The following is a 57846-nucleotide window of genomic DNA, read 5'->3' as shown; positions in this document are numbered from 1 at the left end:
TTCGCTACGTTATACATAAACAACCTTCGGCAAAGTCATAGAAACAATATTCAATAAAAGTACTTTCACAGAGGACAATGACGCATTTCAACGGTGGATTTCGAAGAGGACGGTGCTTTGAACATATATACTCCGAGGATTTAGACAACAATAGACATTTCTATCGATTAATTAACAATCAACTAAAGGTATGTCGAACATTTTAATATACTCTGTTAATATTTTAAATTGTTTTAACGTTCATGTCTAGTGACCACTTTGAATTTTTTATTTACATGTAATAAAATATCTGATCGTTTAATATTCGAAGTATATTAATATTTTTTGTAATTTTTAAACTAATTTAGTTTGTATTATTCTTACTTTAATGGGTATACTGATCCTGATATTAAAAAACGTTTTAATAATAGTAAAAACATAGGATGACTAGTATACATATATGTTTTATTTTATGTATTTTAAAAAAATATTCGATCATTATTACTCATTATTTATAGGAATAATTTATTTTTGAAATTCTTTAATGATCTTTGCAGATAATTAAGAATACGATATTAGAAATTTGATAAATAATTTAACGTTTAATTGACTTCGTTTTTGAAATATTATTTTCGATGAATTTGCTCGTTTACTTCAAAGTTAATTAAATTCTAGGCCACCGTTGTACTAATCATTTCTTATTATATTACTTCTAATCATTTCTTATTATATAACTATTATAATCACTTCTTATTATATAACTATTATATATATAACTCATTAGTTGAGTTAATTTTCTGTAAAAAGATAATTCTCGACAGTTATCATTCATAAAGCGAAAGAAAACTTATGTTCTTACCGATACATTTATTTTATTTTTTTACGGAGAAGATATTTGATATATAATATTATTATGAATAAACAATTAACATAATATTTATTTCGCAAAGAGATAATTTATAAATGTTGTTAACGAAGTGTGCTGTTTCAGTTTCTGAATAATTATTTTAATTGAAAAGACAACATAAAAAATTGTAATCATCTTTGTCAATTGCTGTAGCTTTCTATTCGCATTTTTTTTCTTTCTTTATTTCTTTTTATTTCAAACTCAACGTGATTTTCCCTCAACTTCAGATTGATAAGATCGATAAGAATTAATTGTGTAACATTTTTTGGTTCTCATATCTGCTATCTAAAAAATATTAAACCGATAAGAAAGACAATAAAGTTGGAAGGTAATAAAAATAAGAAAGAAGTTGTATAAAATTGTATAAAATTGTTTACACTTCCTTAGTTAGAAAAAGAAAATCAACGAAAAACAGACAGGCCAAATTATTTTTGCACGAACATTTATTTCTTTAATTAATATTATTTGCAGATATATTTCATAAAGAACGTTATTATCAAAATACATAAATTATCAAAATTTATTGTTATTGTAAAAGATAATTTAATGCTATTCATTGTCATAGAAAAAAAATGTTAATGATAATTCAAACGTGTTTTTGTCATGTACTAATTAACCAATACTTCTTTGAGTTATAGAATCTGAAATTTGAAATATTTTTCAAAATAAACAAAACAACACGATTACAGACACAGTCATATCCACATTAACTGATGAAATTCTATTAATTTTTTAGATTTAAAGCAAAATTAAATATCGGTAAACGCGACTAACAAAATATTAATATCTGTGCCAAAAAAAAAGAAATTTCTTTCCGTACAACCTAATGTTCGTGTATCGCTGAATCTTCTCGAACGAAACTTTTACTTCGATTTATCTAAATAATCAACAAATTGGTGAAAAAAGATAGCAAAACTTGAATAAATAAACAGTGACCAAATGACGTTGGTCCGATAAAATGTTATGCAATGATTCATTGATCTCTGATGTAACAAATACGTATATAAATAAAAATCTAAAAGCAAGTATAAGAAAACGAGAGGTGGTAATAGAAAGAAACGATTGGAAAAGGGGTATTGGAGGGATAAGGGGAATTGGAGAAGAAACAAGTAGAGGGAAAAAAAGATATAGCCACGAGACCGCATGCGAGGAGTATGCATCTTCTCCTCTTTGTCTTCTTCGTGCATGTTCGGATATAATACTTCTTTCTCTACCTACTCTCTTTTTCCCTCTTTTTAAGATCAGTTTCATGCGGAGGAAGCGTGACCACGAAAACGAGAAATCAAAAGGCCTTTGCACCGAACAAATGTTTTTTTTTCTTCTCTCTCTCTCTCTCTTATCTTCCACTCGTGCTAGTTATTTATATTTATCTTTATTTGTATTTTTATTTGTAAATTTTCTACGTTGTATCTTTAATACTCTTGTCTCGTTCGTTTCGATATATATATCTTTTGTTTTATTTCTTCTTAATCACCCTCCCCCCCCCACCACTTCTTCACTTATTCTCTTATGTTAAATATCAAATTTTTCGATGGCTCCTCCACGCGTTTGAATCGAAGCAAATAAAAATTACGCGATAGATCAGGTTTTTTTTTATGATATTTCGTTGCATAATTGGAGACATTTTTCGTCGAATTTGTACATTTGAATAATTCGGTAAATTTATAAAATTTTGAAGAAAATGTAATGTAATCCCTTAAATCAATAGGGAAAGTCATATCTCGAGATTAGATAACCTTCGCTTGGAAAATCATAAAACGAAAAATCATATTTTCATGTCTCCAGAGTGCATGGTGCGGAGTGCATAGCGCGGAGTGCAACGATGCATGCAGTATAGGCAGGTGTTGAAACAAAATCCCCATGAATATTTTTCTTATATTTGAAATCAAAATTCCTATTTCATGATTAAATTATTCGCCTTTAAAAATTCGCCTTCGTGAAATTTAGAAAACTGGTTTCTAAAAAAGAGGTCGATTTGTGAAAAAGACGCACTCAAACATAATTGCTTAAGGGTATTTATAATACGTCGAAATCTTTTCTATTTTATCTTCCCACGATGCATACATATGTGCCTATTAATTCACATAAACCTACATTCACTCGTCCACGTATATTTGTACTTTCGCGTAGGAGAAATAGAAAAAATAATTCGCCTAACCCAATAAGATTTCAAATAAAATTGTATGTTTTAACTTTTGTTTTTTTCACACAAATACATACATACATCTAATTTTGCACGAAAACGTCACGAATAATATTTAGGTTCAAAGGTTACAACTGATCGAAAAATGTGTTTTACGTTTGCAATATATCTGCAATTAGAATGCACCTGCATGACGTCATTTAGATCATAAAAAACACGCTTATTAATCCACAGACTGTTATAACAGTTTTAATAACTTAATTAAAAGAATCTTATCAAGTTAATAAATAAAAGGTGATTTACTATTTGTTTTATACTTTACAAGTATAATTGTTTAATCGTATGAACGTCGTTCTAAATTTCTCTAATTAAACAATACCGTAATTCTAATCTTTAGTTTAAAAAAAATTAACTTTAAACTTCTACGCACTTGTTCGTACACCTGTTCTTTTATTATCAATTAATTCGATCGATCAAATATTTTGAACAAGTATTTGAACATATTTAATCTTTCCGACCATTTCTCGCGAAACAATAAAATAATCTAAATACGATGATCTATTTTAAAATCGGTCAAGATACGAAGTAAAAATAAATATTGTAGGAATAAAATAGATTACAAAATTAGGGCAATTTACTAGATTAGTTGACATCATTCTAAATTTCTCCGATAAAATAATATCAGGAATTCGAGATCTCTAATTTAAAAATGATTTATTTTTATTTAATGTAAGTCTCATTAATTCGAATATTTATGAAATTAATAGTAATTAAATGGAAAAATCAATATTAAAGAATAAAATACGTCTTTTCGATCGATATTAAATGTTTTTATCAAATACCTGAACGGCTAATCGATATAATCTCTTGAATTCCGTTGAATTATTGGAATGAACAAAAGTCGACGATCTCAAAATCTATTTTAAGAATATTCAAGATAAAAACTGAAAGAAAAGGATAGAACGTAAAACAATGTATGATATTTATCAAGACTGCAACGTGTGCATACGTGACCGAAGACTCGTAGTTGCAGCCTCTTTGATAGCCCTTCGAGTTAAATTGAGTTTAATCCTTGAAAAATCAGGGACGCAGTTTCGGTCGATTCCTACGGGTTCGTCGACGTTCGAGATACGATCTCGACCAATCAGCGTTCGTTTTGTACCATCTCTCTTCCACGATCAGTAAAAAGTTCGTATTTCTGACACGTAGTGGCGCTTTCGACGTGCCCCTTTGCTTTAACAATTCCTCTCTTCACCCTTTTCCGTAGTTGCGTGCGTCGTTTAGTTCGGAGCAGTCATTGTTTGTATTTAGTCGCGGTTACAACCGGTAGTGCCTTCCATTCGAGTTTACCGGTTGATCGAAGAAACAACAAGTTTTTCCATAAAGCAAAGGAAGAAAGAGACGACTAGAATTATTTTATTCTTATTTTTCTTTTTTTGATTGAATATGGCAATAATATTTCGACCATTATCAATAATATTCAATCTTTATAAGGAATACATCTAAACCAGGAAGAAGACTTTGCTAAGGTATTTAATACAAATATTTCTATACAACCATATAGAAAAGATAATGAATTAGGAAATATAAAATATTCTATGAGAAACTGCAGCAGTAGAAATGATGTAATACAAAAGTATAGTCATTAGAGAGAAAGAGGATAGAAGAAGAGGAATAGAAAGAAGATTTCCGTATAGAAGTTTCCAGCGTTCATTTAACGAATGTAGTATATACATACATATACTACAGTCATTGCCTACTTTTACTTTCCCTGCTTCATGATTTGGTATTATATCAATTGACCACCCTAACTAGAAGTTTCGACATCGTATTTGTCTCGTGCGAAATGACGTTAAATAATGTTCGTTCGAACGGGGTCGATCGAAACGTTATTTACCGTGTCTCCAGTGCCGTATCATCGAAATTCGAGTACCTTGTATTTTCAAATACTTTTCTTTTTGTTTTTTTTTCTTGAGAAAACAAACAACAAAGTTTGAAGTACTAGAACGTTTGTTTTTAGGTTTAAAAATTTAAATAGTGATGACAAATATTTTACGGTGCTTTTGTTATGTTTTACAATATAATATAAACGTTCATATTTAATTTAGTTTTTGTTTTTTTGAATTTTTCGTGGATATAAAAAATAAAATTTGCAGTATTATAATTATTTATGGACTTTGGATATCTCCTCTGAGTAATATTCGTAATTATTTTATTTGTAAACAAATAACAAAGTTGATAATATATATAGTTGATAGTAGAGGAACGTTTGTATAGAAATTAAATATATTTTAAATTTTAGTATTATGTTTTTGTTTCATTTTTTTACTTTTTATACGTTGTATAAAATAAAAAAAAATATACGTTGTATATATGTATAAAATTATTTATGAATTTTGGATTTGAACTTCTCACCCGCGTTACCTTGATCGCGAAAAACACGATAAATAAAAAAGTTTAACATAACACACCATATAACGGATGATTCCGTCTCGTTTATATAAATTGTATGTTACTGGTATGCTGTTATGGAGTCAGTCAATTCCGAAGGGGAATTCGCATGTAGGTAACATACTACGTATAATATACACATACACACACACTATTTGTGAGATAGTTAAAAAGCGCATTACTATTACGACGTAGGTAGAAGTCTCAGTAATTGCTGAGAAAGATTGTAGCAGTGTATATAGAAAGATCCGTACTTGATTTTCTGGTTTTTCTCCAATTTGATCTTTACATTCTCAGTAATAAAAATACTGTTACTTTTTCCTTCTACGTATTCTACGAAACTTCGAATTTATAACATCGTTGTTCTTATTTTTCTCATTTAATTTTATTGTCTTCTATTCTCTTTATCTCTCTTTCCGATAAAATTTGTATTTTAATTTTATTTTATATTATTCTTGCTTTCAAAATTATTTTCCGTTTTCACATTATATATTTCAAAACGTATGGAACGCTACGAATGTCTCTACATTTTCTTTCTTTTATTTAAAATTGAAAAAGTTCAACAAGGATAGCGAATTAAATGCAAATTATATATGTATTTGCGAATTAAAAGCGTTTTATCGCTTGAGGTTAACGGATTCAACGGATAGGCTATCGAAGCTTGACGGTTCTTTTATTTTATTTTATTTTATTTTATCTTATTTTATATCGGTAAAGATCGTTCGCAATCCGCGAGGTTAAAAGCAAATCTTTTCAAGATTTATTTCTAAGTTTTTAATCATACGATTGTTATATCTTTGATCTTTGCTCCTGACATTTACCCTTATCTCCAACCTGTTGTTTTAATAATTGCAAATGCTAAAACCAATGTTATTTTTAATTTTGTTTAGAAAAAGAATAAAGAATTGCGGATATATCATCGTAATTTTGGAGTAAAGTTGGAGTTCAGATCAGATCGAATTCAAAGAAGTAAGAAGAAATAGAAGAAGAAGAAGAAGGGGTGGTGGTGAAGAGAAGAGAAGAGAAGAGAAGAGAAGAGAAGAGGAAAAAGAAAATAGAAAAACAGATTTCCTTGATCTTTGCCTATATACGTGAAACAAGAATGGCAAACGTTTCGGGAATTACTAAGGAGGAAACAACTATCATAAAAGGGAAACCAGCAACCCTCGTACGACGAGTTTCCAACATGCTTAAAGGTAAATAGAACAAAACATGGAATACAAAGAAAAACAAAAAATAAAAAAAATAAAAAACTAAAAATAAAGTTTTAGCCTTCAGATCGTTCAGAAAATTCACTTGTTTTGTAAAAACAAATTAATATTTTATCATCGAACCGAGTTATCGCAAAAATTGACGTATCGCTGCGAACATGATGTAACCGCGAGTATTTTCATCAACTCATTTATCTTTTTCGCATATACCCACCCCTCTCCTATCTCGGTTTGTTCATTTTTCCTTTCAATATTTCTTTCTTTCTTTATTTCTTTATTAATTTTATTTGTCTTCTTTTTTTGTCTTTTTCACAGATGGAAATTATAGCGGACCACCGTTACTCTTTAGAAACGCATCAATGCAAAAACTCCGCCATTGCTGCCAGAATCTGAATCTTTTTCCGTATCTGCTTTACTCGTACGATAACTCGAAGTCCCATCCGGTTGCAAAAAGGGTGAACGTATGTATCGGCGAATTGGTACGAAGCCTCGTTAAACGATTCTTCTATTTTTACAAGTTTATACGATATACAACTTTGTACAACGACAATAACAACAATAAGGATAGCAACGTTATTGCTAAAAAGATTTCAATCGAATCGAAAAAAGACAAAACTAAGGAACTTGGCCTAGAAGACGATGAACGAAAATCAATAACCAAATTCCAATGTTTCCAACGTCAGAGACGAAATCAAATCTCGATCTTCCTTACAATTGCTGTTTATCTGATACCATTGATATTAGCCTTGCAAATGGCTGTACTTTATTCGTTATTGATATTAGAAAAGTACACGCCTGGTTTCATTTTCCTCGTTAGCGCCCTCATGTTCTCGGCCGGGATCGCATTTAGAATTTTTCTTCACGAGAGTGATAAAAGCAAAAAATATTCAAGAAACAATTCAATAGATATTAAAAATAATAGGTTCATTATCAAGGCAAAGAAAATTCAGTGATATAATTTTAGAAGTTATTAAATGATTCATCTAAACAAATAGATATTACTATGCTGTACGGCCAAAACCTTCGTCAGACGGTGGAACGATTGAAGAATATCAACGACTAGACTCTCGAAGGTCTTGGCCATTTTTGACTCGAAACGAAGCTTCGACGGTTCGAATACAATAAGGAGAAAGAAAGAGAAAAACACGCATAAAGTAGATAGATAGGTATTAAATATAGATAAATAAATATGCAGAATAAGTTGTTCCTCTTAATGAGAAAATTAACGCTGAGTTTCTTACACTCGTATTTTAAACTCATTTATCTAGCTTTCACCAAAACGTACTATCGCGCTTATTTCGTTAATTTCTTTTTTATACAAAATATATATATATATATATATATATATATACAGGGTTTTTTTTCGCTTGACTCGATTACCTAAAATATTTCGTTTATTTCGTACGATAGAAATAAATGACAGCGAAAAAAAATATTCTATTCGAAGGCGTTGATATAACGAAAGGTAGAATTTTATTCTATCGTACGAAATAAATGAGATATTTTAAGTAGTTGAGTTAGACGAAATACCCTGTATAATAGATATATTATAGATAATATATATACGTATACATAATTTATATATATATGTATATGTGTATATAATAGATATATTATGTATAATATATATACCTATACATAATTTATATAATATGTATATATTTGTATATAATATATGTTTCTCTATATACATATATATACATATATTATTATAGAAATTCTTTTTTCGAATGTTTGCACTTTAAGGTGATAGTCAAAATCAGTGACTGAGCCGTACAATTGGCGGAATCCAAAAATTTAATAATTAAGTCTTTCTTTAATATCATTTATGTCGTCGTTTTTGCTTTAGTCTTTTTTTTCTTCCTTCTTTGTACTTTAGATCAAACGGACTTGCTACGAGTGCAAGCCGTTATGCATCGTTAGAGAATAGGTCATCGTTATATATTTATTAAATATATTATATACATATATTATATAAATGTATAGATTTAAATCGTGCAACTGCGACTTCGTTAGATTAAGTTTCGCCAAAGCAATTTTTTGTTTGACAAATTTCAATCGATTGTCGTGTCAAATATTGTCGGATTCATTTTGGATTAGTCTCACCACTTATATACGTATTTACGTAGCTATTTATTATATACTATACCTTAGCGTTTAAAAATCCGTTCATCGATATTATTATATTAATTAAGAGAACTATATATCTAATCCTCTATGCTGCATAAGACTGACAACAATTGTTTTAACGTATAATGTTTATGTAAATATAATATTTAAAAACAAGAAAAAATATTTAAGGGAAATGAGATGAAAATATAATCGAAGTGGATAATAATAAAAAAGAAAAAAAAAAGTATAGGAAAGATAGAATTTATATTGCATATAAAGAATTTTTGATAGTGTTCCTTAAATAGAATTTATGCGAAAGCTTCGAAAATTCGTAGAGAAGGGAGAGAGAGTTTTGAAGATTCACTACCCGAAGAAGGGTTCGTTAATGGAACTGTGATGGAGTAGATACGATTGTATCTGTTAGGAGCTTCTAGTAATACTTAAATTGAATACTATAAAAATAGATATTAATAATATTAATAAGTATGAGTATGTGGATCTATGCATATATTTATAAATAAGATTTATGTACATATATATACATATATGTGTATATCCACATATGTACACTCGTATACAATAAAATTCTTTTTAAATATACCGTTTTCTATGGTTGAACAATTTTTAATGCTAAAAATTTTAAGTAAGAATTTATAAATAAAATACTGTAGGGATTTACTTCATTTATCCTTTGCACAAAGTTAACATATATATAGTTGTAATACCTAACATCGATATTACGAGTACAGTGTAATGGAGATTAATTTGTTCGCTACCGTTCGCATAATTTTTTAGATCAGCAGCATACCTTATTACATGGGCAACGTAATTTTGCTCATGAACGCTATGGAATAGATGCGCCGATGGACCTAAAACAATATAATTGTTTATAATCATTTGTATTAAGTAGATGTTACGAATATGAGAATTGAATTATTTGAGTTTAATACCAATAGCATAAACTGCAACGTCTCCTCCTCCATGATAAGCTTCGTCGGACACGATAGCAGCTTGTTGACTATAATTGAACGCTGTGGTGTCATAAGTAGACGGATCGATTCTTGTTAAACCTTCAGTACTATTTGTATAAGCTGCATTATTTGGACCTCCAGTACTGTATGTTAAAGTCGTGTAGGGTATTTTGTCGTATCTAGATTTTTGAGCAATACCTGAGATATAAAAGAGAATAATTTTTTATATTTATTAAATCAAATCAAATTGTTAATAAGAAAGAAATGTTCATGTCCAACCTAGAATCGATGTACCACGATCGCTGTAACCATTGAAGCTCATAGAATGACCATGATCGCTAGTTACAATAATTAAAGTGTCTTTCGTGTCGATCATGTTAATAGTAGCATTAATTGCGTCAGAAAATCTTACGGTTTCTAGCAAAGCTTGGGCAGCATGGCCACGATGATGAGCGAAATCAATCAATCCTCCTTCGACCTGAAAGTATATATGATTACTAAAAATTACTGTTTATTTTAACAAGATAATTAATACTTTTCAAACGTACCACCAATACGTAACCATTTTTTGATTTATTGAGAACCTTCAATGCAGTCACGGTCATTTCTTCCAAACTTGGTTGCCCTTGTGGACCTTTTTCTCTTTCCCAATCCATTTTAATATGACCATTGGCAAATATACCAAGCAAGTATTCAACCTTCTCGGTATCAACACTTGACAATTGTTCATTATTCTCGACCACTTTGAAAGCAATCTTTCTTTCTTGTTTATCCTTCGCCCAATCACTTATTAAATCCCGACCATCTTTACTATAACAAGCCCACGTATCAATCGGATCGTATTTACCAGACTTAACGTTAGATCTCAAGGTTTGCCTACCGCCACCCATTATCACCTATACGAACGAGCAAATTGGTGTTCATTACTTAGCATTTATTCGAAGAGAACAGGATGGTTAGTCTACCTTGATGTCTCTACCAGGTTTGTTCTCAACGAGTTGTCTTGCAATATCCTTGCAAGCGGTCATATTTTTAGGCATCTTTGCCTCGCATTCCCATCTTCGATCTGGACAATGTGCATACAAAGGTGCTGGTGTTGCATGGGTTACTCTTGTCGTTGTTACAAATCCTTTATAATGTTAAAGAAAGATGACAATTTTAAATACGAGCAAACAAAATCCTGATAAACGTCTTATCGGTTTTGCTTAGTTTTCTTAACCACCAACCTGTAGCTTTGCCCGAAGCTTGTGCCAACTCAATAATGGATTCAACATGATAATTTGTATTCAAGCTAGCCTCGCAATCTCCCAATTTGACATTAACGTCGACGCCTACAACTTCGTAATTGGTTTTAACTCCGCCAAATAATGCGGTAGCTGTGGACGCCGAATCTGGTACTTGTTTATTCGTATTGTACGTCTAAGTTTTTTCGAAGAATTGATAAAAACAAAAAGAACCAATCTTATTGTTTCAATCATATTATTGTTTTAAATCAAAATTGAAATCTAAACGATCGAACATTCTTACGCTACCTTGAGCAAACCAATGTGTGGAAACTTTTCCCAAGCGAGATTACTCGTTTCACCAGCTCGATAAATTCTACTGGCTGTTATGGTATCGGGACTCATGCCATCTCCGACAAAAATTATTACGTTTTTTGCTTTACCTGTATTCCATCGATATAAAAGAGATTTTTCTAATTCTTTTTGTGCTATTCTATGCCAATATTGACTGTCTGCAAACCGAAAACAAGATAACGAAAAAAATATATAAAGAGTACGGTGTGTGATACGAGTATCACAACCGGATAGGGGATGATTGTTATAAGGGAAAAAATATAATAAAAATTTGATATATCATTTCGTTATGCGTAGCTACGTTTCCGAGAAAATTAAATTTGCAAGTGTGAATAATTGAATATGATTTGATTTATCGTTATTCCACACGGCTAATTTTGTACGAGCTAGTTTTGATAAGCATTGTCAGTGATAAGAAAAGATATTGTCTTTTATTATTTATCATTGCTTTACATTATTACTTTACGAGTGTTGCTAAAAATATCTTCTTCTAAATTGTCTTTCTTCCAAATCAAGAAACAAATTATTAATATTACTTCTGTGACAATTTTTTCAATAAGTTTGTCATCGATGTTTTTTAATCCTAACTCGCATAAAAATAGTCAGTAAATAAATTACGTCCTACTGGTTGTACTATGATTACCGTCTTACCTCGCATGTAATTTAAAAAAAAAATGCTATTTTCTTTTTCTTTTTTTTTTTTTATTATTAATCTACCATCGGTGGTCATCAATGACTAGAAAGAACAAGCTATATTGACAAAAGGATAGTTAAGACTATAACCGCAGGATGGCTGGACATATAATCTGTCTTATCGTGCGAGTTTTTCCTAGTTACTGCTATGTAATTCAAGCGTGCATACGTTAGAACACGAATAGAAAGCAAAAAAAATTTTACAAAATGTATTTCAGATCGTAAAACCAGTTGAGAAATTGTATTAGTTCGAGAGATACCTTCTATAGTCGTAGCGGTTATAGTACTGGGAAGTAGAAGTACAATGAACTGTAGATACACCTGCATTATTAATTCTCTTCTTATCTTGTATCTTTTTATTATCTTATATATTCAAACAGATCTTTCTCAAGCGAATGAACAAACTTGACTGCCACAAGTATCTATGTGCGATTAATGCACATTCTATCGTAACGAAATTTGACTAGAAAAAAGAAAAACAAATTTATGTAATTTACGTCGATAATGAAGATCTTAATTATATCGATGATCGGTATAATAGTTTGGATTCTACAAAATGAAAGAAAAAAAAATGAAAGAAAAAGAGCGCAAAAAAGTTGGCATAGAACCTCAAGAACTGAAAAAAATGAATATATGCATTTAATTATTAGCTATTTGCTAATTCGAAATCCATAATTAGACAATTATATTACCTCATTAATATTAATCATAATATTAATTATATTACCATATTAAGATAAAGGTAGAGCACTACTATTACCGATATCAGCACTACAGTGGCTTTTGCGAACATTTTTTTCAGGTTGATGCGCCACAATAGTGACTCATTCGAATAGTTTATTTGTTCAAATTTTGAATTAAATAATCGTCTTCATAGTCATTCATATTTCAGTGAAATGTTAAAGTTTAAGTATTTACAATATATTTTTAAGAAAAATTGTAATTTAATCATTAAGGAATCTTTACGTAAAACATATGAACTTTCTTTATATTCAGCAGATAATTTTCAAACAGTTAGATAGTAATGTACTGCTTTTATATACGGTAATTGTTTAATAACAGACTTCGCATTAACTTCTATTATATTATATTATTATTATATCGCGACAGTTGCATAATTCTTTTGAAAAAGATATACATAAAAAATAAGGCGAATAAAAAATAATTTCGATGTGATATTCTCTTCAATAAAAATTTCCCCCTCCGAAGTCACCACTGCACAGGAACACTAAAAAAAATGTACATTAGTTTAAACAATTACATAAAAATTAAAAGAATATTAAAATGAGAACGTTACAATCTTAAAGATTATGTATTAGATGTATGACACCCTTTATACACATGCGCAACGTTTGAAAGGTCTTATAAACAACATTTAATAAAAGTACTTTCATAGAGGACAACGTCTCATTTCAACGGTGGATTTCGAGGAGGAGGGATCACAGAACATATACTCCGATCTTTTAAACAATAATAGACGCTTGCATCGATTAATTAACAATTATTTTAATGCACTAATGCACTCTCTTTATGTTACAGCAGAATTTTAGCCTCGAAGTCATCACTGCGCAGAATCATTAAAATAATTACATAAAATAGATAAAAATACGAAAATCATAACGTTTTATAATCTTAAATTTAATTAAATAGATGTATTATTCTTTTTATACACATGCTCAACGTTCGGAAGGTCCCGTAAACAACTTTCACCAAAAAAACTATAACAGAGAACAATGATTCAGATCAACGGTGAATTTCGAGGAGGAGGGATCACAGAACATATACTCCGATCTTTTAAACAACAATAGACGCTTGCATCGATTAATTAACAATTATTTTAATGCACTAATGCACTCTCTTTATGTTACAGCAGAATTTTAGCCTCGAAGTCATCACTGCGCAGAATCATTAAAATAATTACATAAAATAGATAAAAATACGAAAATCATAACGTTTTATTCTTAAATTTTCTTAAATAGGTTTATTATTCTTTTTATACACATGCTTAACGTTCGGAAGGTCTTGTAAACAACTTTCACCAAAAGAACTATAACAGAGAACAATGATTCAGATCAACGGTGAATTTCGAGGAGGAGGGATCACAGAACATATACTCCGATCTTTTAAACAACAATAGACGCTTGCATCGATTAATTAACAATTATTTTAATGCACTAATGCACTCTCTTTATGTTACAGCAGAATTTTAGCCTCGAAGTCATCACTGCGCAGAATCATTAAAATAATTACATAAAATAGATAAAAATACGAAAATCATAACGTTTTATTCTTAAATTTTCTTAAATAGGTTTATTATTCTTTTTATACACATGCTTAACGTTCGGAAGGTCTTGTAAACAACTTTCACCAAAAAAACTATAACAGAGAACAATGATTCAGATCAACGGTGAATTTCGAGGAGGAGGGATCACAGAACATATACTCCGATCTTTTAAACAACAATAGACGCTTACATCGATTAATTAACAATTATTTTAATGCACTAATGCACTCTCTTTATGTTTCAGATTATTTAAACACATATTAGTTTAAACATTACATATTTATTAACATATTTTAAATATTAAATAATTTCGACTTGATATTCTTTTCGATAAAAATTTCCCCCACCAAAGTCACCACTGCACAGGAACGTTTAAAAAAATGTACATTAGTTTAAACAATTACATAAAAATTAAAATAATATTAAAATGAGAGCATTATATTAAATTTTATTGATTAATTTTATTGATTTTCTTTTATACACATGCGCAACGTTCGAAAAGTCATATAAACAACTTTCAATAAAAGTAATTTACCTAGAGGACAAAGGCCTAGTCTGAAGGGGATTTTCGAAGAGGACGGAGCTCTGAACATATATTACGAACTTTTTAACAACAATAGAGACTTCTATCGATTAATTAACAATTATTTTAATATTTTAATGCACTCTCTTTATGTTTCAGATTTTTTAACTACATATCTACTGGTTTAAACATTACATACATATTAACGTATTTTCAATAGAAATAATTTTAATATATTTTTATTTTATGTTTCTTTAGATGACTTTTTTAAATTTAATTTCGTTACTGAGCCAATACATAAACATAAAATTTACCGATTACTTATATTGTTTTTTAATCAATTTTTGGGTCTTCGGAAGCGGTTACCTCCTCGTGGTTAGACCCGGGCAATGGTATTTTACTTTCAATATAATGTTTAACATATTTTATATGTTATACATTCCATTGCAAGTAAAATCTAGCCAAAGACCGCTTACCATAAATATTATAATTGTAATTAGTTTCTTTCAAATCCCTAATTAAAACCATATTTCTTTAGTCCCCTTTTCTTGGTTCCTTTTATCCATTTCATATACAGAAACTAATTACTTTATAATATTTTTAATAACTTTTATGTATTTGCAGATACCAAGGAGTAGTTCAAAATTTTTTAAATTCACGTTGCGATCTATAAAAGAGATTGCATTCGATTCATTCATTGTATCATTTTATGTATTCATTGTATTCTTTTCTTTTTTTTTAATTTAGTAAGTCTTTTTTTCTATACCTGTTTAAAGACAATCGTTCTTAAAGAGTAAACTCCAGTCGTTCGTCGAAGCTTACACACACACTTTTTAAATTATCAGCTGTAAATAAATAAAGTTAGACCGTTTTCCGTAAAGATTCCTTAATGATTAAATTATAATTTTTCTTAAAAATATTTTCTACATACTAAAACTTTAACATTTCACTTAAATATGAATGACTATGAAGACGATTATTTAATTCAAACAGTGAGTAAGTAAGCTATTCGAGTGAGCCACTATAGTGGCCATGGACCTGGAAAAAATAATCGATAAGGCCAATATAGTGGCAGGCCGGCTAAGGCCTATATCGGTAATTGCAGTGCTCTACCTTTATCTTTTCGACCGTCGGTAACTGCCACTGTCGGTAATTGCCACTGTCGGTAACTGCCACCGTCGGTAATAAAATTTTTTTTACTCTACGTCGGTAATATTTTGTATTTAGGTTCCTGACGGTCAATATTATTAAAGTACAAACTCTCATTAAAAACGGTCAATGTTTTATAAATAGGAATTTACTATTACCGACGGTCATATATTTGCAAAGTCGGAAAGTTACCGACAGTGGCAGTTACCGACAGTGGCAGTTACCATAACATAGATAAGATAAAGATAGAGCACTACTATTACCGATATCGCCTTAGCCGGCCTGCCACTTCGCACACACACAATAATTTCTATTATATTTTATTATTATTATATCGCGATAGTTGCATAATCTTTCTGAAGAGGATATACATAAAAAATAAAGGAAATGAGAAGATGTTAATCATTCATGGCTAACAGCTTATTTTAAATAGCACAACTATCAACTTTTTGTGCCTGGGTGTTTTCACACATTTTCGTATTATAAATTATTAACTATCTTTAAGAATAAATGTATATTGTCATATTATTAAAGATAAGAAAGATATCTACTATTCCACAGTATCCAGCCCACAAAAGTATGCATTTGAAATGTAAGATGCCACTAAACGTTATATGACTTCGATCTTTAAAGGAAGAACATCTCGGTATTATTATATATATAGAAAAAGCATTCTCAACAAACTTGCATCGTATAACGTTTTATTTGATTTTTCTCTTCGATACTCCATCATTCGTACATACAAGATCGTAACACGTCGTTTTAAGCAAGATGGGATAGTCATTATTTTATAATTTCTATCGCCTGGCTTATTTTGTTTTTTTCTTATCCTCGTTCACCTGTACCGTCCGTTGTTAAACAAAACTACTAAAAATAAACTCGATAAAATTCAACAGGCCAAACCCTTTCGGCCTTTTTTTTTATCGAGCACGGGCCCACAAAGACCAAAACTTACGGTTGCTTATCCTACTTTTTGAAAAAGAACGAGTCTCGCCTCTAAGATATTCCTATAAAGCGCGCAGTAGAAAAACCAAAAATGCTACTCGTTTTCTAGCCCCTTTTTTTAGCGCTTATATGACTACGATATAAATGTTCTTCCTTTCTTTTTTCCTTTCTCTCTGTCTCTCCCACTGTCTCACCCTCTTTATTCTTCATCTTTCTGGTTTATAGTTTATTTATATTGGTATCATCCATTATCAGTATTATCATCATCATCGTCATCGTTATGACTAATCTTTATTTTTATTAATAACTTTATGAATAATTATTATTATTACTATTATTATTACTATTATTATTATTATTATTATTATTATTATTATTATTATTTTTATTATTATATTATTATTATTATTATTATTATTATTATTAATATTATAATTATAATTATGTCGCGTTTCGAACGTAGCGACGTTTCTTTTTAATATCATTATTTTTTTTCAAATCAACCCCGCCAATCGAGAAGCACCGAAACCTTGCTCTTCGTATGAGATTTAAGTATTATACACGTATAATATATATAAGTAATATCTTTTTCGTTTTTCTCTAACTAATTTCAAAGGCTAAGAACTGGGAATTCGTTAAAAGTTTCTTATTTTTTCTTTCTTTTGCGAGTATTTCTTTTTGCTTTAAATTACTTTTTGATTTGCTTACGATTTGCTCATTTTAATTTTGGTTTTCTTTATTATTTATTTTTTTCCTGTCTAAGAGTTTCCTGGTCTATTTCTTGTCTTTTTTTTTTATTTTTTCTTTAAGTTTTTCTTTCTTTTTCTGTAAAAAAAAAAACAAAAAAAAACGAGGAATTAAATTTTTCAACGAGACTCTCGCGTTTCTAATAGTATATCGAATGGTCGGTAAAAAATAGCATGTAAATATTTAAATACTGCTCCTGTTTCTTTTCTTATTTCTTTCATTCTTTATCTATCTCTCTTTTTCTTTCTCTCTCTCTGTTTCTCTCTTTTTCTCTATTTTCTCTATTTTCTACAATAGAAGGCAACTACCCCGTCGCCGTTACTTCGAACGCATACATTTACATATATATATATACTTGTACATATACAACACACATGTACATACCTATTTATATGTACTCTATAAAAAAATAAACTTGTTGGAGCTTCGTAAGTCGATCCGTTTCGAAATTCGAGTTTAACCATTTTGAAATTCGCTGAACCAACGTATTTATATCCTTTTTTTTCGTAATACTTTTAGAATCGAAAAAGATTCGCGTAAAAAGTTTGAAATTTTTGTTCTTCCTTTCTACACGAGAGAGTGAACGAGGATAATATATAATAAATATTTAATATTTAAATATATTGTATCTACAATATAAATAGATCGACCCAACGAAGCTTCCTATAATTTTGTTCAAAAATCGTTACGCGTATATATTACGTGTACGTTACGTTTTATTTGTCAATTAATTAATTAATTCATTCATTCATTCATCTTTTTTTTCTCTTTATTCTTAAAGAGAATAAAAAAAAAAAATAAAACTCGCTATTCGGATCCTCTCTCTTCCTTCGTTTTACAATTCGTCCGATCCTAGTAATATTCATACAAACTATTATTCTTCGAATCTTTCTTATTTATTTTTATTTTTACAACTAACTCGATTTTTTCTTTTCTTTTTTTTCAAGAGATGTCAGTTAAAAAGATGCGATATTACACGCGAGATCTATTACTTAAGAAGTGATCATCTCACTCACATCTCTATCTTTCTTATCATTTTTCATCTTTATTTTTTTCTTTTCTTTTCTTTTCTTCTTTCCTCTAGATCATCGGGGCTTCTCAAAGTAAACAAATTATTAAACGAGCAATAATCGAAAATTCATGTTAAAACAGTTTGGCAACGGTACACGTATAATAGTAATGTTTGCGAGTTTATGATAGCGATAAAGAAAAGATAAAGTTAGGGTCGCGAAAATGTTTGCTCGAATAAAAGGGGGTAGTTTAGTGGAAAACTTTGAGAAGCCCTGTTCTAGATCGTGTGTTTTACATACATGCATACAAAATAATATTGCCAACAGTCCTTCTCTCTCTCTCTCTCTCTCTTTCATTATCTTAATCTTTTCTCTTTTTAATCGTTAGCATAATTACATTAATTCTCCCTCCTGTTTAATTTTTTTCATCAATTTTCTACATAAGCATATTACATTTTCTCTTTCTCCTTCTTCTCTCTCTCTTTCTTTCTTTCTTTCTTTTTCTTTTTTTTAAACTACGTTCAGTTAAATTTCTTACGTTAGAGTGTGCTCGTCATACTAATTCCGAATACGATCGCTATTTTCTTAATAGTACGTAAATATATATCCATACACATTCGTATTAGATAAAATTGACTTTACGATAGCAGAGAATGCACCTGTTCTTAATCATTTTTCTTTTCTTTTTTCCTCCCCTTATTTTTATACTTCTTCTCGTTGGATCAAGAAAGTCTCGTTTCCTGTCTCCTCGCAAGTGAAACGTTCTTTTTCTTTTTTTTTTCGGATTAATTTTGTGCGTTTTGGCAATGCCTTCGTTCTTCGTTTACGAAAAGAAATTCATTTTCTTTCTTTTTCCTATTTCTCTCTCTCTCTTTTTTTTTTCTTTTTTTCTTTTTTTCATTAAGAATAACTTCGTTCGATCGATCGTAAAACAATTTTTGATGAGAATGCTACTCAATCCGGCTCTTTTACATCACACTTTGAAAACCCATTGATTGATAATTAATTAATTATCATTACGGTGATAATAATTGACGGTCTACGTTACGGTTAATCGATGACGTAAAAACGCTAATTAAAAAATACGTATACGTACCTACACACACAGGCGCGCGCGCACACACACATAATACATAAGTAAATATGTTGTATGTAGGTATTCGTTTATTTTTTATACTTATTATGTCTTTTTATTCTTTTTCTTTCTTTTTTTTTTATTCTTTTTTATTTTTTTTTTATTACTACTGATATGTGCCTCTCACATTTCTTTCCGCTTACGCCAATGTTTGCCCTTTTTGTTCTTTTTTTTTCTTCTTTTTTTTTCACTCTCCGCCATCCATTTCCCCTTCTTTTCTTTTCTTTTCTTTTTTTTTTAAATATTTTTCTTTTTATTTGTCAACAACAGCTAGATCTCTTCGTTTTAAAAAGACTATCTCTATATCACTAATAATCAATGAGCACGTGATAATAATTCGTAAATGTTGAAAATGAAAATTTCGTCTTAGTCGAGCTCGTTCAACGAGCTCGATATTTTCTTTTTTTTCTTTTTTTTTCTTTTTTTTTCTTTTTTTTTTTTTCTATGGTACCATATACCATTTTATAAATTGATAACAATGATCATCGTTCATAACGACAACTTTAATTACATTATTATTACGATACGATCGAAGAAAATAATCATTATGATTTTTTTCTAAGCAATCTTGAGACTTTCTTATCCACGAGAACGAAGTTTCTCGTCATCTTTTTTATCTATTTTTTTCCGTTCTTCTTTTCTCCCTATCTAACTCGCCCCCCCCCCATCGCTCTATTGTTTTATCAACAAAGACAAATTATTATCGGCAGTGCGTAAATTAGGTCGGGGCTTATATTCTTTTTTTTCTTTTCTTTTCTTTTCTTTTGGTTTTCGTTTATGGAGGACAAGGGGAACGATGACACGAAGTATAAAAAATTAAATCGACAATAATTAAAATATCTATCAAGAAATTTATCAAAATTACGTAATATACGAAAATCATTCGCAGGATTAACGAAATTACTTTCCGAACGACTCAAACATAAATCACATCGGCTGCAAATCGAGACACATTTTTCATTCTCTCTCTCTCTCTCTCTCTCTCTACTATCGTTTATTTATTTAATTTCTTAATTTGTTTGTTTGCTTTTTTCTTTTTTCTTTTTTTTTTCCTTTTCTTTTTGATATTGCGATTTCATTTGAGTATCATTGTCCTGTGCAAATATCTCGTAAAAAAATTGCTTTTGATTTTCGCTTGGTGAGAAGATTTTTACACTTGCTCAGGACGTATGTGTGTAAATGAGAGATTAGGGTTGAGGAAGGGGTGAGATTGGTAAAGGGAGGAGCCTGATTAACCAATTAGCTTTGATATTGCCATTTTTTCTATGACGAGTATTATACTCGTCGATCACAGCTAACTGGTTAAAAATCCTAATTCGTTAATATAGTCGCTAATAATAATAATAATAATAATAATAATGATAATAATAATAATGATAATAATAATAATAATCTCACAATATAATCATAGAACATCTTAGATTCATTTTAACGAGATCACAAATCGTATACCGTTTAATGGTTCATGGGTTTAATCATTTTTAAGATTGTATTCTACTTTTTCCTTTCCTTTCTCTCTCAACAATATATTTCTTTTATTTAAATTATATTGAAAAAGAGAGAGAAAGGAAGATGGAAAAATAAAAAATACGAGAAAGATCAAATCGATTTGGAGAAAGAGATTCTTTTAACTACAAAATCACGAACTTTTTACGAAGATCTATTTTTTGTTGTTTTTATGTGTATACTATGTTTATATATATATATATATTATAAGGTGTATACCCTTTTCTCGTATCGTTTTTTATAATAATTATAATTGATAATAATAATAATAATAATAATAATAATAATAATAAAATTTCTTAGGCTATCCGTCGCACGCGTCATTTTATCTGTTTTTCATTTTCTCGGTTTTTTCTCTTCGAACGTATTTACATGTAACGGGGAGACGTTAAAACAATGATGAAAGAAAAAAAATTAACAATAATCGATTTTTTAATCGATATTTTTTGTTTTTTTTTTCTTTTTTAACGCATAAGAATGAAATGTTAATGATCAATACGATGATCTATAGGATCGATCAAAACTTAATCGTAAAAATTATAATTAATTACGAATAGAATTCGAAAAGGGAAAAAGAATAAAAAAAATGTAATGACGATGATGTTCTATGTATATATATATATATGTTTATGTATACGGCGTACTAAGTGTTCGAACTTTTTATAACGATATTAATTAGTCCGCGATTAACTCGATATGACAGTTTACTAAGTTTTTGGCCGCTTCTAGATTCTTGTTATTTTTTTCTTATTTTTTTTTTTTCTTCATTCTTTCTTTCTTTCCTTCTTATAAGTTTTGCTAATATTTGTCTCTCTTACATTTTTAACTTCTCCAGTGTATCAACATATATGCATCAACTTTTTGACGGCACACACCCCCCCTTTCCGACACATTTAACATCCCTTAATCATCTGTTCGAGCTGAGTCACAGAATCCTCGACGAATCCTTTTAACAATCCTTTCCTTTTTTACTTTAATTATTCATTTACATTTTTCTTCAATTTTTCGACAATAATAATAATAATAATGATAATAATAATAATAATAATAATAATAATAATAATAATAATAATTTTTCGTTTATCAACGATTCACATCCGATTTGTATTAGATATTTCTATCTCTTATTATCAATCCCGTTTTTATAAACGTGAATATATAAAAAAGAAGGATCAATCTGTGACTCATCAGGTACAATGCTCCAATTCCTTGAAAAGTCCTTTTCACACGTGACCCAATGTCACGTGTCAACTATCTTAATGATCGATGATCTAATCCAAAGATCAATTCTACTTGTCGTCCCTCAAAAGGGCTTCCTCAGCTTCCTTCCGTCTCGCTTTCGCTTCCTTTTTCGCACGTTTCTTTTCCTCCTTGGCCAATTTTTTGGCTTCCTTTTGCCTATTCTTCTCAGCCTTTTCTTCCTCCTTCTGTCTAGCCTTTTCCGCTTTTTCCCTTTCCTTCTCCCGTTCCTTTTCTTTCTTCAATTTTTGTATCTCCTGTACAACCGAAATTTTCGGCTGGACGGGTGGCCTTTTCGACGTCGAACGTCCGTTCGTACCGTTCGTACCGTTCGTACCGTTCGTTGTTACGTTCGATCCGTTCGTCGACGATGACGACGATGACGACGACGATGACGACGACGACGACGAGGATGACGACGTGGTCGATGTTGTCACCGTTGTCGGGACGTTGTTCGACGTCACTCTTGTACTCGGTGTTGTTTCCAATTGCGTCACAATCTTTTGAGCACATCTGCAATATCGTTTCTTATTCATTTTTTCTTGCACATTTTTATCGCAATTTTTGACCAATTATTTTGCCCGACAAAATGATAAAATAAAATTTCGTTTCTGTATAGAATATTTTTGTTCGCTACTTTTCTTTTTTTTGTATCTTCTTTCTATCAATTTATAACAATTATTAATTAACATTTACCGTATTCTAGTTGAGGCCTTTCCAGCACGATAATCTCTCTGGAATTCTTTGATAGGCGGTAATCTACGATTTTCTCTCATGACGTCTTCTTCATCAGCCACTTGCTGAATTGGATCCTGGTATTCCTGTCGAACAGAATAAAATGATTAATAATAATAAATAATAAAATTGTAATGAATTGAAACGTTCGTCGAATAACTAACTTGAATACGCAGTTTCATCGATTGAGTTTGAGAACGTCTGAGTGTCGCACCGCTTGGTTGTCTCACTCTCGTTGGTTTACCTAAGGTGGAACCGGTACTTCCGGTACTACTAGCAGACGACGACGTTGCCGAAGACACGGAAGACACTCCTATAATGGAAAAAGAAAACATAAAATCGATATTATTTTTGATATGATATATCAGGTTGTCCCATAAGTTCCTTCTTTTTTTTTTATGCGAAATTAATAGACGATATTTGTTGTTTAAAGTTGATTTACTGTGTTACATATGAACATGTACTTTGAAAGAACTGTGAGATTGAAATCGATGAAAATGATTTATGGGACAACCTAATATATTCACGTTTACAAGGATTAATAATTTAATTAAGAATATTTAAACGAACCGGAAATAGATGACGAACCACTGGCCATGGAATAAAGAGAAGCAGAAGCTGGTACACTTCCTGTACCCCATCTCCCTCCTGGTCCAGAAACTCCAACGCTTACACCGATTCCCATGTTGTACTCCGATGCACTTTGCGGTAAGACCCATGATTTTCCGGACATCGAGTACTATAATAATACGTAATTATAAAGTTTGATTAAAGATAAGAAGAACTCTTGGATAGATTAAAGGGGAATAATATATATATATTATTTTTTTAATCTAAATCAACATTTTCTTAGAACTGTTTTAGATTTCTTTCAGTATACCATAATTTGATCATAGAATTAACACACGGAATTACGGATTTGTTCGTTAAGTTTTAAAACAAACTTCGCGTTTTCTATCTCTTTTAAACGCATGCCTGAGTTTAACGTATCCTTTAATTATTATACAGATTTACGAGAACACAAGTACTCTTCTCGTAGCTCGACGATGCTCGGAATTTCATTTAAGAGGGAAAATATGTTTTCCGACGGGTGGGATGTACGCCCACGTGAACAAACTGTGCGTGACCTGGAACCATCCAAAATCCCTTGGAATCTCTCCCATTCTCTCTCTCTCTCTCTCTCTCTTTCTTTTTCCTTTTTTTCCTCGTTAATATAAATCGGAAAAAATAATAATCCGATTACTGTGATCAATTTCAATGAAAAAAGAACGTGCGCGCCAGAATTTGTCAAACAATTTCTCTTTGAATGAAATTATTTTTTAATATTTCACCGAACTATTAAAAAAAATAAATGTTTCTTTTAATTAAATCTTTTTTAAAATTTGTTTATTTACGAATAAACATTTCTTTTGGCCTATTTTACGTATTAATGTACAGTAAAGAGATATGCTTTAACGCGACAAATTGAAAGCAGCTTTCGATGAAACGAATCGAAACGATATTTTTTTTCTTTCTTTTACATCAACATACATCTCGGTCCTACACACACGGCCCTTTGGAAATTGGTCAAGAGGTGACGAAAAGCTCACTGAATCGGTTCCAATTACACGTGATTTTACGCTCCCGTGAACGGTTTGACGAGCTTGAATATTGCGTTTCGTATACTATAATATCTCTTCTTCCTTTGTACGTCATAGGTTTGAAACTCATAGCTATTGAGGTAAATTCGATGAAAGATAATACAAAAGAGGAAATCGATCGAACGTGGACATTAGAAGAACGTAATTGTTCTCTTTTTGTTTTCTAATAATGAATGATATTACGAAGAGAAAGTATGATCATAAATTAATCCTGATTTTTAAATTACTTACTTAAAAAACAATTTATTCTACAATTTTCTACATCCCGTTGACGTCATCGTTCGGTACGGACGAGAGAGAGGGAGGAAGTAACTTTGTTTCTTTTTTAAATAAATAAATTGTACTTACATCTCGTGGAATAAGAGTTTGCTTCAATCGAAGAATTTTTGCTCTGCATATGACACATCTCAACGGTAAGAGACGTTGCGACACAGCCATCTGAATCGTTTTGACGAAGCAACGTCTGCAACGGGGAAGATGTTTTTTTTTCTTTTACGTAATCAATTTTATAAATAACCAATATTTCTTTATTCAATTTTTATTTTTTTATTACATTTTTTTCTTTTGTAATTGCATAAGTTTTACCTGCAAACTACACGGTGTCCGCACGGTGCCGTTTGCATCGTAGCTCTCGCGTTCACGCATATTACGCACTGCAATTGAAAAATAAATCCGTGTTTATTTTTTTCCTTTTTTTCTTTTTTTGCTTTTTCTGTCTTTATTAGTAATTTAGATTGTATCATTTGGAAAGAGGAGTGAATTAAAATAATGGACGAGTTTTCATTGCAGTAAAATATTCTTTATTCGTGTGATCTCTACTTCCTTGCTTTATGATTAACAAAATAACTTTATGAATATTTTCTACAGTACTAAAAACTATTTTATATTTGATATCATAAATTTGATGTCAATGAATCCCCTTCATTCCATTACTGCAGACATATGCGTTCCTAAAAGGTAAAATATACACAAATATTATTATAGAACCCTATCTGAAAAAAAAATACGTATTTGAAATATGTGAGTTGAAAGGGTTGTATTTAAAATTTGTTTCGATCAAAAATCCATGATATTACATGAAACCTTACCCGTTAATGCTGTTTGTGTAGTACTCCTTTTTCTAGAACTGTGTCCACTACGATAAATTCGAGCTTCTCTTACATGCCGTTTTTTGTTTCTGTTTGGTTGATCCCCACTTTGTCCATCAGCTCCCATACTAGCTTCCATACCAGCTCCCATACCAGCTTCTATGCCAGCTTCCATACCACCTCCCATACCACCTCCCATACCACCTCCTACACTACCTCCTATACCAGCATGCATACCACCTCCCATACCCCCTCGACCACCAATACTCCGCTGTGCATCTCTACGATTAACCGATCTTTTCATTGTTCCAGCTTGACTTCCAACTCGATAAAATTCAGCTTCTTTTACATTTCGTTTACTGTTTCTGTTTGGTGGACCCCCACCTTGTCCACCACCTTGTCCACCACCACTCATACCACCGTCCATTCCACCTTTCATACCACCTCCCATACCACCCCCCATACCACCTCCCATACCACCTCCAAAACCAGCATGCATATCACCTCCCATACCCCCCTGTGCACCCATATCACCTCCCTGTGCATCTCTGCGATTAACCGATCTCTTCATTGATCCAACTTGACTTCCAACTCGATAAAATTCATCTTCTCTTACATTTCGTTTACTGTTTTTGTTTGGTGGACCCCCACCTTGTCCACCACCTCCCATATCACCACCCATACCACCCCCCATACCACCTCCCATACCACCGCCCATACCACCCCCCATACCACCTCCCATGCCACCTCCAAAACCACCATGCATTTCACCTTCCATACCCCCCTGTCCACCCATATCACCTCCCTGTGCATCTCTACGATTAACCGATCTCTTCATTGTTCCAACTTGACTGCTATTGCTGTTAGTATTGCCATCTTCAGGTGGGTTTCCAGGTGGTGGACCAGGCGGTCTACCTCCTGGAGGTGGAGGAGGATGATGAGGACCACAATGTCTATGTTTTCTTCCTCGACCCGAAAATTCATTCACCGAATCATCGTCAAAATCACTGTCATCGTTATCTTGGCTCGTCTAAGAGAATAAAAAATCAAATGAAATCATCTCAATCGTTTAGAGAAATTTAATTTATATTATATTCATTATTATATTCATTATTATATACTCTTAAAAAACACACACAATATACTTACCGCCAATTGAAGTATAACGAAAAGTATAGGAATTATTAACGTGAGTTTCATGTTTCTTTCAGAGTACACTAAAAGAGACTGTCCAGTCGGTTTTACTTGTTGGCTTTATAAATACCTTTGACAACGTTAACGTATTAATTATTATTGTATAATTTGTCTCTTTTTTTCTACTTTTTTATTATTATTATTATTATTATTATTAACTCTTCGTCGCTTATTTTCTATATAATAGAATAGGTGATGGAACAGAAAGAAAACATCAAATGACTATAATAAAACGGACATGAAATCATAACACATACGACCAACACGCAGCTTTAATCGTTGAATAATTTGACTCCTATATAATTATTCATATGCTCGATTGCTCTCAGCTTTTATTGTCTTCTTAGAAATGTTTATGCGTTCTCTCTCTCTCACTCACTCTCTCTCTCTCTCTTTATGTTTTATTCGCAATCATTCATCACCGTCAAAATGGTCGCACGAAAAGTTCGCGCTTGTTACTTCTCTTAACGATCAACGTTTTGATATCTCTGTATGTGTATGTGTTTATTTAGGTTTATTTTCGAATAAAATTATTACACAAAGTTATGTAACATTACACGTAGAAGATTGGTTTCCTTGATGTTAACAGATAGATTTGAACGATAGCTACGCGAATTTCAAGATTACTTCCGGTTTCTTTTATTTTTTTTTTTTGTTGTTACGTCGTCATTATTACATACACAATAGGTATACACACACACACATACATACGTATACTACTTTCAATGCGAATTTAATTTCTTTAATAATTTTTTTTAACTACTTCCATCTTTTTCTATTTTCTAAATTGGATTCTAAAAACGAAACGTTAGTTATTTAAATATATTTGAATGAATTTTGTTATAAAAAGAAGAAGAAAAATGTGGAAGAGTTCGATATAGCGGAACATGGATAAAAAAAACACAAAAAAGTGTGGGTAGAATTTCGAAAGAAAATGAAAATAGAACACAGGTTTGACAAACGCTAGCGGAAATGCAGTAGGTGATACTAGCTATTGACAAGGGAAACAACGTCGATCAGTTTTAACTCGATCTATCGTTTGATCGACGTTTGATAATTCGTAATCGACGTAAGCAAATTAGGCTTCGCTTTAATCGGAATATTAATAGGCAAGGGTAGGTTCGAAGGGACCATCTGACGTGTCAGAAATCGAAGGGTCTACGTGTCGTCTTCTTCTCTGTTTCTCCATCAGTCTTGTTCATCGGCAAGTTAATCGAGTTTCGCAAACCACTGAACTATCAATTCAATCGGAAACGACATCTTTTCCGGGCTGGCGCACGTCTTTCAAAAAATATCCAACCAATTTTTCTGTGCTTCCCTTCGTTTATTTGATTAACACGAATAATTCTATTTTTACATACGAAAGAAATAAAAAATATATATTATATTTCAGTAATAAGATAATTGATATTCCAAAAAAGAGAGAAAGATCCTTAAAATAGAATAAAAATGTGAGAGAGATATTTTTCGCGTAAAAATATTTGCCCCGTATAAATTCAAATTTTCTCGATGCTAATAATACGCGACGTTTTAATGTAATATAAAAATATCGTCATACCTGTCCGCCGCTTTTGACATTTTTTCTGTTCTTTTCTTTTTTTTTCTTTTTTTTAAATATCAACGGAAAAAGACAGGGAAATGTCGGAGAGGACAAAAAAATATTTCTCTCTCTTTATCGAGCTAAAAGGGAGGAAATAAAAAAGAATAAAAAAAAAGGACAAGAAAATCCGAGGAAATCTCATTTTCTCGGCAATCGTCGATTCCCTTTCTCGGCAAAATTACAAATTAGGCTTGATTACGTCTTGTCTTCCGTCGTGCTAGGGACGACCTAACAAAATTATCTTAAGGAAGCTTCGAAAGGGAAGCTTTCAATAGAAAATGGCTATGGGAGGGCAATGAAAGAAGCCCTTCGTCAAATCTTTCGTTGTGGACAACCCTTAGCTGTGTTAATTGGATTTACATTTTCTCTTTGTCCCACTCTTTCTTTCTCTCTTTTTTTCTCGATCGTACAATACCACAATCTCCGGTCACATCCAACAAATTCCTTCCACTCCAGTTATCCAAACTATCCCTCTCTTCTTTGTTTTTCTTTCTTTCGAAAAAAATCCTACGATTAGCCAGATTTCTGTATAACGATTGTAAATGACAGAATATTAAACGCGTTTTTTTTTATATATAATCCATATCTATCGATAACAAAGTTCCATTCGTTTTTTTTATAACCATCGATTTGCGAAAAAGAAAGAAAAAACAAAAAGGATCAACGCGTTATTTAATTTTTTATCTATTACGATTCTCCCTTAACAAAGTAACACTTACTTCGTCCTCCTGCGAAGAGGCCAATTCCGGTTCGTTTTCCTCCAACTTCGTTAACAATTTATCCTGTAACAAAAAGAACAATAGCAATTATTAAGATCGAACGAATAATCTTTTTGTTGTGTTTTCTTTTTCTTTTCTTTTCTTTTTTCTTTTCTTTCTTTTTTTAGATATGATACATGGGTTGGAGAATGGGATTAGAAGATTACAAAAAGTCGAGTAAAAATTTGAAGTAAATTTGTCGTGTGTGTACAAGATACCTAATACATCATCTCTCTCTCTCTCTCTCTCTCTATCTATCTATCTATTTATCTATCTAGGTCAGGGTGGTCTCCAGATATTAGGGGATGATGCGCAAAATATCCCCACTACTAGGTAACGCGTCGTACAACCGAGGTGACTTTTCATGTTGACGCTCGACTCTCCTCCTTCCTTTTAACTGGACCGGTCAGAATACTCCACCAATGAATTTTCTTTGCCTACGAATTTTTTCTCTATCTCGAAATTCCATCGTCTTCTATTATTCTCATGAACATTATTTTTCTTTTCCCTCAACCTTCTCCCAGACTCGTAGGAAAGCTTTCGCTTAAGCTTCCGTAAACTTCCGCGACTTATTCGACTTATTCACGGGGACACAAAATCCGTTTTACTTTTTTATTTCTTTCTCTATTCATTTCTCTCTATCTTTTCTCTCTATCCAAGTATGTTTTCTTTTTTTTCTATATTATTCTTGGAAGATGTAAGATTATTCTCGAAAAATCTTGACCGAACGATGAAACGTAACTTTTCCGGGGAGAGAATATATACGCGAGTGATAAAAATAAGATAAAAATGAAAGAGAAACACAGACAAGAATAAGAGAGAAAGAAAGTGAGAGAGAGAGAGAGAGGTTTGATGTAATAGAATTTTAAGTTACGAGGGATGCTTTTGACCTTCTCGAATCGTTCAAGCAGCCAAGAAAAATCTTTGAATTCGATTGAATGAAAAATCTTGCGATGCTATTCGCGAGAGGAAAAAAAGTCAAGAAGAGGAATTAAAGATCTAGTCGGAGAAAAATACTTTGATTTTAACTTGCTTTTTCTTTCACTTAACATCCCTTTCTACGCACACACACACACACACACACACACACATATTCTCTCTTATTCTATAAATATATATACAATATTTCTCTGTGTAAAAGTTTGTTGTTATCGTAGTTTGACGATCGAAGAGGAAAAATCAGAGAAGGTGGATTGAATTTTTATTGAATTTTATCCGAGTTCCTCGTCGTAAACAGAAAATTATTGAAGTTTTTTTTCTTCTCTTTTTTTTTTTTTTTTTTTTCCAAGGTATGAATCACTTCACTCCACACTCTCTCTCTTTTTCTTCCTTTCTATCTATCCATTTCTTTTTCTCTGTTACAATTTCTCTTCGTTTTTCTCTTTGTCACAGTCATCGAGCAGTAGTTCGTCGTTGCCTTAGACACTTACACTTACACTTAGTTACGTGCAAAAAGGAAGAGGTAAATTATATCGATCGATTCCTAGTAGTACGGCTCGCATAAAAATAGCGCGTGTAACTATTATGAAACGAGACTATGATGTTAGACGGTAGACCGAATCGAAAGCTGTCTATCAGAAACATCGTTTTAATTCGTAACATTATTTTCATTTCTTTTATTTTTATATTTATTTTTTTCTCGACAAAATATACAAAAAACCTCTGCCTCCAAAAAGAAAAAAAAAAAACTGGTGTCTGTACTTATGTACACACGTAAGAAGTTATACTTATTTGGCGTACCGAAACGAATATAACCTCAAAAATAACTTCAAAAAAATATTGGACTGGAAGTATGAGAACATAAGCAACTAATTATTATTATTTATTTACTTAACAAAAAAAAGAAAGGAAACATATTTTCAATCGGTCCACACTAAATATAAGGGAGATATATCGAAATATTTTATGCGTCAACGGTCATGGCGCGGTGATAGAACTACTTCCCGCTTCGATCATTTAAGTAAAGCAGCGCTGAGTACGATTAATATTTGGATGGGTGACCCGCTTGAGAAAAAAAAGGGGAAGAAGAAGAGAAAGACAACTTCATGCCGTATACTTGAAATCGCTTTGCCGCGCGTCGTAAATACCCGACAAACTTCATGGTGTCGTTTTTCCAAACGCTCGGAACAAAATCAACTCCCCATTACATTTTCCCCAACGTGCCAAAAGAAGTATAACTTCAAAAAAAAGACAGAAAGAATAGAAAGATCATTTTGGGAGAAATATCGAAAATTATTCTAACGAGAGACAAAAGAATTTCTATCGAAGTTCTAGATTGAAACAACAACGACGAAAAAGAAAAGAAAAGAAAAGAAAAGAAATTTCGATACTCGATATGTAAATAGTATTATGTATTTAAAATTAAAAAAAAAAAGAAAAACGAATTATTATTACTATTATTATTATTATTATGAAAAAGAAGGAAAAGAATAGAGGAATGATCGATCGTTTGAAACTCGACGGTAAATAATTGGCCGAAGAAAAGCAATCTCTCAAATAAAAAGGAATCGTGGAAGAATGGTAGGCCGATTACGGGACTAAAGTGGATTCGAATCGTTCGATATTGTTAAGCTAATTATTCCAGTGGGCGTTTTACGAAGGTACGAAGCGATTGAACGTTTCGATCGTTTGTTCATTCGTTCATTCGTTCATTCGTCCTTCCGTTCGTTTCTTCTTCGTAGGTAGTACGCCTTCATCGTTGACACACTAGAGTTTAATTATAGGAATCGTTATTTCCAATCAAACCATTGCCGAGAGAGAGAGAGAAAGAAAGAGAGAGAGAAAAACTTGAAAAGCTTTTTACGTCCATCACAATTATTTCCACGAATGTAGACGAATTTTATATTTGGGAAGGAGGAATAGTTCGGGGGGCGGGGAGGAGGAGAGCTAGAAGGGTAAAAAAGGGTAATCGTTTTTTCAATTGATTGTTTAAAAAAAGATTTATACGAATATATTAAATGTTATCGTTGTTTCGTTGTTTCATTGAATTATTTGATTTATTCATCATACGTTTAATCTAGATCATTATATTTATTTAATTAAATATATTGTAAATAATTATTATTTGAATTTTTGTATTAAATTATTGTACGATACTGAAAGATTATATATAAATTTGTATTATATTAAAAATAAATTATATTCATCGATTAATTATAATACAATTTTTCGCGAATATTCTAGATAGGAATCGGTTATTTAAAAAAAAACTATAAAAGAAAAGAAAAGAAAAGAAAAGAAGAAAAAAAAAGTAAAAAACAGAAATAATAGTCAATAGCATTGAAGCAAACGTCGATCGAGCAGTTAATGGGATTTCCATGTGGAAATTGTCTGATTTCCACTCGATGTCGATGATGGATGGATGATACATACATATGTAGTAGGAATATATCGGACTATCGTGCAGGATGGTCAAATTTTCGTTGGTATCGTAGTATTCATTTCGTTATAAGCAACGGTTTAGTCGTCGGTGGGGGATTCGTAAATCGATTTTCTCGTCTCGTCTAGTCTCGAGGACCGGCTGATAACTGCATGCTGCTCGTTCATGAGAGAGAGAGAGAGAGAGAAAGAGAGAGAAAGAAAGAGGCTGAAGCATTCCATTATAAAACTCATCGTCGAGGAAAAAAAACTCAACAACAAAAATTCATTTCAACTGTTACAGGTGTAAACGAAAAACATTTCACGTTTCGAGCTAGATAAAACGAACGAGTTTAAGATATTTTCTTCGCGAGATATATAATTAATAATATATTTTTATATACTCGGTGTTTTACTTAAACTAACACACTATCTACCATAAATGTTGGTGATAGCAACGAACCAGGAAAACACGTTACGTTCAATGTAGACCATTGAAAAGCACCTTTCTCTCTTAAATCTAGCGTATGATTCGTGTTCTCAAATCTAAACGATTCAGTTTCCGTCGGAGATCTTCGACGACAAGATCTCGCATCGGGTTCGAATATCTTTTTTTTCGTTATCTCCAAATTTCATCGTTTTTTTTTTTTTTTTCTTTTATATTAATAAAAATGTTTCCGAATTTACTCGTTTCTCTTCTCTGTCGTGTCATATCTATCAATAGAGGTAATTCATTATAATCTACGAGGTTTCACAAGTAATACTATGTTCGTATGAAGTTTATATGAATTGTTCTTGTGTATGAAATATCGTGGAAATAATTCAATTACGTGTATACTACGTATGGTGAATAAAATAAAAATTAAACTGAACAATAACGTGTGAGAAATATTGTGAAAAGATACGTAGAGTATTTCCATGAATTTACTAGATCACTGTGCCGACGATGAACGCGTAAAAAGATTATAGTCTCGGATATAAAATAATGCAACTTTCTAGATATCCTACAAAAGCAAGAGTGTATGTCAGGAAAGTTACTAGAGAAAAATAAAATACTATAGACCTTTTCTCATAACATGATTTATATATATATATATTTTTTTTTCTAAGTAGATCAACTTCTCTAATCTCGATTCAACGTTTATTTTATTCCGAGAAATTTTATTAACCTATTCTAGAAGTAAAAGTAAGAAAAAAATCTTACGCGAACGTCGACTAAGAATCTGTCGTCAATTTCAAATTATTATTCCATTCGAAATTGTTCATTACTACGAACGTAGGATTTGTATCTACGAATGATAGAATTGCATTAATAATTTCTTTTTTATTTTGTCGTAAAATTGCATCAAATACGTCACGAATCATTTGCATTTCGTTTCTGACGCGTATTCATTTTTATTAAATTTTGTATAAACTTTTTCTTTCGTTGGTTTCTTCGCAAGTAAAAATCCATTGACGTGATATCTGGGGATCTTGCAGAGCCAAGGAATCGGTCCTCTTTGACCTATTCATCAAAAAGGGTAAAGGTCATTTAACCATAACCCGTACTTGTACCGCATAATCTATTGGACAAGCATCCAATTGGAGTCATAAATGTTGACGAAATAACTACGAAATATCTCTTATCAATATTGGTCAAATTTAATAGAAAATCTAAGAGAAACTGTGCATGTGTTCTTATGCAATGTAAACGAAACACCTGTCTCTAATCATTTCGTATTTTTATAATAACTTTTTAATTAAACATTTAAGATCCCATATATTGTTCTTATTTTTACTTATAGAATATATTAATAATATTTCGCGAAAAAAATTGGGACATTAAGTATATATATATTGACTATATTGAATGTTATCTAATTTCCAAATTTCACTTTCTCTTTTCTTTTATTATTACGATAATCACAATTAGGTTAGATCTAACAAGAAATCGGAGAAACCATAAAACGGCTCGTAATATTTCATAGCTTTGACCACTTCTAGATTTCGCTTAATAACCGGAAAAAGTTAGACGGTCGTAACGATTTCTAAGAATTTGTTCGTAATCATTGATTTTATAATAACAGTTAACCATTAGCTAAAAAAAAAAAGTTACATTTCTCACCCTTTTTTCTTTTTTTTTTTTTCTTTTTTTTTCTTTTGATATTTCGATGGATAACCGTATGTACTGTAATTTTGATATACTTATATTTAGAATAATTATTCAAATGCCAATGTAATTATCATTTAGTTCATGCTACAGTGTTATTAGGTCGACTTTCATCCGATCTTTCACATTTGTAGCTCACATTTGTAGCTCACGTGGTTTTAAATCGACATGCAACGTCATGCTTCGAATAACTCAAGGAATTTAATGTAAGTGGAAAGTAAATTCACAAGAGGAAGATTAATTGATTGACTCTTATCGATGACCACCACCACCACGACTAAGACGAAGACGATGACGAAGACGATGACGATGATAGAAAAATATATGACAAATAGATTGATTATGACGATTATTATGTGTTTCTCATCGAAGGATTCTTGCTTGTGATATCGCAAAATGAGAAAAAGAAAAAAGAAGGAAGATAAGTTAACAGGGGTGGCGAAGGGGGGAGGGTGGGGGGTGTTTGCGATCGGTACTGGCGTGGGTGCACGCGACATCACGTGACCACTGTCAGGTTCAATGACGAAGACCACGTGGAATGGCTACGGCCGAGTGGCGCCGTTCTAATGACGTTCCCTTGCTCTCTTATCTTTTTTCTTTTTATTATTATTATTTTTCTTCTTTCTTTTTTTTTTTTTTTTTATTTATTCTCGACAGATACCGGCATTCTGTACACGATGCTCTTTCCAACTGGCACCTGTCCTCTTTGCTGTCCGATCGATCTCGATCGAGATGTCGAGTATCTACTATTCACTAGGTAATTTTGTTTTACGTTTATGTTAATACATTCATCTGTGTAATAAATAGATATATATTCGGTCCTTTTTATATTTTATTAGACCATTTTATTTTGTACTTTCATAGATGTGATAAATGTATTAGCATATATATATATGTGTGTGTATAACACATAACTCGGCGTTATGTTATCGTGTCACGTTAAAGGACGGCAATACGTTCGATACTAGTCAACCTCCACACCACGTTCATTTACTGTGTCGAGTAAAGTCGAGTGAGTTTTGCGTCGATCTCGTAATTCCCATTGCGAATTTAAATTCATCGTCTCCTATATCTCCAGAGTCCTTTCATTTACGTTCAAAGATCGTACTCTCGATGAAATTTCTATCTTGGGAACGACATTTTCATTCGCATAGGTAAACCTTTCAAATTTAACATTACGTTCCTATCAGTATATTTCTGAATGTTTACGCGTAATGTCGATGATAAATTAGAAATTTGGAGCGTCACATTCGATTTTACCCTTTGAATAATAACGTAAAGGGATATATATATATAGATACTTAGTTCGCGGTTTCCGCCACTCCGGATAATTAAAATACTTTTTAGAAGAATTTTAGCTTTAAACGAAATTCGAACGATCTCTATCTCTCTACTTTCTATCTTTATATTTCAAAGACAAAATCCACGAGTGGGCAACGTGTTGAGCGTATTGAATCCGCTATCCTTGCGAAGGAGTAACTTTGATAAAAGGAATCCTACGGTCGTTTACATTCACGGATACAGCGAGAGTGCACCAGGCGAAAGTGCGAATGCCGTGAGAGATGGTATGGCTTTTTTCGAATTTTATTTACAAATTAAATCAATAATATTTCATATATCTAATTAGATAAATATAATATCACTTATCTAATTATTCAAATCAATATTATATTTTGTATTTTCGTGTATCACAAAATAAACGTTATTCTATCATTTAACTTACGAGTTAGAAAATACCTCAAAGTTTGGAAATATAGTTGTAGGTGCATATGAAGGTGTATGATATATATATATATACATATATACATATATATGCAATAGTTGAGGTACGAGGAACAAGAAGGTCTAGCGAGGACAGCCAAGTGGCTGTCATTTGAATACTTCATTTCTTTGAAAGTCGTAAAGGATTTGGCCCAGTTAGTCGTAGCAAAAGAGTCGATGGGTGAAACTTGGCTTGGTCCATTAGTAACTGGTAGGAGTAGTTAGAAGAGTGAGAACAGTACTGTTGTTTAAGCTGCTTTTCGTCGAATCTCTCGGCTAGAGAAAAGGGGGAATGACGAATGGTAGCTCGAAAAAGTTTGGCACGATTTTGGTTAACCGTATAACATACGAGCAGACAAGACAACTAAGTCATCCTGACGTTCGTAAATTTGTTTGTTAAATTTTCTTTTTCTTTCCTTAAGTTTATCTGAAACGTGCCGATTACAACGTCATTTTGGTCAATTGGGTCAGACTGTCGACGTTACCGTGGTATAACACGGCCGTGGAAAATACGAGACTAGTTGGTGCCCATGTGGCTCGTATGATCAGTTGGTTGGACGCGCAGAGAGCTGTTCCACTATCAAATATTCATGTTATTGGATTCAGTTTGGGTGCCGAGATAGCTGGATTCATGGGCAAAGCTTTGGCCCCACGTTTGGTAGGTAAACATACTCGAAACAAATAACCTATCAAACTGGGAATAGTTTAGACGGTATTTCTAATCTCACGGGTTTAAAGGAAAATTACGATAGAAAAATCGATAGGCCGAACGATCCTATCGATTTCTTTACGAAATAATCTGAGATTCGATTTATATGCAAATAAGCTTTGACACTTTGGTAATTCATAGTCTCTGGTAAAATATGTGTTTGTTTTTTTTTTTGCTGCTGGCTCATAGGTCGGTAGGATAACTGGACTGGACGCGGCTTATCCATTGTATATGAACACTGGGAAAGAAGGTCACTTGACGGCCAGCGATGCAGCATTTGTCGATGTAATTCATACCGACGGTGGAATCTTTGGTTTCCCGAATCCTCTAGGTCATGCAGATTTTTATCCGAACGGTGGTAAACCACCGCAACCTGGATGTAGTCTTGAAAGTATATTTCGTCGTGGTATAATGTTGCTTATCAGGGAAAAAAGTAAATAATATTATTCGATTGAACTTTGAAAATAATTCAAAGTTTTTTCCCCCTTATCATACATAAATATATACTCGCGAGTTTATTTCGTTTGATTTATTTTGTAGTTACTTGCGGCCATTACCGAGCGTGGATGTTGTACGTCGAATCTGTTAAAAATCCCTTAGGATTTCCGGCCAGTCGTTGCCCAAGATGGAGACAGGAAATCCATGCTAACTGCAGATGGACTCCGGATGCTCTCATGGGATTCGCTATAGATACCAAGACCAGAGGAAAGTATTACCTAAGAACGAACGGACGATCGCCTTTTGCTCGAAATGCTACGGGATATAATTTTTAAGATCACATTTATTTATTTTACGGTGGACGATTTTTTTTTTTATAGTTCAGGTTTATCGTCATCGTCATTTTGATCTCAACATATTTCACGTACGAGTCTAACGTTAAGCTATATTTTTTTAAGATCTTATGTTAGAGATTAATGCTCGTCTAACGTAAAGGTGGATAGATTACGTGTTAGATAAATATCGTCGTACGCTAGAAGATTTCGATGAACATAATATTCTCGAATAATAGTTAAGCCATTCGAGTAAAGTGTATGAAAATTATTGAGCTCAGCCATGCTCGAAAGTGCAGGAACGAACAAGAGGAGAGCTTTGTTCTGGCACCATACTCGATATGAATAAATTAAGCGAATCTCTCTCTCTCTTTCTTTTTATACGAGCAAGTTAAAAGGTAAAGATAGGAGAGAAAGGGAAAGAGAGAAAACGTAGGTAGATGGGTGCTTTCAATGCTCGAGAAATTTACCAAAGAAACGTGCTTTAGTTCGGGGCTAGAAATAATTATTATCCTGGCAACAATGGCGAGTGTACATTCAGGTTACTAAGGCTTTGATGAAAACGATTTATGCTATGCACATACATTCTAACATACACACGTATAGAAATACATAAATATATATATATGCATATATGTACAAGTTGAAAAAAAGCTGTGAGAGGTTGAAATTTACCGACTCGAAAGCACGTGGAAAAAATTCAAGATAGTAAATAGTAATCTTAAAGTAGTATTAGTATTAGCAATAGTACTAGTAGTAGTAATGGTAATAGTAGAAATAGAAAAAGTAATCGAGCGTGAGAGAACGCCGTAAAGATGTCGCGTGAGAACAATCCTTTGATTCAGTTGTTGATAAAGCTGTTGTGATATTTATTTACTCTTAAAATGCGAATAAATAAGACGTAGAGATATACGTAGAAATAAATTTATGTAAGTAGAATCAATGAGAGAGAACCAATGATGAAATACTATTTATTTATTTGTTCATTAGTATTAGTAAAAAATAATCGAATAATATATCTCAAATTGATTTTAGAAATTAAATTCGTCAAATGATTAGATATAAGTGTATAGGATAATTTATAAATGTACAAAAAAAAAGAGAGATTGATGAGAATAAAAGGGATCGACTGAAGGGAGAGAAAGAGAAGGGAATTAATGTGTCATCGAAGGAAATAACGTGCAATTTTCGTCCTATTTCCGTCTGATGCGGGCCCTCCTTCTCCATTCTCGAAATATGGAAATCCCAAGGACGAGCTCTTTATTATTCCGACTCTTAGGTTGATCGATATAGTGGAATCCAAGGAATTATCGGTAAGTAAAAAATGAGCCTGGGTTATAGAGACAGAAAACACACCCACCTACCTACCCACACACACACACACACGGAGATATCTACAAACACATAGAAAAAGAGAAGGAGACAGGAGTCGTAAGAGGAAGCATTGAAAATTTCTAAAGCATAAATTCGGAATCACGGTTAGGAGGACAATCGGAATGGAAATGGAAGAAGAAAAAGCATTGCTGGATTGTTTCCAGGCCATTTTATTATACGTTCTTATGATTTTTCTGCTTTTATTTTGCGACGAGTCTCGCAAGATATCAGAAAAATTTTCTTAACCTCGAAATTTCTTCTTCTTCTTCTTCTTTTTCTTCTTCTTTAGCGACGACGAAATGTTTACACGGTTAAAAATAACTTTTTCTTTTTTATAGAAAAATGGAAAAGTACGTGAATTTTGAAATATTATCTTTCTTATTTGATTGTATGTGTGTGTGTGTGTAGGTGTAAGCTATCCACGTACATTTTTGTTTTGCACATATCTTTTGTTCTATTCGAATATTACACCAGATACGTTCTAATCCATAAGGCCATTCGAGATAGATGGAAAATATATCTTCGAAACAATGGATACCCCTTTCTGTCTCTCCTATTTTCTTTTTTTTCTTTTTATATCTTCTATATCTAACATCCCCTTTTTTCCATATATCACAGAATTCCTCCCTCTGCTCGCCAAAGAAAAAAAAAAAAAGCTGAACGATGCAAAGAAATACTGAGTGAGTGAGTGAGTGAGATGCGACGCCACCGGTGTTTTCCATTTTTCCGAGAGAGAAAACTCTTGCATTGTTCTTTTCTTTGTCCTCTTCGGAAAGAAAAATGTATCAAAAAGACAAACGTTTACACTCTCTCTCTCTCTCTACGTGGTTTTCTTCGTGATTTTTCTCTACCTTTCTATACGTATATATATGTGTGTAAGTGTGTTTCCTTATCTTTTTTGTATTTTTCTTATATTTCTAAAGAAAATGTCGGTATATCGTGTATAAGACGAAAAAAGAAAACAATTCTTGGATAAACCTGATAGACAATTCATTATCCTTTTTTTTGGATCAACGTCGAATCTTCGAAACATTTATCAAACAACATTGTGATACAATAAATTCAATTATTTGTAATTTAATTTATGGAGATAAAAATGATCGAAAGAATTTTCGTGAATTGTCGTAGGAGAAGATGAAAAATGTTCGTTTAATCATTCCGTTCTTTTTATTTTTTTCTAAAGAAATACAAAAAAAATTATTTTTATTATCAGTGCAATCCTTAGGAATACAGCAAACTTTTCTCTTTCTTTTTTTGTATTCTTTTATTTTTCTCCCGATATTCTTTATCTCTTTTATTTCCCTTTTTCTTTCCCTTCTCTTCTGATCTACTTAAAAAGGGTCACAGTATATGACGAACAAAACGAAAAAGGTTTCGCTTAATCAGCTCTCCTCTTCTACCCTAACCACCATCCTCTTCAATTCTTCTACACCTCGGCAGCACCCTCGAAGGAGAGGAACTTTTCAATAAGTTTCCTTCCTTGATGTAGTTTTAAAGATTCTAGAGAAAAATGAATAAAATGAAAACAAAGAAAAAAAGTAAAAAGATCAAAATATAATACGATAAAAGAAAATTGCGATACTTTTTCGTATCTCGGCGAATACCAAAATCCTAATCTATAAAGTTTGCGTTAATAATATCCGGAAAAGAAAAGAAAAGAAAAGAAAAGAAAAAGAAAAAGAGGTAGACAAAATTGAATAAAAAAGGTCGATGAGAAGTTAGGTAAAACGAGAAGAAGGAGTCTAAAAATTAACTGAATCGCTGCAACGTTACCTGGGTTATACCCTACCGGGAAAAACGTAATTTTAGGATCAATATCATGCTTTATGCAACGAGCAAACATTCATAGCTATCATCCTGACAACAGCTGCAAACATACCGGAAGTAAAGAAAACTCGGTTTTGGAAATTAAAAAGTTATCAAAAATTATAATTAAATTTCATTGGATTCATCAGATTCGATTAACCATAAGTTTATATATATATATATATTTTTTTCATTTTATTTCTCGTCTTAAGTGGTTCGATATATATATTCGAATAGTTAGCTTCGTGAAATGCATCCTTCGAGAACGCATATATAAATCTAAGTAGACAAGTGTACATATACTTATGTAAGACGTTGGAAAAGTTCGTAGTTGTCGGTCAGTCAACCTGATACGAAGTTTAAAAAATTCAACACCGACACGTCGATAACGATCGACGACCTATGCCCAGGGTTATAGATGACCCTAGTCTTGAAAGACCACCCTCGTTCAGCAAAAAGACCTTATGTCAGTCTTCGCTTTGCCACTATCCCTTTATCTTTCTTTTTTTTTTAATTTTTTTTTCCCTTTTCTCTTTTTCTTTAATAAAAAACAATAAGCAAAAAAACTTCGATCCTTTTATTTCTTTCATCGCAATTATTCAATTTTGTCTTTAAACATTAAATACAAATTCTTACTAAAGTATTTCATTTCTTTTCGAACGATGAAAAAATTATATTGTCCCGCTTATTTTCGTTTGCCCATCACGTTTCTTTTCGTGTTTTCTCTCTCTCTCTCTCTTTATCTCTCTCATGCATGTGTATGCGTGTGTGTTTCTTCAACGATTCCCCATGGAGATCTCTAGGAACACTGTTACCACCGATATTTTACCCTTACGTCTACGTGGCTACTCGCAGTATGCACTCGGTGCAATGACTTTCGAACACGCGAGTAAAATTATTACCACGGGATAACGTTAATAGACCTTTCGCGATAGAAATTGAACTTACATGACCTCTTCCTTACGCGCGTTTAAATTGTTCCTCTTTTTTAAATGGAAACTTCTTTAGAATCGTTGTGATTTGAAACTCGATGAAACGCAATCGATCAAACGGAAATATTAAAAAGAAACAAACATATGTATCCATAGGATTTAGACTAAGAGAGAATGAGATAGAATACACAGTATACGATATACAGTTTCTAATATATTATACCTACAAAATGTCCATGTAAAAATATTCCATCTGAATTATTACGACATCTAATTATCTATCATAAAAACAACACCGAGACAGGTTAATTTTATTTTTCAATGCGGGACAATTTATTTGCATATCATTTGAAATAGTATTTTAATTTTCTTTACACAATGATACAATTTATTTTTAATTGAAATAAATAATTTCCAAGAAAGTACATTCTCGAAAGTTTCAAATGCGATCAAATATAAATGCAATCGTGAAAAGAACTTGGAAATTCGTTAAATGTTGAAAATCTGTTACCGCTTGTTTCTATGCAGATTTGATTTAGAAATGATGTTTTAATAAATATAAAAATGATAACAAAATATACACAATTTGTTTGTATCTATAAAACAAAACAAAACTGTCAAAAGAACATTGGTGATATTTTTATTTTCGTGTATAGAATACGCCAAACAACGTTTGATTGGAAAATTCTCAGACACTTTGTATATATACCCGGTATAATAAATGTAGTTAAAAGGATACGTATATCAAATGAGTACCCTTGCAACTGTACGATAAAATAACACGCAGGGCTGAACTCCTATACTCGATCGAATGGTACCTTCAACGATAACGATTAGCAACACCACCACCCTACATCACCCCTTGTACCACCACTAACAACTATCACTTCCATCATCGTAAAACTTTTGCATGTGAACATGAGAATGTGTGGTTTGAGTTTTAACCCGAACCAATAAGGCGCGGCTATCTTTTAAGGAAAGTCTATCGTTTCTAGGAAACACGATAATATTAGAAATCAAAGTTACCTGTATAATTCTCCGCGAAAATAATTATCTCATCGTAATACATTTGCTATACCTCGTATTTGCGTGCCAATGATTTTTCAAATAAAAAAATAAATATATAAATTAATCGTTAATATGAGAAGAACAAACGAATCTTCTGATAATAATGGAAAATGATTCGAGATTCATTTCGATAATTACTTGGAAACTATTAACACGTGGTCGTTTTATTGATGTACAAATCTTTGAAATCGCATAAAATTGATGAACGTTTACGATTTACTTTGACCTTGCCTCTAGGCAACGCTATACTTTCCTATATTTTTTCCACGATGATATTATATACACACACACACACATATATATCGATTGAAATGAAAAATAAAAAAAGAAAACAAAAATATAAAAAAACAAAGCTATTAGAAATGTTTCATTATACTATAGTTATCTAAGTGGACGTTAATTTGCAACGAACGAACGGATCCAAAAGAATCCCCGATGTCTACCAAACCACACTCGAATCGCAGAACTCTTATCGAGAATTAGATCCGAGTGCATCGAACTCGGAATCCACAGAAATAGAAAACGAACTACGAAATGTCCATTCCCTCTACACAACTGTATAACCTCTTATCGATCGTCCTTTGTTCTCCCTTTTGCGCGGAAGTTACAATTGCACTTGTGTTCTCGAAGTCAACCCTTTTTTCTCTCAAAAGTTTTTTCTTTTAATTATTCGGAAAAAAAAATAGTAATAGATTTATGAAGAAGTTGCATCTAAATTGTAATCAATTGAAAACAAATATTAAATATATAAGAAAACGTTGCTATAATCATCGAATCGAGTCTTGAAAATAAATATTTTTTTTTCGTCAAATTTTCGATAAATTGTCGTCAAATTTTCGTCAAATTTTCGTCGAAAACAAAGTGATAAAATAAAAAACAAACAGGAAAATAACGAATAACGTTCATTGATCAAATACCGCGTATGACACGTACTCGTATACGTGGTGTGTATGTGTAAATACATCTGATATTCATTTTAAAAGGCCATGGAACTCGGCAATGACGTTTCTTTCAAAGCTGACGCGTTAGGATTCCTGACGTCACGTCATTATTTTCAGAGAATACCATTCTCTAACATATGCTGCAACCTCATACACAACCCTTTACGTACAACACCCTGTATTCTTACACGTACGTGTAAATATATGCGTGCGTGTATGTATATGTTTATGTGTGTGTGTGTATATGAGTGGGTGGTTGAATCTATGTGAGGAGTAACGACGCCTCAGGCATTAACGCCTCATTAATGTTTCTCGCAAATGACGCGATTCTCTGTCACGTGCCACCACTCGTCGTTTTTTACCAGCCTTGTTTTTTTATCCTTACTATCATTTTTATATTCTCAACGAATCCGACGTAGAACGCGCTTTTTTTTCCTTCTCTCTTTTGTTGTTGTTGTTGTTGTTATTGTTGTTGATTTTTTTTCTTTTAACTTTCTTTCAGAAACCATGATTTTTTCTTCTTTGAACGTTACAACATTATTAACACGTCGACTGTTAAAGCAATCTAGCATAACAGATCGATATATTTATCTAATATCTTTCATAACTTTTTTTTTTTAGACAGGAGATATTAGAAAAATGTATTTCTCATCGTTTTTTCTTTTTTTTTCCAATAAATCTTATTAGATATATATTTTGATTAAGAATTTTGTTAAATATAATCTGTTCTATGGAAAAAATGATCACGTCACTTTACCACACGATATTTAACGAACATTATTTATTCGTGTTTATCTAATATCTTATCTTACTAGGTAATCAAAAGTATTAGTTTTGTAAAGGATATGAACAAATAAATATCCTAAAAACATTTCAAATTGAGAGTAATTATTCATCGGATTTGATTTTTATCTACAACCGAGGCTTCACAAACTTTTCCACTCAACGATACTTTTTAAACCGAGTAAATATTTTCGTAAATTTTCCATTTACACTTCTGTTCAAATTTCTATTACCTCTTATATACGAAGCCGTAAGTTATACTTTAAGGAAAACCCTGATCTAGGTAAAATATAGAACTATTATGAACCTCTCACAAATCTGTATTTACCACTTCGATTAAAATAATAGTCGTAGAATTGTAATAAACGTCCCGGTCCAAGCAAGCTTTTAAACTCCAAATCAAAGTCAAACAATTTTAAGAACGATACTTAAAGTAGACGTCGAAGTTGCTGGAACTATGCCGAGTTTCGAGGAGATTTTTCCAAAGAAACAAGGTAAAGAGAAGTTAATAGAGAAGAATCGAAGATGTAAGAACATTGAAAAATGGTAGAATAGAACAAAGAGAAATAATACGTCAGTGTGTGTCCGTGTGTATGTGTATGAGAGAGAGAAAAAGAAAGAAAGAATGAACATGCAATTTCGAATTTACTGGAAATTACTGTTCGCGAGATCTCGTATCCTGCAGGAATATAATTGTTCTTTTTGTTGCATTCCCTTTTTATTTCTTTTTTTTTTTTTTTTATTTCCTTTTATTCCTTTCATTTTGTACAGTGGATCGGAGGAGTTCTCATTGAGAAGACAATGGTAACGCGAATCCATTGAAATAAATCTACCATCGAGGGATGCTGAAGTTGGAACGATGCTTTTCCCTTAACGTGAATGTATGCAAATGCGTTTATACGTGTCTAATAGGGAAACCCTACGCATTTTTCCATTTTATCTCGCAACACTCGTTCGGTATCACGATAAGAGGGAAAAAGGAAATTTCAATAAACGACTCTTCAAGACGACGTTATGTGTCGCATGATAACATCAAGAAAGTATAGCAACCGGTTGTCCCGTTTTCAAGATGTTCTGTTACTTTACGAACTAGTCACATCAAATAAAAATATATCACTCGTCTTTCTTGCGATATTATTTTTTTCTATCGATTTTTTTTGTTTTAATTAGACATTTTTTTTGCTTATTATATATATTTCTTTTGCCACAATAATTTGTTTCCTTTTTATATCATAAAAAAAAAAAAGAAGAGGTATAGAACAAATATTTCGATCGATATAAAAACATCCGAAAATCCAATAATTCATCTGGTTTGATTTATATTCGAAATGTACTCCCTTTTTCATTTCAACGTCGAAAATAGTTTTCCTTTTTGCTATCGTATGACGGAAAAGAAAAATCGTAAGATTTATACGACCATGTAGGAAATGTTTCAAAGGTTTTCCCAAACCAACCAATCCACCATCCTCCTCCCAACCAATACGTCTGACGTATTCGAAATGTTCGATATACGAGACGATCCGAATAACCGAACATGTTTGGAAACTGTGTTAACTCTGTGGAATTCGCTTCGGTTAAGTGCAAGCTCTTCCATCGTTCCAGCTTTAGGCTACTAACGTGGAAGATCAAGGATTATCAAACGTCACACGAGATGACATAACTTCGATCTCTTCGTTGTTAACAAAAGCTAATCATTCTCACGTTGATTAACACTGCAATTCCAATTCGCATCGGTCACCATTGATCTTTCTCTCTTCAAACTTTTCTACAAATTTTTAACTGGTTTTTTGACATAGATACAAATCGATGAAATAAATGAATCCTTTACAACAATAAACTTTCATAGCATTTTCGTATAATCTCATAAACAAATTATATTAATATTATTAACGTTAATAATTTGATCTTATAGATTTTATATCAGAATCTTGTGGATCGTTTAAAATCCTTTTTGATTTCTAAATAATGTAAAATTGTCTTTTATATAATATATTGAAAAATACGAAATTACTTTTAGAACATATTAATAATTAAAATACAAGAGTATCACGTTACGTATATGATATTCTTTTATAAAAGACAGGAAGAAGAAAAAGAAAAAACGTTAGGTTATAGAAGGTTAAAACATACAGTAGACTAGTTAAGGGATGACGTAAATATACGTTCCTATTGCTCAAAGGGTTAAAAAGGAGTAAACGTCAGCACATATTCCGGAAAAAAAAAGGTAGAACATACTTGGCAGATAATTTGACTTTTAAAATATCTCCGTAGTATCTCGCATGAGGCGCGTTTTCAAGTTTATTGATAAACGACGAATCAGCAGTATGTGTCTCCTATATGCAACGCATGCAATCTAGTGCAGTGTTCTATGCAGTTTCTCGATAATGGCGTATAACGAGGCTCCTGAATTACCTGTCCTGGTCGAATAACCTTCTTCTAGATACTATCTAAAGAAAAATCTACAATTACCTGCATAAAATAGAACGATGAAAATGTTTAATATAACGAGAGAAAATATAAATTATTAATTGTCGCAAGAGAGTATTGTCAATTTTGTTGAAGTAAAAATAAAAAAGACAAAAATATATTCTAGCCGTAACAATTAATTCGTTGTCTTTTTAAACAAATGTAATATATTTATAAATTAATCGTACGTCTGTTATTATTTTCGATGACTTTGGTTCATCATTTAAACAAATTCCGGAACCAAAAAAAAAGAGGATAGTTGATTTTGACGAATAACGAATCTAAATATCATAGACACCGAATTAATTGCTATACATATAATAATTTATTGAGAATAATAGCACCTTGCTAACGGTGAATGCTGTCGTCTTTGATTATCAGCTCTGTGAAGCATAACGAAGCTTCAATCTTCCCCACTTAATAGAATGACGTAGTTCTTTTAAGACGAAAGCTCATGCGTTTAACGATCGAAAGCGATTATCAGCAACCTCCGATATCGTATATCGGTACGACCTTCTTCAAATCTATTCTTTCTACGAACGTCCAACTCGTTTAACTTTTTTCATACTGCGTTTGATGAAGGACCAATATCATTATCCAAGTTTAATTAGTAAACGATCCAAGTGAAAGTACGAGCTGGTGCTTTTAATTCTTCTCGAATTAGGTCCGTGGAAATGTTTTATAGATAAAAATTTGTTTAAAGAATGAATTGCTTGAATAAATCACCGTTCTCTCTCTTTCTCTCTCTCTCTCTCTCTCTCTGGTAGAAATAAAAAGAAAGAAAGAGGAAAATGCTATTAAACACTGTCCCCTGTACTGTTCACGTGAACTGAAGAAAAATATCTACCAGTTTAACACGTAGAGAAAAATCGTAAGAGAAATAAATTGATGATTGTTACTGATTTATTAGTTTTTCTTTTTTATTTTTTTTTTTAATAAAAATAGGCAGATCGAAATACGAGGAATGTACAAGAGTAGAGCTTGATTAACCAACGTTATCGGAGGACAAACTATGAGAATAAATCAAAGTCAAACGAATAATCGAGATGGGTATGCTGTTACTTGTATGCAAAATCAAATTGTCTTTCTCGGTTCTCACGGAACTCACGCAATCGGAAATACGAATAAGGGAATAGGGTTGAGAGTTGCATCGATCGTAAAGCATTTCTAGGGTTCACGCGCATTATGGTGGTTCGTGCGATAGCTCTTAATGGTATTATATCAAGCTCTAATATAAAACGGCTTTTGGGGTCGTTGGCCAGACGAGTTGGGTCTATATTATTTAATCGCTAGACGTTTTAATCACGTTTCGTTACGTGAGTGATAATTGTACGAGTACAATTACGTGAAACATTGTAACGTTTGAAAATAATCTTAAGTGCAACGACATATTGAATTTACATATTCAAGCAAAAACTTCAAACCTCTCGCGAATGACAAGAATTTGGCTCGTAAACTGACGTTTTCAATCGAGAACAACTTTTAGTTGAAACATAAATCGAATAATGTTTCAATGGGATTATGTTAACAGATACCCAAGCTTATTGTATGAGGTCTATGATCTATTTATTTCGACCACTAATTAACCACTGAAACACTCTGTAGGAAAATGCCGGAAGCAAAGTTGTAGACCTAATATTTGAATATTTCATTAATGTTGCGATTGAATAAGAATACCGTAGACATTTTAATATGCTCAAGTCAACTTTAAGGTTCGATCGTAAATTAAAAATAAAATAACAAATCGTCCTATACGAAGAAATATTTATAAAGAAGAGATTTTATTCTCTTCGAGAAGAAGTAGGCATCCTCTTGTTTTCCCCATTTTCAAAGATGTACAAAGATTGACTGGATCTGTGAGAGTTACGATACCATTAGAAAGAAGCGTGATATTAATCGGTGGATATTAATCCGGGAGAAAGGGTAATTCGATGAAGATATATCAACGGCACGTCTTATCCTTCTTGTCTCACGTGTCTGCTCGAAGATTTGGCAAACGATAGGCTGTAAGTGTAAAGAGAGAGAGAGAGAGAGAGACAGAAAGTGTCGGATATCTTCAAGCGATTATCTCTGAGTAGTCTCGAAAAGTAATTCGATTTTTCCATCTTTCTTTCTTTCTTTTTTTATTTCTTATTCTATTTTATTTCCTCCCCTCTTTACTTTTTTATTCCTTCGAAAAACGAAACCCCTCGAAGTTAGGGGTAAACGAATGGCGACGGCTCTTGGTAAGTTGCACGTGCCACCCTGATCGGAATCTTAACATGACGCTAGCGTGAGCCTTATCTGCTTCAACAAAACTGGTCGCCTCGAGCACCCAACGAGCCTCTCTGAACTTGTTTGGAATAAGAAACAGAAAGAGAGAGAGAGAGAGAGAGAGAGAGACTTTATTTCACTCGGACTTTCACACATTCGCAACAAGGTTGAGGCTAACCTTCTCGTTACAATATTTCAATCTTCAAGGCCCTTTTCGTAACGTTAATCACACGCAACGGTACCTGTATCGAGGAAATTCAAGTACGTAATTATCCTAGGTATGATACGTGGTATACTGAAATATACTTAACCCTTAGAGATAACAATGTAACTACGTCTGTTTCGTTATAACATTCGTTAAATGTAATCAATTATTATTATTTGTATTATGAAATTATTGAGAAATCTGTGGTTACACGCTCGTGTTCGTTGAAAATCAAATTGTTGTCCAATGTACTTTCGTCGATTCGATGAGTTTTATCGAACGAATTGTTAAAGTATAGAACCGAAGAGTGTATTCGAAGTAACCACGATTGGAAACTTGGTTTATTGGAATTGGAATAAAATAAGAGAGAGAAAATGATGTGCAATCGGAAAGAGAGTACAGGAACGATGCAAGTTTCTTAGTGATTTACAGGGTTCTCTATACTCTTTCCATCTTTTTCCAAGGAACTGTATCGTTTCGTAAGAGAGATAACGGAATCGCCGAGTTCACGGAAACTGATAATAAATCGAGAAAAAGAGAGTTTAAATGGACCAAGACTCCTCTCGCTGGTACGAGGATGAGTCCTACATTCGTTACTCGCCCCACGGTAACTGCAGTTGAAGAATTTGGAATATGTGTGCAAAGGGATAGGGAGGAGGATGCCTTGCTTACTTGCCAAAGTATTTTCTCTCTTATACTTCGACCTTTTTTGCCAAAATCCTTCATCGCGAGGTTGACCCAATACGTGTCGCAGTGTTATTTCATCTTCAAATGTAACCTTGGAAAAAACAGTCCTTTCGATTTTTTAAATACTCTCTCTCTCTCTCTCTCTCATTCTCGGACCAAATCCGACCAAAATGAGAATATTTCTCCCGAGTTGATATTTGGGACAAGAAAAAAGAAAAACAAATATTTCACTCTCTAATTCTTTTTTTTTATGCTGATATTTAATAAAAAAAAAAAAAAGACAATTATCAAGCAACAACACATCGACGGAAATGATAAAAATAAGATGATCGATAATCGCTGAAATCCCTTAAAACGTTTTCCCAACAGTGAATATTCGAAAGTAACATTCGTTCGTTTTCCTTCCTCTCCCTCTCCCTCTCCCTCTTTCTCTTTCTTACTCTATCCATACCCGAACTCTCTTGGGATAGTTAAAATCGATTTAAACCTTTCACCGAGTGGCGAAAATTCAATTTTTATTAAAACCCTCGTTCGCTTACAAACACGATCCCAATCTAGCCCGGAAGCTGGGATGTTAATAGAACTCGTATGAAAAAAAAGAAAAAGAAAAAGAAAAATGATATTGAAGATTCTCTTTCATCCTTCGTTTAATATCAGAAGATTTTCTAATTTTTACGAGCGGGATCTTTTAAATACTCTTCAACTCTTGATTTCCATCAGCATCTCTCTCTCTCTCTCTCTCTCTCTCTCTCTCGCTTGAAAAATTACCTAAAATGTTTATATATATATATATATATTACGTCGAGTGGTATACCTTTGACATTTGACGCTACCAACGAGATGTTTAACAACTTCCGAGCTACGTAAATAATTCGAGACACTTTGATAAAGGACGAGAGGCTAGAAATTTTTCAAGAAACTCATTAACAGCTTGCCAGTCGCAATGCGTCTTCATCGTCGTCGTCTTCTTCTTTTTCTTCTTGATGTCAGGATGAAAAGCTTAAATATTTTTCATCCTCTCGTTCTCTCTCTCTCTCTCTGTCTTTTTTTTTTTTAGTTTTTATTCTTAGCGAATGAATTTAATAAACAAAAATTGTTGAAACGACTTAACGTACAATTAGCTTTTTAATAGATGATACAGAAATTTTAGGTTGAACGATAATAACGTTATTCTTGGGTAATTGAACCACCTCACAACGTTCTCCTCCAGCTTCTTCTAGCTTCTCTCTCTCTCTCTCTCATTCTTATTATCTATCTTCTCACCCCAATATCCAGACACCTCCTATTATCTTCCTTAGGAACATCTCCGTTAAACGTCTTATCTTGGTTCATCGTCAACGTGAATTACACCGCAAATTCTAATATCTCGAGACTTCCTATCTTTCCTCCCTCCCCCCTCCCTCTCCAACACACGTACAAACCTAAAAGGATTTTCTTGGATGATAGAACACGAAGAAGCGAAACTGATTGGAGGTAAAATGATCAGACAGCGATCGTCGTTGTTTAAAAATTCAAATATTTTTTTTGTTTTCGTTATATTTTTGTTTTCTTACGATTCATTTTATAACTCACGATTTTATGATGAAGATGTTGAAGTTCTCTCTCGGTGACTCTTCTACGTGAAAGCTCGCGTTGTTCTCGTCTGTATTGACTGTACTTGTAAAAAAGATACATCCCAGGAAGCGCAAGGACAACCAATGGCTTCATCAATCCGGCTCGACTGCTCGGCCCACGTACACGGGGTTCAGGTGGTTCGTCCAATTCGCCTAATTGTCCGGCACCTTCGGCCACGTCCGGTACTGCTGCACCGGCTGCTGGCATCTTGTCTTTCCTAAAACAAAAAAAAAACGAACAGAAATAGAAAGAAATTGAATTTTATTGAAAACTTGATCAAACGGTAAACATGAAATATGACGATTCGTAACGGATGGGAAGAAAACAGAAAAGGGAAAAATAATGAAAATATTCTTTGACCTAAAACGATCGAATTACGGTGAAAATTTTCTTTGATGTATCGACGAGGTCTAACGAGCCGACGAAAATGAAAATCGTTGCCCGCGTAAAGTTTTTTTCCCGTTTTCTGCTAGGGTTCACAAAACGATCGGATGGTTTTAGGTCGGCTAGAGACGGCTATTGGTTATTGGTTTCCCATCAAACCGTTTTTTACAGTTTCTTTCAGTGTACAAGAGAGAGAAAGAGAGAGAGAGAGAGAGAAAGATAAATAAAAGGAAAAAGAGAGAGAGAGTTGTCACACGCCAGGCGGCCTTCCAAAACGTATTCGGAGCACGACATTTTTCCCACCTGACGTTCTCAACCCCCCCTCTCTCTCTCTCTCTCTTTTCTTCTGAACCCCTGTCAGCATCATTTCTCGATATTTATAATCCTCGTTAACGTCCTTCCGAATGACACTCGGCCGTAGCTTTAGATCGAAAACGTCGTCTACACTACTCTACCACCGTCTTTCCGGATTGTATCTTTCCAAGCTATTGCAATAATATTTCGATTGAATATGACAACTTACGTGACGTAATAGATCCTTGATATACTCTCTATCGTAATATTAAAATCTGTTAGGAGAAATTTTAGAAATTTCGCTATACGAATAAATAACACAATTTGTATAAATAATTATTAAAATTCATTTTAGATACGAGATTAATCATACAATAAACGTTAATATACGTCGGAATACTACTTTTGATATGGAATGTTTACTTTCACTTTTTTCTCCGATAAAAGAAAGTTAAAAATGTCGTGAGAAAGAGAGAGAGGGTCAGGAACGTCGAACTTATTCGAAGAATCAACGACAAAAGGAGCAGATACCTTGTATCGTTCAGACATCGAACAGATAGGAGTGGACTCGAAGTAATATACCCTCCCCTCTCGTCCCTCTGATCTTCCGTGACTTCAATGAAATTTCGTAATCTACTTGGAGGTCGTTCACCGACTATATTTAATTCAAGCGTCTACTCGCCGTTCTATTCTTAACCGTCCGCTCTAGAAATAAGCGCGAACACCGCTTCACATCACGACCCACGTTTCCCTCCCCCTTTTACTCCGCCTCTCGGCAAACCTACCCTCCTTTACTCACAAACACAAACACACACACACATACAGAGACACACATACACATCTTCTATTTTTCTCTTATTTTCCTTCTTATATATTCCTCTTATTCGAACCCGGTAGATGCAGCAAAAACATTGTCGCATTTGGTGTCACGCAACGAACCAGTATGACCATACGAGCTACTTTTATATATTGTCAACGAAAGGATCCTTCGTTATTCATAATTCAGCAAGGAAAATTCTACCTTGCTTGCATATCCTCTATGACCTTATTTTCTATTATTTTATTTTTCCTCCCTCTCCTCCCTATTTTTATTTTAACCGAGTAATCAAATTTACATTTTTTTTCTGTAAATTTGCATAACTAGTTTGCTCGACGTTGATTCTATTTGTAATATAATTGGAATGGAAAAAAAAAGAAAGTAAGTTCGGTATAGAATTAGATAAACGTTAGTAGCAAGAGTCATAGAGTTGAACTTTAATTAAAAGTAGATAGAATAGAAAAGTTATCGCACGTTTAAAATTCATTTTGGAGAACAATTTATTAACCAAGGGAACGATAGTAACGAAATGGACAATGGACGATCATCGGTGGTAATGTTTCGGTACATCGATGGAGTTAGCAATTTAGAAAGGAAGGGCAAACACGAAACACGATATAGGCTTGGCAGGGACGATAATAAACGATAAAGATACGCGAGATGCGTAAACGAATACATACACGATACACACACACATATTATATATATAATATATAATATATATATATATAAGCTTTCTCAAGGGCTTGATATGTGTTATCACCTAAAGGAAAGGTAGGTAATATATTATCGGAAATGAATCGATATATCGACTCGTTGTGCACTTCGCACTTTGCCATCTCGGAGATACCTACACCACCTGAGGGATTTCAAGATGTAATCCCAAGGACAAGGTCGATCGAGCAAACACCTTTAAACCGATTTCTTTCTAAATTTTCATTCTAATTTAGACGAAAATAAAAAATCCCCCCCCCCAAAAAAAGAAAAGGAATTCATCTTTTTTCAACAATAAAAAATAACTCGAGGAATCGTAAACTTCTCGATCGATTAAGTTTCCTATCATAATTCCAATACGAGTTTTGGATTAATGAAAGAAACTAGTAAGATTTATTATGAAATTACGGATGAGAATCAACGAGATTGATTGATTAATGTAAAGTATGGCGATCGTTAGAGAGGGAAGGGGGAAAATAATATATATATCTATTATCGTTAAGGTCTAGAACGATCCGGTGGCACCGGACGTATGCGTTTCGCCTTGACACAGCGTAATGGCGGTCGCAGGAACAAGGACGCTCAACGCGTCAGGATAACATCGTCCCGCCGATGCGCTAGGCTACGGCCAAGTACACGTCCTGACTTTCTATTTTTATGCCTTTTCCACTTGCAAGTTGAGTTCGATCGGTGTCTCTCTCTCTCTCTCTCTCTCTCTCTCTTTCGCGATTACAATCAATCCGTTCGTTCCTTTTTTCTCCTCTTTCTTTTCTTATCCTTTTTCTTTATTACTCGTTAACAAAGTCGGATAAATGGATTCTCATAATCGTCGCCGTTTTAATCTATCCAACGATACAAATAAAAATTTCCTTTCCTTTTTTTTTTTTTTTTTTTGTTAATTAATGACAGAAATCAATAAAATTGGCGCGAAAAAAAGTGATGGAAAAAAGAAAGAAACTATGTCGAACGGGTTTCAACGAAGATCGTCGTTTTTTTAGTTTATTCTTTTTCTTCTTTTTATAAAACAGCAGTCAGTCATTCATATTTCTACGAATCGAACGAAAAGTCAAATCCGAGTAGAGTCGATGGACCCGACGATATTTACGTTCGAGTCGATGCACTCCGATATATGTTTGGAATATATACTAGGACGATTTAATGAAGAATTTCGCGAAAAATAACCAAAAAAAAAAGTAAAAAAAGAATTACACGAGAGAAGTACGAATTAGAAAGGAAAAAATAAACAAAATGTGAAAGAATTGGAATTAATGTTTAACGCTTTAACGTATTTTAAGTTAGGATAGTATAATGATTGGAAATACGAATGATCGATAAGGATGATAAGATGACATAGGGAACACCGTGCATGTTTGTATTTACTGTACGACCAAGTGCAAGGTATTAATCATACGTATATGTATCATAATAATAACTACCCATTCGTATGCGTAGGTGTACGGTATAATATACAATACTTCATCAACAATAGATACGGATAAATGTTTAACAAAGATCTATTAAATCTTTTTCCCGCCAAGTAGCATACCAGAGAACACATATATGTTCTACATGCATACAAATGTTTTCATACGAATGCAATCCGTGTTACATGAGAGGAAACATGGGTCTCCCGAGATGAGAATCATCGCTTGTGCGCACCCGTAGGTGCGTACTCGCGCCTTCATCACAAACCATGTACCTCTTTTCGATTATACATATACGTTTAATTAAAATACAAGATTAATGTATCAAAGTTGTTATATTTAAATAGAGAAAGAAGAGGTGTGTGTGTGTGTGTGCTGCATTTCGCGTTCACTCTGTCACTGTCTCTTTTTTTCTAGCACGTGTATACATGGATTCGTGTATACTCCTCGAAAAGATCGGAACTAAAAAAAAAGTAAGAAAGAGAGAGAGAGAGAGAGAGAGAGAAAGATAAAAGATAAAAGATAGAAGTCTCACTTACGTTTCCTACGTATCTTCGTGGTTTCTCTTGTCGTCGAAGATTCAGGAAGAGGCTGTGTGACGCTCGATAAAACTCGTCGGTGGAATCACCAATGTAAAAGCCCAAACGAAGATAGATAAAGAAATAACAGCGAGGGTGAATGAGAAAGAAAATGAGACAGCGAGCGAACGAACGAACGAACGAACGAACGAGAAAAAGATAAGGGTTAAAAAAAGATTGATAAAAAGAGGAGAAATAAAGAAAGAAAAAAGAGAGAGAAAAAGAGAGAAAGAAAGAGGGAGAGAGAGAGAGAAACGCGAGAGGTCGATCCCTCCTCGTGGTCTCTCAAGCGAGAAGGAAGAAGAACATCGCCGGTCGGGCCGCGACTGACCTGGCGGGAGACCGGCGGCGGCTGCACTGCGCGCCTGCAACCAGGCAACCCGTGCACAGCCGTGCTACTTCGTCTCGGTTCGTATTAGTTCGGTGAGTTTCGAGCAAGTTCGCACGACCTCGGCCGTTGACGCGTCCTATTCGCTCGATTCCGGCGCTTATTCCGAGGCCGTTCGAGCTCGGCCGAGTTGAAACGAATTTAGCCGAAGGAAGTTGGGGGAAGCCGCGAGTGAGCGAGCGCCTGCGTGACGCAATGCGTGATACACCACGGACGTGGTCGAGCGATCGAAGCCGTAGTGCCGGCGTGCTGGCCGGGCAGCCACTGAGAGATGCTCACGATGGGTGACGCTGATTCTCTTCCTGATCTTACCGACTCTGCTACTGCCACCGCCACCACACAACTCTGCTTTTACCTCTGCTGCTGCTGCTGCTGCTGCTGCTGCTGCTCGAGAAGGATCGATAAAAGGAGGAGGGACTCGAAGTGCGACATGTAGAGAGAGAGAGGGAGAGAAAGAGAGAGAGAGAGAGAGAGGTATCTGGGAGAAGAAGAAACGAGAAACGCGTTTCTCCTCTTCGTCCTTTTTCTTCATTCTTCACGACATATCCTACCCCACCAGTATCAGCATCAACATCAGCATCAGCATCAGCATCAGCGACAGCAGCAGCAGCAGCCGTACCACTATCATCATCCCAACGACCACCATTTTCATACAACTTTTTGTCTTTTTTCTTTTTTTCTCATTCGATCTCCTGCTCTCCCTCGCCCCCTCCCTCTCTCTCTCTCTCTCTCTCTTTCCCTCTCTCTCCAATTCCGTTTTTCATCCCTACGCCCT

The 57846-nt window shown here is 33.0% G+C and overlaps 4 protein-coding genes across 6 annotated transcripts; 2 read left to right on the top strand and 2 right to left on the bottom strand.

The window, feature by feature from the left end:
• The first annotated feature begins 4275 nt into the window (after window positions 1-4275).
• On the top strand, window positions 4276-7813 carry LOC122526264. Of its 2 annotated transcripts, none has more exons than XM_043649563.1 (3): window positions 4276-4558; window positions 6371-6676; window positions 7007-7813. In XM_043649563.1, the coding sequence occupies exons 2-3, from the start codon at window positions 6583-6585 to the stop codon at window positions 7642-7644; spliced, it is 732 nt and encodes a 243-aa protein (XP_043505498.1). In that variant the 5' UTR covers window positions 4276-4558; window positions 6371-6582; the 3' UTR covers window positions 7645-7813. The 2 variants fall into 2 exon arrangements, with proteins under 2 accessions (XP_043505498.1, XP_043505499.1); XM_043649564.1 differs by lacking the exon at window positions 4276-4558 and adding an exon at window positions 5461-5591.
• Window positions 7814-9471: 1658 nt separating this feature from the next.
• Window positions 9472-12525, bottom strand: LOC122526262 (alkaline phosphatase). The gene is made up of 8 exons (XM_043649560.1): window positions 12305-12525; window positions 11307-11509; window positions 11001-11193; window positions 10740-10903; window positions 10323-10670; window positions 10054-10252; window positions 9754-9972; window positions 9472-9672 (listed from the first exon to the last, which is right to left on the bottom strand). Exons 1-8 carry the CDS (start codon window positions 12369-12371, stop codon window positions 9488-9490), a joined length of 1578 nt encoding a protein of 525 aa, XP_043505495.1. The 5' UTR covers window positions 12372-12525; the 3' UTR covers window positions 9472-9487.
• A 5422-nt stretch (window positions 12526-17947) lies between these two features.
• On the bottom strand, window positions 17948-56828 carry LOC122526263 (loricrin-like). Of its 2 annotated transcripts, XM_043649561.1 has the most exons (9): window positions 56645-56828; window positions 52431-52689; window positions 29559-29621; window positions 25543-25610; window positions 25306-25420; window positions 23888-24056; window positions 23482-23630; window positions 23279-23403; window positions 17948-23095 (listed from the first exon to the last, which is right to left on the bottom strand). In XM_043649561.1, the coding sequence occupies exons 2-9, from the start codon at window positions 52677-52679 to the stop codon at window positions 22633-22635; spliced, it is 1401 nt and encodes a 466-aa protein (XP_043505496.1). In that variant the 5' UTR covers window positions 52680-52689; window positions 56645-56828; the 3' UTR covers window positions 17948-22632. The 2 variants fall into 2 exon arrangements, with proteins under 2 accessions (XP_043505496.1, XP_043505497.1); XM_043649562.1 differs by lacking the exons at window positions 17948-23095; window positions 23279-23403; window positions 23482-23630; ... (1 more) ...; window positions 25306-25420; window positions 25543-25610 and adding exons at window positions 25664-25907; window positions 26046-27075.
• Window positions 37022-38467, top strand: LOC122526265 (putative endothelial lipase). Its single transcript, XM_043649565.1, has 4 exons — window positions 37022-37166; window positions 37287-37522; window positions 37763-38006; window positions 38114-38467. Exons 1-4 carry the CDS (start codon window positions 37157-37159, stop codon window positions 38344-38346), a joined length of 723 nt encoding a protein of 240 aa, XP_043505500.1. The 5' UTR covers window positions 37022-37156; the 3' UTR covers window positions 38347-38467.
• Window positions 56829-57846: the final 1018 nt, after the last annotated feature.

This window comes from Polistes fuscatus, unplaced genomic scaffold (genome assembly GCF_010416935.1).
Source record: "Polistes fuscatus isolate 324 unplaced genomic scaffold, CU_Pfus_HIC Scaffold11, whole genome shotgun sequence".
Taxonomy (NCBI): domain Eukaryota; kingdom Metazoa; phylum Arthropoda; class Insecta; order Hymenoptera; family Vespidae; genus Polistes; species Polistes fuscatus.
This window is presented reverse-complemented; position numbering and strand designations above follow the sequence as displayed.

Bases quoted from the DNA above. Each gene is read 5' to 3' on its own strand.
- LOC122526265 (XM_043649565.1), top strand. The intron at 37,523-37,762 runs GTAGGTAAACAT...GCTGGCTCATAG, and splicing joins AAGCTTTGGCCCCACGTTTG to GTCGGTAGGATAACTGGACT. The intron at 38,007-38,113 runs GTAAATAATATT...TTTATTTTGTAG, and splicing joins GTTGCTTATCAGGGAAAAAA to TTACTTGCGGCCATTACCGA.
- LOC122526264 (XM_043649563.1), top strand. From the start codon at position 6,583: ATGGCAAACGTTTCGGGAATTACTAAGGAGGAAACAACTATCATAAAA. The intron at 6,677-7,006 runs GTAAATAGAACA...TCTTTTTCACAG, and splicing joins AGTTTCCAACATGCTTAAAG to ATGGAAATTATAGCGGACCA.
- LOC122526262 (XM_043649560.1), bottom strand. From the start codon at position 12,371: ATGCAGGTGTATCTACAGTTCATTGTACTTCTACTTCCCAGTACTATA. The intron at 10,253-10,322 runs GTACGTTTGAAA...ATATACTTTCAG, and splicing joins AAAATGGTTACGTATTGGTG to GTCGAAGGAGGATTGATTGA. The intron at 9,673-9,753 runs GTATTAAACTCA...ATATTGTTTTAG, and splicing joins CGTTGCAGTTTATGCTATTG to GTCCATCGGCGCATCTATTC.
- LOC122526263 (XM_043649561.1), bottom strand. From the start codon at position 52,679: ATGCCAGCAGCCGGTGCAGCAGTACCGGACGTGGCCGAAGGTGCCGGA. The intron at 24,057-25,305 runs GTAAGTACAATT...GTATTATTATAG, and splicing joins AAACTCTTATTCCACGAGAT to TACTCGATGTCCGGAAAATC. The intron at 23,404-23,481 runs GTTAGTTATTCG...TCTGTTCGACAG, and splicing joins CGATGAAACTGCGTATTCAA to GAATACCAGGATCCAATTCA.